Source organism: Nicotiana tomentosiformis, chromosome 11 (genome assembly GCF_000390325.3).
Source record: "Nicotiana tomentosiformis chromosome 11, ASM39032v3, whole genome shotgun sequence".
Classification (NCBI taxonomy): domain Eukaryota; kingdom Viridiplantae; phylum Streptophyta; class Magnoliopsida; order Solanales; family Solanaceae; genus Nicotiana; species Nicotiana tomentosiformis.
The window spans coordinates 100,883,129-100,946,256 of record NC_090822.1 but is presented as its reverse complement, the minus strand read 5'-3'; the positions used below and the strand labels follow the sequence as shown (position 1 = coordinate 100,946,256).

General features: G+C 38.3%; 3 protein-coding genes and 1 long non-coding RNA gene across 5 annotated transcripts; 2 read left to right on the top strand and 2 right to left on the bottom strand.

The window, feature by feature from the left end:
- Window positions 1-3,066: 3,066 nt before the first annotated feature.
- On the bottom strand, window positions 3,067-3,695 carry LOC138901924 (uncharacterized). The gene is made up of 2 exons (XM_070189725.1): window positions 3,634-3,695; window positions 3,067-3,562 (listed from the first exon to the last, which is right to left on the bottom strand). Exons 1-2 carry the CDS (start codon window positions 3,693-3,695, stop codon window positions 3,067-3,069), a joined length of 558 nt encoding a protein of 185 aa, XP_070045826.1.
- Window positions 3,696-6,415: 2,720 nt separating this feature from the next.
- Window positions 6,416-18,986, top strand: LOC104102603 (putative methyltransferase At1g22800, mitochondrial). Of its 2 annotated transcripts, XM_009610359.3 has the most exons (12): window positions 6,416-6,583; window positions 6,735-6,942; window positions 7,099-7,179; window positions 8,374-8,452; window positions 11,515-11,656; window positions 11,761-11,830; window positions 11,965-12,029; window positions 12,115-12,193; window positions 13,125-13,212; window positions 14,561-14,625; window positions 14,738-14,827; window positions 18,535-18,986. In XM_009610359.3, the coding sequence occupies exons 2-12, from the start codon at window positions 6,826-6,828 to the stop codon at window positions 18,652-18,654; spliced, it is 996 nt and encodes a 331-aa protein (XP_009608654.1). In that variant the 5' UTR covers window positions 6,416-6,583; window positions 6,735-6,825; the 3' UTR covers window positions 18,655-18,986. The 2 variants fall into 2 exon arrangements, with proteins under 2 accessions (XP_009608654.1, XP_070044025.1); XM_070187924.1 differs by lacking the exon at window positions 6,416-6,583 and having other exon boundaries at window positions 6,696-6,942.
- Window positions 18,987-20,492: 1,506 nt separating this feature from the next.
- Window positions 20,493-32,483, bottom strand: LOC104102602 (protein TPLATE). Its single transcript, XM_009610358.4, has 7 exons — window positions 31,048-32,483; window positions 29,587-30,183; window positions 27,587-27,948; window positions 26,812-27,115; window positions 25,458-25,580; window positions 21,432-21,878; window positions 20,493-21,218 (listed from the first exon to the last, which is right to left on the bottom strand). Exons 1-7 carry the CDS (start codon window positions 32,173-32,175, stop codon window positions 20,697-20,699), a joined length of 3,483 nt encoding a protein of 1,160 aa, XP_009608653.1. The 5' UTR covers window positions 32,176-32,483; the 3' UTR covers window positions 20,493-20,696.
- A 27,001-nt stretch (window positions 32,484-59,484) lies between these two features.
- LOC108942978 (uncharacterized) lies at window positions 59,485-60,107 on the top strand. The gene is made up of 2 exons (XR_001966875.3): window positions 59,485-59,806; window positions 59,847-60,107. It is a non-coding gene; the product is annotated as an uncharacterized lncRNA (long non-coding RNA).
- Window positions 60,108-63,128: the final 3,021 nt, after the last annotated feature.

The following is a 63,128-nucleotide window of genomic DNA, read 5'->3' as shown; positions in this document are numbered from 1 at the left end:
AATTAAGACAACCATCCCAATGGCCATCGTGACCACCACACATATTACAAATATTCCACTCAAAGGATTGAAATTGTGCGCAGAACTCGCTTCCGGGAACATTCTGACAATTTTTCCACCAGTGAAGTCCTCCATAATATGGACTAGGACCATCAAAATAAAAATAACCATCATTCGAATAATTTTTATTCCAAGATTCCATGTTAAAATATAAAAAAATACTAACTAAACTAAAACAAAAAAACTTGAATAGATAAAAAAAATATCTAATCTAGAAAAAAAACTAATTTCAAGTCCCCGGAAACGACGCCAAAAATGTGTTGCGGCCAAACGCACGCACAAGTATATGCGGTTGTCAAGTAATAAAGTGATAAGATAGAGTGTCGAACCCACGAGGATTTATTATCAACTATTAACTAGATTAGACTGTCCTAATTATCAAGACAAGGATTAAACTCAAAAGTAGTGATGCTAAAATAATTAAACTAAAAAGAAAATAAATAATGAACTCTGAACAAAGGAAGAACAGATTTTTATATTATCAATGTAATGAAAACAATATAGGGTTATGGGCTATCTAGCATTTCTATTGTATTCTTCAATTGAATTGACTAATTGATTCATCTAGTTCATTATTTGACAAGGTTAATATTGCTCATAAGAATCTGTCGAGTTCTTACTCGCCTATTCAAGCTAACCTAACGCCTATATGTCTATGGAATTAGAACTAACGAGAACTCATTTATAATTCTTGTACATCAACCAAGCAAGGCAATTAGGTATATGTCTATTTTAACTGCAAATTCGTTCCCTGATGCCCAGGTTCAAGAACTTGTTTTACTCAATCCTATGTGCAATCTAGAATTCCCACTTTTGAGTTCAATTCTAGATTCGTAGATAGTATTCAATTGGTGATCAAGCAATTAAATAATTAAGCGTAAGATTGAGTAAATAAACCAATATGGTAAATCAAGAAAGCAAAATCAATATCTGAATAACAATAGTCATGAAGAACCACAACCCTAGAACGTGAAGTTTAGCTCCACATAGAAATGGTAGCCAAACAACAAATCATACAAAGAAACATAAAAATTACTAAGTTTGGCGAAAAAAAGATGGAATTTGATGAATTTCGCCCTGCACGACGGCTCTGTGCTTGTGCTTTTCTCTAAAAAACGCTCCCCCTTCCCTCCCCTCCCCCCCTCCCTCCAAAAAAAAATAGGTTTAGGACCCCTTTTATACGAGTTGGGATATATATGGCCGAAATAACCAAGTTTCGGGCAAAATAGGACAAGTCCTCGTCACGCAGGGTCCAGGCCAGCGCTGGCGCACAAACCAAAAACGTTTTGCCTTCAATTTGCTCTAAGCGCGATAGAGCATGCGTCACTGTCCAAAATGCACAAACTCCAATTTGATGTCTATTCCTTCCAAGTGCTCCTTCACGTGTTGCTTTCCAATGTCTCCATGCTAATTATTTTTCTTTCTTTCTAATTGAATGACTCTCCACGTGATGCCTCCCTCTTCTTCCTCTTTTAGCATGTTTTTTTCCAATTCAATCCATATTTGTCCTAATTCAACAATTATTAAATAATTAGTATAACCTCCATAATTTAGTAATATTTGACATAATTTATATAAAATATAACCCAAAATCAATAAAAAATACAAATCAAGTAATATTCAAAAACACATAAATACGTCCAACATTAGTAGGTCATACATCGCACCCCGAGAGAGTGCAACCTTACCCGCATCCTTGTATATATTAGTGGAGAACGCAGAGATTATGATGTACAAATCTTTGTTTTCAACTAATTTTGTAGCTACTGGTGAGCTCGAAGATAGTTCAATTGTGTTACACAAAGTATAGGTGCATCCAAATTCTATAACAATGCAAGTCACTCAATAAGTTGGATGTTCATATTCTTTCACATGGTATCAACAGGGGCGGATCTACGTGGATGGGTGTGGGGTACGTGAACCCATGCACTCCTTCCTAGACTGTGTAGCACACTAGTATTTTTCTAGTAAACTACTTATATTTGCATGTGGGAACTCATGCTGAAGATAGCATTTGGTGTAGTGGTCGCTTTTTGCACCTTTAACCCCGTCAGAGTTCGAATCCCCTAGCCATTGCCCCTTAATTTCAAATCCTTTTACTATTTAGTTTGAATCTTTCATTTCTGTTTCTTTTTTCTTTCATTTCCTTTCATTCTTCTCTTTTTTGGTCACTCTTTGACCTATCTTTTAATCAACAATAATAATAATAATAACAACCCAGTAAAATCTCACAAGTAGGGTCTGGGGAGGGTAGTGTGTACGCAGACCTTACCCCTACCCCCAAGAGAGTAGAGAGGATATTTCAGGTAGACCCTCGACTTAAGAAGACAAAAAGAGAGACAATATATCAGTACTATCAACAGAAAATAATAGAAATAATGACAGCAACATAAGAATCAGAGAATAGATGAAAAATAATAATAATAACCAGTAAATAAGGCCCGACTCGATGAAAAAGGGGAGAATAGTGTGGACACTACATTAACCACTAGCAGTCGAAGACAAAACCCTATCAGACTAGCCTTACACATATACAAAGTAGGAAAATGCTCAACTACCTCCTAACCTACAACCCTAATGCTCGACCTCCACACTTTCCTATCAAGGGCTATGTCCTCGGAAATCGGAAGCCATGCCATATCCTATTTGATCACCTCTTCGCAATACTTTTTAGGTCGCCCCCTACCTCTTCTCGTAGTCGCCAAAATCAATCGCTCACACCTCCTTACCAGGACATCTGGTCTTCTCCTCTATACGTGCCCGAACCATCTGAGCCTCGCTTCCTACATCATGTCGTCCTTAGGAGCCATACCCACCTTCTCTTGAATATCTTCATTCCTAATCTTATCCATCCTAGTGTGCCCGCACATCCACCTCAACATCCTCGTTTCTGCTATTTTCATCTTCTGGATAATCTTAACTGGCCAATACTTAGCCCCATACAACATGGTCGGTCTAACCACCACTTTCTAAAACTTACTTTTGAGTAACGGAGGCACTTTCTTGTCACACAGAACTCCAGATACTAATCTCTATTTCATCCACTCCACCCCTATATGGTGTGATATCCTCGTCGATCTCCCCATCCCCCTGGATAACCGACCCAAGGTACTTGAAACTGCCTCTCTTGGGGATGACCTGTGATTCAAGCCTCACTTTCGTGCCCGCTTCCCTCGGTTCGGCGCCGAACTTGCACTCCAGGTATTCCGTCTTAGTCCTGCTTAACTTGAAATACTCAGACTCAAGGGCTTGTCTCCAAACCTCCAACCTCTCGTTAACGTCGTCTCGCATCTCATCAATCAGAACTAGGTCATCAGTGAATAACATACACCATGGCACCTTCCCTTGAATGTGGCGTGTCAGTGCTTCCATCACCAAGGCAAATAAGAACGGGTTGAGCGCATATCCTTGGTGTAACCCCATAACAACCGAAAAATGCTCTGAGTCGCCTTCCACTGTCCTAACTTGAGTCTTAGCTCCATCATACATGTCCTTAATTACCCTAATACAGACAACCGACACACATTTAGCTCCATGCATCTCCAAAGAACCTCTCTAGAAATCTTGTCATACGCTTTCTCCAGATCAATAAACACCATGTGCAAATCCTTCTTCCTATCCCTGTACTGCTCCATCTACCTCTTAATAAGGTGGATATATTTTGTAGTCAAACGACACGGCATGAACCCGAAACAGTTATCGGATATAGACACTGTCCTCCTCACCCTCAATTCTACCACCATCTCCCAGTCTTTCATGGTATGACTTAGTAACTTGATACCCCTATAGTTGTTATAACTCTGGATATCAGATTTGTTCTTGTATAACGGTATGACCGTGCTCCATCTCCACTCATCCGATATCCTCTTCGTCCTGAAAATAACATTAAACAGTACAGTCTGCCACTCCAAGCTTGTTCTAACCACACACCTCCAAAATTCTATTGGAATTTCGTCTAGCCCGGTTGCTCTACCCCTACTCATCTTACGCAAAGCCCCCATGACTTCCTCAACCTTAATGCACTTATAATACCTAAAGTTTCGGTGACTCTCGGAATGTCCCACTTCACCTAGGACAATGTCATGATCCCCCTCTTCATCCAGAAATCTATGAAAGTAAGTTTGTCATATCCGCTTAATCTGATCATCTCCCATCAATACTCTACCGTCCTCGTCTTTGATATACCTCACCTGGTCCATATCCCGATCCTTCCTCTATCTTTTAATCAAATTCTTGTTTTTCTGTTCTTTTTTTCTTGGATTTTCTTTCTTTCTTCTTCTTTTGTGTTTTATTCAATTTCTTTTTTTGTTCAATCTTTGAGTTTCAAAAACTCTAAAAAATGAAATTCTAAATTAGCTTGAATCTAATTTCAAGTTCCCTCTTTCTTCATTTACTATTCTCTTCTTGAATAGTTGTTTAGTTTTATTATATAGAGCTAAGTATTTGTGATTTTATATAATAATGCTATGATTGATAATTATCCAAGGTAGGAAAACTATTCATGGATATTTGTAAATGAAATGATACATTTTTTTTGTAATAATAACATTGACCGTAGTTTATTTGCCAAGCTGTTATATATCATGACAATTTTAGAGAATCAAATCGAACGATAGTAGTACGCCCATCTTCCTGAAATCCTGGATACGCCTATGAGTATCGATCAATTCCAATTTTTGGTAAGTCAATTCTCACATTAGTAGGTCTTCATTAAAATGAGTGTAAACCTCAGAATTGGATTACATTTGTGGGAGAAGATTGAGGTTATATAAAGTCCCATATTCTCTATACATGGGTCATTCAACATATTCAAATTTTGTGTTCATCACCAATGTTAATTTATTTGTTGGAAGAAAGATGTTTCTTGTAAGTTGTACATTAATTGTACGAACTTGAATAAATAGACTGTCAAAGATAAGTTTCTCGATCTAGTTATTGAAGATTTATTAATTAGATAAAATTGGAGGAGCAATGATCTTTGCTAAGAGTTGATCTAAGGTATGTCTATCATTTTATCAAGATGGCTGATGAGGATGCTAATAAAACTGCTTTAAAAAATTAGCTAACATCTCCTTTGCATCCAAAGCTTGATGAGTTTACTATTTAAAAATTGCTTAAGGTAATCTAAGTAAAAAAACAATCAAATGTAGAATTCTTCCTAATCTTTTTTCGACAGTAACTTTTAAAAGATAATGAACCTGTATACTTGTATTGAGCAAAATCTTGATTAAGATTATCCGCATTAAGGGCATAAAATTGTTTACTGATTCACTTAAAAAAATCAGCAACATAAGCATCATCCTGAACAATTACTTGGTTATAACCTTCACCAACATAATAAATAAAAGGGAAAATTTCATAGATATTTTCCTTAAGGATCGTTTGGTACGAGGGACAAGGAATAATTAATCATGAGACTAAATTTAAGAAGAGTTTATCCCATATTTGGTTGGGAAAAAATTACGGTATAATTAATCCCGAGATTAATTATCCCGGGATTGTAGTATTTTTTTATCCTCATGGAAAGGTGAAATAACTAATCTCGGGATAATTAATCCCGGAATAATTAATCCCGGAATAAAATCTTTCCAACCAAAGGACCCCTTAGGCTTTATATTTGTTGGAGGTATATCGCTGTTAAAGACAAGTTCTCAGCCTATACCAACAGAAGAAGCAAGATTCGAGCTGTCAAAATCAAAAGAAGGCAATAACACCAAAAAAGCCCAGAAAAGCTAAAGAACGGCTGAACCTTAGATTTTATAGGCATCGTAGAATAGAATCTCGAGAAAGAGATTATGTCATTTAATTTACAAATTGATGTTAGAAAGTGAAAGAATTTAGCGTTGGAATAATTGAGATGCGTTTTGGATTCTAATTTTAGTTTATGATTTTCTTGCAATAAATGCTTATATATCATATTTGATCAAGCTTCTAAAATCAACTTATTTATGCGAGACAGATTGTGTTTGACTAATTAATTTAAAATCAGCTTATTTATGCTAGACAGATTGTGTTTGACTAATTAATTTGAAAAACATTTTTCAATGGTAACTAATATTTTTGGCCAAGCTCTTAAATAATACTTTTAAGTGTATTTTTTCAAGCTACTTTTTTTAATTCTAAAAAATTATTTTTTATTTCTACAAGTATTTTATTCCATCCGACTAATACCTTAACTTAAAAATAAAATAAAAAAACACTTTTGGCACAACAAAAACCGAAAAAGTCTTAAAGATAATCAAATGTAGAGTTCTTACTTCCTTCTAATCTCTTTTTTACGTCGAAATTTAAAAGATACTGGACCTCTACCAAACACAAATTAAGTTAAGTTACTACTACAAATTAATGCCGTGTTACTTTGTTGAGCAAAATCTTCATTAAGATCATCCGCATTAATGGCCGGCCCTACCTCTTTCACTTGAAAGAGCCGCCGTCGATTACCGGCGTCGACGCCTTGATAAGGTTATATTTACCGAGCTTCCACCGATCACCGGAACTGCTCGCCGGCAACAAGGGTTTGGAGGTAGGGACAATTTGGGTATTTATGGGCATGATTTGTGTGAGAAGAAGAAGAAGAAGAAGAAGAAGAAGAAGCAGCAGCAACGCTGGTTTTGCGTGAAATTTCCTGTCAGGCCAAAGTTTAAAAATATACTGACTATGTTTTAACTTAACAGGTATAAAAGGTGCAAAGTACACTCGAGAAGAGACTGGAGTGTCGGTTAGCCCATAAATAACCCGACTTTCTGTTGCTAAACCTAATCCACAATGAGAAGAAGCATAGCTCTTTGTCGGAGAGGCCTAAGATCCTACTGTACTGACGCCGGAGATGGCTTTCAGAGCTCCAAACTCAAAATATTTGATCGTCATCTTAAGCGCGTGCAAGTAAAAGTTTCTTCTATCTCACAACTCCATTTACCTCGATTTCAACCATAAACATACAAATTTATTTGTGTAAAAAAATAATTTCTTTTTACAAATTTTCAGTTTCACTTTTCCGTTTATACTATGCATTTTTAATTTGATTTTCATGGTTGGCAGCGTGATAGAGCGGCATGGTTGATGAAGCCCAAGGATTCTCTTGTTGATACTGTGGCTGAAAATCTACTGGATCGACTAGAGGTATTTAGTTTGAACTTTTTTTTTTCCTTAATACTTTTTTTTTTCCGTGCAACTATGTTTAACTTTTTGGTGAAATATTTCGTTTATGAGTGTATTTATGTCTCAATCATACTGCAAAATGTTAATATTTGCATTTTCCGTCCTGATTCGTTTCTACTTTGGATATAATTACTCCTTCCATCTGTTGAAAGGTGGACACTGACAAGAAAATAGACAGAGACAACAATTAGGGAAGCCAAAGTAATCGCGTACCAAAAGAGAGATGAGTGGGAGGACGTTATGAGTGTATATTAAGATCTAAAATATATGGGTGACTTCCGTCGTGCCGTTCTCTAGATAAAGATTAGATGAGCCTATAATGTTATGGTTGAGCCATTATGCTCAGAATGATGCCTGATTACTTTTCTTTAAATCGGTGAATGATGCCTAATTACTTAAGTAAATTTCAACATCCTATGCTCTAATGTACGTCATCTCACTATAAGATATGTAGTTATTGTTGAAGAAACAACTTCAATCAGTTTTTGGTTTGAGAAGATGAAGAGGTAGGAGAACTAGGCTTGGGCTAGTTGGCTTGCACGTCCTCTAGGATCCTGGATAAGTAAAAGGTGCTCCGGGTGTCATTTGATTCATGGACTAATTATTTGTAGATTATAACGCATGGATTATTATACTGATAATAATATAGGGATTTATGTTGTGACTGAATAACAATGTAGGAATTGTTATAAGCGTATAACAATACATCAAATTGTTCTTCAGTGATACTTACTTTAAGTTTTTTTTTCTCTTTAGATACTCTTATCGGCGTATTGCCAATACATGTACTACTATTCCACATTCTATTTCATAAAATATACCGTAATACATAGATTCTCGCACAAGCTATGCCAGTATTAGTAATGCAGAGTTCAATGCCAAAAGTCAAAAGCTGCATTAGTGGTGTTATGCTGAAAACCAAATGTTGTATTAGTTTTGCAGAGATTTCATTAGTATGTGTAGTTAAATATTGCAAACCAAATGTTGTACACGAAATTTATTCTAGGATTTTTTTGTGACCCCTAATAGTGGGTTTGTTCCCACAGAAAAGAAACAAAAATTATGCGAGTTTCTTGTTGATATACATTAATCGCTTCCCTAAAAGCATTAATTGTGCTTCAATAGTGTAGCTTTACATCTTTTTGTGTTTTTTAGGATTGTAAGAGAACTTTTCCAACGGCATTGTGTATGGGGGGTTCGATGGAAGCTATCAGACGGTTATTGCGCGGACGTGGTGAGAAAAAAGTTTCTTGAGGCACATGTTTTAACTATTGTTTCTTAATATTACTTAGTTTTGACTTCTCAGTTCAAAATTTTCATATTCAACATATTTTATGAAAAAATTAAGCTTTCATTTTGATAGCAAATTGTCTAGGAAATTGACGCAATTTTAATTAGTTAGTGTAGGAGTAGTTAAACGTGTCTTATGTGATGCAACAACAACAATAAACCCAGTAGAGTCCCATAAGTATGGTATGGGGAAGGTAGTGTGTTCGCAGGCCTTACCCCAACGTGGGAAGGTAGAGAAGTCGTTTCCGACATGTCTTACGTGATGGAAGTTATGAAAATTATACTAGCTTGAAGAAGTTACTTCTTTGGATCTTTAGCTTCTCCTGGATGTTGTGTACTTGATTTTATAGGGTTGCACTATTTAATAAATTATTTTTCTTTAAGAAGAATGAAAGTGAAGCATAATTAGATGGAAAAGTGGTGCCCGAATTTAAATGATTCAGCTATCTAGGCTCAATTTAGTAGAGCATGATAGATAAAGATGTAATAAAGAGCATGAAAATAGGATGGCTGAAAGGGAGGAGTACTATGGATTGCTATACGATAGGAAGATACCTGACACAGTGAAACATTCACGGAACTTTTACTGAATGGTGGCGAGACCTTTAATGCGATATGAGAGCTAGAGGCCTAACATATCCATAATATAGGTGTTGCAGAAGTGTGTATGCTAAAATGGATGTGCAATCATACAATATTGGACAAGATGAAAATGTACACATCCAAGAGAGGATGCAAGTACTATACACGAAATGAAGGAAGATCGACTAAGATGGTTTAAACCATGATCTTCATAGATATCCACAACCATTTCATGGATGCAACACTATGATGATTGAAGGTGCTCGGGGTAAACATAAAACCACTTGGAGGTAGTTGTTTCAAAAGAAGTACAATTTCTTGGTACCGGTGCGAACTTAGCTAAGTACAAAATACCAGGAAACGAAGAATCCATATAGGTGATACTAACTAGTGTGGATTAAGGTTTAGCCATTATGTGTTGCTAATATCAGGATCATAACAACAACAACAACATACCCAGTATTATCCCACACCGTGGGGGTCTGGGGAAGTTAGTGACTTAGTGTGTACGCAGACCTTACCCCTACCTTGTGAGGATAGAGAGGTTGTTTCCAGTAGACCCTCGGCTCAGGAAAGCATAAGCACCACATTAATGAAAATATAGACAAGAAGGGATAGTACCAAAAAGTCATATAAAAGTTGAATAAAAACAACAAGACACTAAGGTGATCAACAATGAAAGAAAACAACGGTTAGGCATAAAAACCTACTACCAACAGAAAGCGAGACTGCGTGCCAATACTACTGTTATGAACACTCTAGACTACCTACTCTACTACCCTATTCCCCGACCTCCATACCTTACTATCAAGGATCATGTCCTTGGTCAGCTGAAGTTGTGTCATGTCTTGCCTAATGACCTCTTCCCACCACTTCTTTGACCTACCTCTACCTCTCCGTAGGCCCTCCAATGTCAACCTCTCACACCTCCTCACCGGGGGGTCTGTGCTCCTCCTCACATGACCAAACCACCTGAGCTGCGTTTCCCGCATCTTGTCCTCAATAGGGGCCACACACACCTTGTCACGAATAACCTCATTTCTGTTCCTATCTAACCTGGTGTGCCCGCACATCCATCTCAACATCCTCATCTCTGCTACCTTCATCTTTTGGACATGAACGATCTTGACTGGCCAACACTCGGTCCCATACAACATCGTTAGTTTGACCACTACTCTGTAGAACTTACCCTTAAGTTTCGGTGGTACCTTCTTGTCACACAAAACACCTGAAGCGACTCTCCATTTCATCTATCCCGCCCCAATACGATGTGTGACATCTTCATCAATCTCCCCATCCCCCGAATAATAGACCCAAGGTACTTAAAACTCCTTCTCTTAGGGATGACCTGCGAGTCCAGCCTCACCTCCCCTTCTCCTCCTTGAGTCTCGCCATTGAACTTACACTCCAAGTATTCTGTCTCGGTCCTGCTCAACTTGAAACCTTTAGATTCCAGGGTCTGCCTCCATACTTCTAATTGCGCGTTCATACCGTCTCGCGTCTCGTCAATCAATACAATATCATAGGATTAGTGTCTTTCAAAATTCTTTTCGATATGGTTAGAGACTAGTATGAAAATTTATGAATAAGTTTGATATTTAAAGAACCTCTAGTTTTAGATAACTTCCAATTTGCCCGAGAAAACATATTATTTATAAGCAAGAAACGATTTGGGCCCGAACGGAGTAAAATATTTACAAAGGATTAATATAGCCATCTCTAATTTTGTTTGGGATTGAGTTATAGTTGATTCATTGATGTTGATCTCAAGAGGGAAAAGACCAAGCAAAGGAGACTTCTGCTTCGTGGAAAAGTTACTTAAGAAAAGTTATGTTGCTTTGTTTAATGTTTTATATGTTGAGTATAGGTTTAGCGTTGGGGGACTTCAAAAGTTTCTTGGAAAAATGATTAATAGAGGTCTCTCACAAAAAGTACTGGAGTCGTACTCCACCTAGGCAATTGGGAGAGTATAAACGTGCTTATGAACCAAAATAAACCTGCTGAGGATGATGATGATTTCTAGAAAACGTTCTAGGGCGCTATGGCCCCAAAAAAAGATGACTTTTCTTTTGCTTTGGTCTGCATCCGGACTCACTTAGCCTTGTAACCTTTTTGGGCGTCCTCTATTTTCTTTTTAATTTTATACAAAATTATCTTGCATTTTTCAAAAATGAAAAATAACATTACTACATAAGATGTCTCCATTGGACAAGAAGGATCTCATTAATCTATCACTAATTTTCCATCACTTCAGAGTAATAATTTTTAGATGAAATTATCCCTTCAACCAAAGATGATGCTTAAACCAACCTTGGCTCATCCTGGATTGAGTAATAATTTGACCTTCACGAACCACTTGATGAACATGCTTATATTGTTCCATGAAGCTAGAGCATGATTATGGGCATAACTCTTGCTTTTCAGGTGGCATTGAGAAACTACTAATGATGGATGCATCATGTGATATGGTAAAATTGTGTAAAGATGCTGAGCAGCAAATTCCTAATGATAACATTGAAACATCATACATTATTGGCGATGAAGAATATTTGCCTGTGAAAGAAAAGTACGTATAACTATCTTATGCTTTCCTTAATGAATGATGGGAATAAATTACTGGTGGACTAAGGAATAACATCCTTTTTTGATACTTTTGTTTCACATGGGAAGTTCTGTTGATCTGGTCATTAGCTGCTTGGGACTCCATTGGACAAATGATCTTCCTGGAGCAATGATACAGGTGCTTGCTGTGTTTGGTTGGATGCAGCCAGATTACATGCCCTTCTATTTCTTACTCATTTTCCATTATTTTATTCTTGAACTCAAAATGACAATATCTCCAAAAGACACTTACTATAACTGTACTTCTACCAGTGCAGATTGGCTTTAAAGTCAGATGGCTTATTTTTGGCAGCTATTCTTGGCGGAGAAACATTGAAGTATTTCACTTCCATTTTATTAAGTGCATGCAGTCTCTATGTCTGTAGTTGTTTTTAATGTTTGTCATTATTGCTATTATCTTAGGGAGCTGCGAATCGCTTGCACTGTTGCACAAATGGAACGCGAAGGGGGCATCAGTCCACGACTATCACCCTTGGCTCAAGTATGTTATAAAAGTTTGGCTATAGGACACTGATTTTGTTAATTGTTTCATAGGTGCTTGGATTTCTGGATCTTGTCAAAACTAGAAACAATCTCGAGATTCCTAAAGTAATGCATGTTTAACAATCTTTTATTATTTATAAGATCTTACAGTAGACACTTCTAGAAATTTCAGTTTGGAACGGTGACCAATTTCGGCCACTGTATCATGGATTATTTTTCAGAAAGAGATAGGTCTTATTGCTTAAGGACGTATTACATGAGCTGAATTTGTAATATTTAGTGTAAAATTGACTCTGCTCATACTTTTTTTGTTTCATGTCAGCGGGTCAACCAAATTTCTTTTTTGTTAAGTTTCTTTTTTAGTTCAATTGATAAATGTTTCCGTATAATAAAATTGTTTCTCTTTGAGATACACAATGCTATTGTATTCCGTTCAAGGTAGGTGGAGTGGTTTCAGTTTTAACTTTACTTCTATTTGAGGGAAGGGAGTAGGGGAATATATGGAATGAGGAAGCATTTGTTCAATGTCAAATGTGGATTTCAGTCTGGACCATCCTGTAAAACTATTGTTCAACTACAGTACGTTAAAGGCTCATGGTCTGCAGTAGGGTTATCTGCCTCTCTGGCAGCAACACATCATTTCTTGTTATTTACCTCATGCTCCTCTTCATCCCTGGGAATGGGGAAACTTTAGTTATATGTTGTAATCACAATGAACGCTGGAAATAGGACTAAGAATCTGTATTATTTTTGTAAAGAATTGCCATCTGGGTAGGTGAAGAGTCAGATATCACTTCATTGTTGGTAATTTAAGCTATAAATAGATATTGTATTATTGCTCGTTAGATGAAGAAAAGGTTTGTGGGAGGAGCAACTTATCGGAAAGTAAAAGTTTCATGTGAATGAGCATATATAATCTTGTGCTGCAGGTGCGGGATGCCGGCAATCTCTTGACTAGAGCAGGCTTTACTCTTCCAGGGGTTGATGTTGATGAGTATACAGTTCGATATAGCAGTGGTAAGAGTTATACTTGATGCTTTGGTTTCCGACCTCGTATTCAAGTAGACTGCCTGGCATCAGCCTCTTGTACATGCATGAATCCATATCTGAATATGTATTAAGTTTACAACAGCACTGCTTGTTATGCTCCCTTGCTCTCCACTTCTGCTTGTACAATTTTCTAGCTTTCTGTAAAGTTTTTCATATCATCTATATGGACATATTTTCTTCTGAGTGCTGGACTTTTTCTTTTTGCGTCGAGCAAAGGTTGATTTCATTCATTCGACGTTTAGATGATGCAGAAAGATTACAAAAGAAGTCAGTTCCTGTACAATGTCAATGACTCCCGACAAAAAATTAAGGAGCATATTTCTTTTTTAGAATTCAAAAAAAAATTAAGGAGCTTACAAATCCAAAATAAGAATCGGTGCTATTTACAGTAAAAAGTTTACTCCAAGCAAAAAAGATTCATCAAAACTCTAGCCTTTAGAACAGGAGTTGGAGTTGAAATTCCATCAAAATCTGATTTCTTTCTTTCTAAATGCACCATATGATCACTGCAGGAATTATCTTCCACAATTTGACGATGGATTTTCCAACTCTCCAATTTCCCCAGGCTACCAAGTCTTCTTTCAGACTATATGGCATCACCCATTCTACTTGCAAAAGACAAACAAACATATTCCATACATCTTGTGTAATTTTACACCGCAAAAATGAATGGCTTGTGTTTTCCACCTCTTCTAGGCATAGATCGCATTTACTGCGTACAGCATACCCTTTTCTACTAAGGTTATCTTGAGTTAAGTATGTTCCCCTAATGGCAAGCCAATTTTAACAGGCCACTTTTGGGGTATCTAAGTCTTTCAGATCAACTTTCAGGGCCAATGATCAAGTATGCAATTGTTTCTGGTGGGCAATCCATGGCATTCTTTGACAGTAAACTATCACCTCTTCTTTTGTCCTCCAATCAGCTCATCTTTTCCTTGCAATTGAGTTTGGAACCTCTGTATTTTACTAGAAAATCCAACAGTTTATCCTGTTCTCAGTCTCGGCAATGTCTTCTAAACAAAATGTTCCATGAATCTCTCTCTCATTTTATGTTATTATTCTCATTTATATCTGACTACTTTATTTTCCACAAGAAAATTCTTAAAAGTACTTTTCAATTTAAATTTAAGATTACTTATTTTGAAAATGTGCAGCTAATATAAACATAATTCTGAGTGCCATGTTCGTTTTGTGGTCATCATTAGAAATTCCACGTATTTGTTATTCAAAATAGCTATTAACATTGCTGTATTTTGGATGTGTATTTTGGGTAGTATGAATTTCTACGCTTATTTTCTCTTTGCTTGTATGGCAGCTCTGGAGTTGATAGAACATCTCCGTGCTATGGGTGAAACTAATGCTCTACTGCAAAGGAGCAAGGTAATTCTGCTGAAATTTCTTTTACCCTTTTAACTTGATGAAGAATCCAAATTACTTAATTAATTGTCTTATTGGATTCAGCATTCTAACATCCATTTTCTCCATGGATTAGGTATTGAAAAAGGATACTGCCCTGGCCACAGCAGCTATTTATGAGTCAATGTTTGCAGCCGAAGATGGCACAATTCCAGCAACCTTTCAGGTGATTTAAGAGGAATTGATGCTGAAAGTTTTTATTTAAAGCCAATAATTGCCATGCATGAACCCAAGGGTGTGGCCTAGTGGTAGTGGTCAATGAAGTGGGTTGAGAACCATGAGGTCTTAGGTTCAAATAGCGGAGGCAAAAATTCTAGGTGATTTTTCTCCTCTGATCAAGCCTTGGTGGACAGAGTTAACCCGTACCTATGCTGGTGGGAGGTAACAGGTACCCGTGGAGTAGTAGTGGTGCCAGCAAGCTGGCCGGACACCACAGTTATCAAAATAAATTGCTACGCACTGGTCCATGGCCACAAATTGAATTAACTTAAACTAAGGTTGAAAACAAGGCTATTTCATGTGTACCACTGACTGCATATCCATCTCACCATTCTTGCACTTTCAAGAAAACCTTCAGCCCTTAGCCACATATATTCAAATTTAATTATGTGCTACTTGGCTCCCGATCCCCGCACTCCAGTATCAAAGGTTTGTGGTCTGAAAATGCTTTGGTCAAAACTTTCTGCTTGATGTTTCTGAAGATTTCATCCCATTCTATTGACATGAGAAATCTGTCAGTTCTTGATGCTTGGGAATTATTATCATCTCTGGGCCATGTGTAAAATCCACCATGTAAAGGAGGATCCACAATAGTGATCTCCTGTATAAATTCTATAAATCTTTGTATTGCTCTTGTTCTTCTGCATCCTTTCCTTTCTTCCTCTTGTTTGGTTGTACTAAAATCACCCGCCAAAACCCATGGTACATCCCATAGGCCTCCTATTGCTACCAGTTCCAATCATAATCTTCTCCGTCACTGTCATTATGTGGCCCATACGGCTCCGAGAAGCCCCATTTAAACTCTTCATTACACTCTCGAATAAGCATGATAGTGTGAGGCTGCCCTCTTGAATTTCCACGCATGATATTGCCTTTCATCCCATAAAATAATGATACCCCCTTTACTACCTGATGGTTTTATTCCCTCCAATCTGCCCATGTACAGCTCCAGATCTGCTTAATTAGTTGTTCCACCTTTGTTTCCTGTATGCACAGCACCCCTGCTTTCCATTTATGAAGTTGATCAGTAGTCTCCATTTATCTTTATTATTTAATCTCCGCACGTTCCATGAAATAATTTTAATCTTCATTTCTTCTTCCTACCCCTGCTTCCTCAGAATTTTCCCCATAGTTAGTCTTGAATCCCAGCTTTTTAACCTCGTTCTTCCCCTTTCTACGATCTTTATTCAGTGTTCTTATGCCAATCTGCTGTTGTCTCAAAACTTGCCTCCAGCTTCATGAATAGTCAAACATTTCATTCTCAAACCTTTCAAAACGAACTCTGAGCTGTTTGTTAGCTATCAAGATGTTTCTCCTCATCCACCTGTAAGCCTCGTTGACCAGAGTATCCATTACTGGTAGAATCAGAATCGTCCCATTGCAGTAGGAGGGTTTCATTCGGCATGAAGGAGGACCTTTATCCATCTGAAAAAAATAGACTACTTTATTGACAAATGGTGGCCTGACATGTCATCTTTTCTGACTTTCCCGTTGTGCACGTCCTCTGAAGCTTCTTCCCCCTCAGAATTCTTCCATCATATTTCCAGTCGCTGGTTTTCTGCACCTTCATGTGAGCCTTGGAAATTCTAATACCATCATTCGCGACCACCATTGGAGTTCAGTTTTCCTCCTTTCCAGAACCACTCCGTATTTGATTCGCTCTGCTTCGACCCTCGGTGGGAACTCAAAGAGAAGATACCGATTCTCCATCTCCATAACTTTGATCCCTGACGGTACTTTCCATACTCTGGAACCACTTCTGAATGAGTGTCATTTTGGGGGCTGTAAAAGAATCATTAGAATGACCTACAAAGCATCTCGCCGGAAATCTATGTAGCTCACTCCATTTCAGTTTCATGGACTACAATACTGTATAGGTCTAGGTGTGCCTCCTCCACCCCCATGGCCAACTCTTGATAGCAACATCTTTTGCATATGATTTTTGATGCCTTGCAATCTTTTGTTTCTCCCCTTTGCTGTACCTTTTTCTAAAAACATTACACTCTTATCTGCGTACTCCGATCACCCTGCATCTGTATCAATCTCCGGTATGACTATTGCTTATTCGCTCTTACCCAACCATTATTTGATTTTGACGAACCTCCCAAATACGCAGAAGTTCTGAAAACCTCTATGTATAGCTGGACCTTGCGCCCCCATTTTCAACACACCTTACCTTTTCCATTAGATGCCTGTTTTAACAGTTCACATATCTATATCAGGTTGTCTTCATCTACTTCGATTCTGCTGGAAAGGTTTTTTCTTATCTCTACTATCATGTACTAGTTCTTGCATTGGTCGCTGATTTCAAAAACTTTGAAGGTTTTTCTCCAGCTAGAGAGATCATTCGTCGTTCTTGCATTTTTCTCTAATTTCTCTTTGTTATGCACCCTAGGTTTAGCCGTGGTTGTGCATCCAAAGCTAAGTTGCTCGGACTTGGGTGCGGGCATCCGATACGGGCACAGATCCGAGTGTCGAATTCGGCAAAATCTAAATTTTAAGATTCGGGGGTGCGGATCCAGGTATGGATACGGGTGCGGGGATTCGGCTAAAAAAATTCAAAATTATAAAAAATAGTTATAAAGAGAAAAAGAAAGTCATTCAAGGCTTTCCACCAACTCTCCATCTATATCGCTGCTACTGCCTACCAGAAGTCCGAACTCAGAACACGATCCCTTGACTTCTTGGTTTTTCTGAAACACAAAGCATCAAATATAAAACAAAAGTACTACAATATTGAAGGTATGCTATTTCTCATGTCTTAAATCTATTTTATTTTTAATTTTGAGAAATCAAAATCTCAATTTCCCCCCAAATTTGTCGATGGACTCAGGTCAAAGTATCCGAAGTTAGTTGACCGAATCCAGGACGTATCCCGCTCCCGTCCCGTGTCGAGACGGGTGCGGCACCAAAAACGAAGAGTCAGCGCAACTTAGTTCCAAAGTACTTCAATGTTTGATAGTAGTAGTACTTGCAAATTTTAGAGGTGATTTATTCTTCTGTCAACTTATTCAGATTACAAGTTTTATCTTATGCTACTAACTCTTCCTATCCCCTTCCAAATACCTACCTTTGTGATAGGTTTTCTAGCTGCTATATATTCATCTCTCCCTCTGTGCTATCATGCATTCTCAAGAGTAATCTGATTGCTTAGCTCCTCATATGTGGGAGTAGTTACAGTTCAAAGATATCTCATGCTTCAATCAAGCTTTTGTGTAATATCTGTTAGATGATCACATGCGCAAGGAGGGGTTACCACTGTTCTTCTAGAACTCAATGCTGGAAATAGTTTGCAAGTTTTAAAAGAATGTCATTTCATATTGGATAACAATCCCTTGATACCATAGCATCTCAAGTAGAAGCAAGTGTAATTCAATACAAAATGATCTTGAAGATGTTTATTGTTTTTGAAGTTGAACGGGACTATATCTAGTTCAACTGGCGTAACACAACTGAGCTCCTTAGTGAGTAGGACCGAGACCTAAAAACAAGTGAACTGGTTTTTACTAAATTGTTAGTGGCAACAATGTGATCTACTGGTCTTGGTTAACCACATCTTTTTAAATTTGCTTCAGCAAGATATTTCTCTTTTGCTGGAGTATATTGTACTTTATTCAAGTGTGAACTGTGTTCGTACCCTCATTGTGTTTTCAGATAATATACATGACTGGATGGAGGGAACACCATTCTCAACAGAAAGCAAAGAAGAGGGGGTCAGCCACAGTGTCATTCCAGGATCTCCAAAAGCAATTTGGCAGTGGTGGTGGCTGCTGACTTCTCTCGACATTCTTTGGCGATGCATTTCTTACCTGTTATCTGATGCTTTCCAGCAGCTAGAAGATGAGGGGATGGAGACACTCATAATTTAGACATTCTCTTTCAAAACCTAAAAGTTTTATATGCAGCTTTCTTTACTCATGCAGCAGAATCCTGTAAAATAATATAGGTAATAATAATGAACTTTTAGTTGAACCATCGAGTACTTCAACTTTCTTGTCATTGCAAAAAACACTGATGTATGTCTGTACCGAGAAACGCTGTTGTTCAATAACCATTACACAAGGATGTTTTTATACTAGTGGAACCAATGTGGTGTCTTAGTCCAATCCCCTTGTCATCTCACTCCCATTTCTATTCCCTGTGATAACAAAGGATCGAGTCTTTTTTTAACAAACCAAAACATAAACATATAGCGTTGGACAAGTTGTTGGAGTCTCATCTCCCTTTTATATGCGCCTCCATCACTTCAACGGGTACTTGTCGAAAAATTATATTACTACTACGTATGTGTCAAATATTACTCCTGATTTATATTGATTCTTTTTCACTTTATGTGGCAACATTTCTTCTTTAGTTTATTCCAAAAAGAATGAAAAGTAAATAACTTAACTTTAAATCTTCGATTTTATTCTTAATGGGATGATTTATAGTCAGAGGTGTATCTAGTATAGAATCTATGAGTTCAATTGAACTCATTGCCTTCGCTCATGTCCTGTATTTTTACCTAAAAAATTATTAAATATGTACGAATAATAAATTTTGAATCCATTAAATTAGATGAGATGTGGTAAAAATGTGAATTTGAACCTGTAAAATTTAAATCCTGAATCCGCCTCTGTTTATAGCCATAAAAACATTATTGACTTGTTTTAGCCACAGATTCTTGATTTCGGCACTAGTCTTCATGTAGCCACTTCCTAGCCCTCATTATTTGGACAAGGGCTTCTTCTGGCGGTTCTTTGTGCGGGAAGCAGGCTGGACCCTATGGGCAGGCATCTCCCCCAGGACCCAAGACCGCAACGCAAGCACCATTGTTCGGCACTAATCGAGAAGTAAAAGATTCGTTAGTCCAGACTAAAAATACGTGCATAAATAGTGGTTTAATGCAAAGGCAGCAACAGGAGTTCGGCACGGAATTGTTTGAGGTGAAAGTCTCACGTACGGTTCTCCAAAAAGGAAGTGGTTACTAGCAAGCACCGCGGATCAACTCGGCTTTGGGGCCACCCGTGACTCTATCATTATTATAGGGGTAACGGGTTCGAGACAAATAAGGATCAAGACAGCATATGAGTTATTCCTTTATAGTTTACTTGGATCGATTTTTATGCTATTAGCTTCTTCTTCAAACATGAACAATCGATTTATAAATCCTATTAATCACTGAATTTAGTGAACCCAGTTTTTGAGGAAGGTTGACCGGCTTAATTTTTGACCCATCTTTTCTTTTAATTTTCACTAATATTGATTTCGTGCATGCATTCGATGTCCTAAACTTTATTGCATTACCAGGTATTTAAGTAGTGGTCTAACATTCTTATTTCTTGCATATATGCAGAAGATCAACAAACAAATGGCTTAAGGATATTTCATTCTCCATTTTCTCAGAAGCTTCCGAGTTCCAAACCATTCGTCTCCTCTATCAGTTTGCATGGGCATGGCAATTTATATCCTTGGATCGATCTATTGAGAATCGTCATCTAACCATATGTTTGTCAACTATTAGCACCAGTGGAAGCAGACAACAGTTTATTCTTTTTTCAGACACAAATTGATAGTTATTAAGTTTCCAAAAGTAAAAAAGGATGGTAATAGAATGTACACGACAGAGAAGAGAAAGTAAAAAGGTACAAGATGGTATAAGGCGTCAGGCCTTCTTAATTTACAGCCTCAGAGTGCTTCAAAAAGATACAGAAAAATTACAAAACTGGGACAAAAGAAACAAATTAGAATTACAGAAAACAAACTTAGAACTCATCTCAACCAACTACCTAAATCAAATTATCAAAACAAAAAAATGGCAAAGAACGTATGCAAAATCAATTTACTTTGGCATCCCTATCTTTACAGAGCATATGCCATTCCTGAATTACAGCTGCTTGAAGCGCCCGATGCTCAACCTCTTCTGCCGTCAACTTAAATAAAGTAGTTGGCCCCTTAGTTTTACCATCTTCAACGTTAATCATGTCTTCTTTCTTTTGGTTCTCATCATCCTCGTCTTCCTCCTCTTCTTCATCATCCGATTTTGGAGACTTCGGGCGAGGTCTTGCCGCCTTTAGTAACGCTATCCGTTCCATTGAAATCTTTAGCTTTTCAGCAGCAGCCACCTTTACTTCATCTTCAGGCATGTACTCAACACCACCATCAGTTAGGTCATCCAACCAACCCTGAAAATCTGAAGCAATCTCCTTGGTAATGGATTCATCTGATGCTCGGATCACAAATTTGCACATCATTGTGGTCGTCTCATCGCCAAGATCCACATTTCTGCTCACTTCGCTTGCACCAAAAACCATCATGCCCAAAAACCCTCCATACCAGGTTTTAGCAGCAAAACAGAGCTGCTCAATACCAAGCGGGAAATGAGATAAAGAGAAAATAGGATTCATTGAATTTGAACATAAATCCAAGCAGAAAGGAAAGGTCAATCTTCATACGTAAAATGCCCAATTAGAAGTGCCTGAAAAACTTAAAAGTGGCTTCTAAATCCAACATAGTAAAATATTTCCAAAGAAAATCAAAAAACAAGAACCCTTTAAAACAAAGTTACTAACCTCAAATCCAGCAACTGTCCGGATGATGTGTGAGCAAACTCGGTGGAAAGGTTTGGAAGACAGAGATTTCAGGCCACTCAGAAATGGAGACTCCCCATATTGCTGAGCAGCAGTAGCCATGAAACCGCTTCCTTCATATGTATATGTACCAGTACACTCAACTATAGCAGGCAAACTAGGCCACAGACGAAAATATTCAACTGGTGAAATTTTATGTGGCAAAAGAAGCTCGGTCAGAGGAATTTTGTATGGCTGACATCTCAAAATGACGGGTTCCCCTAATTCAGGTCTCAGGCTTTTCTTTTGTCTCATAACTTGTGGATCCTCTTCAGAGTCTTCATAATCGGCAGGACCAGAACCATAAAAGGGGTAGTAAAGTACTTGAACCCAAAGGTCACAACGCTCAAAATGGGAAACGCCCACAGTTACACTGCTCAGCACTGGTTCCTGGATTCATGCAAGTCCAGTCAATTTATGAAACAGAAACTATCAACGTATAGAGTACCACCAATGAGCATTAGGGTCCAACAGTCAATTTACAAGGATAATGAAAAATGTGACGAAAAGGTTAATCAATATCGAGCAACGTTTTCAAGCCAAATGAAATTAGCATAAAAGGTTTCAGGTTAATCAGAAAACCCCTTTCCCTACCCCCCCTTCTTTTATCCAGTCGAAGATAGGGAACAGCCTTAAAAAAAGACGATGTTTGGTCTGAAACCCTGGAACAACCAATCACAAGTGTCTACCACATTTTCCATATGGGAAATAAAATTGAAATACATGAAACAATTAAATGAATATCTATCCATCAATATGTCTTTTTCTTCTCAAATGTCAAGCTAAAGCAAAGATGTGTAACCACACTAAATACGCAAGGCGCAATCTTAGGCCTCTAATTGTATTTAGATAGCATCTGAAAATAAGAGTTACATTTTTCTATTTTGGAAAGTGGCGAACATGGTAATTCAAGAAATGAGATTAGAAAACTCAGAAAAACAACAAAGAGATTCACAAACCTTGACTAATATCTCAGTGTGTCAATTTAATCAATGAAGAACTGTCACTATACCATGCTCATTTGTAGCAACCTAAAATAAAACTGTTAAATAGACATAATTTTTTTCCAACAGTTCAATACACTTGGTACTAGAGCATGTAGATCTCTTGGGTTGTCCAAAAAAATTTAGGAGACGAGATCAGTCCACATTGTGATGAGGCATGGTGAAAATATAATTAAGTAAATAACATTGCCACCCCCTAACCGTTTAAATTGCGAAATGATATGGTACACACAATACAATATAGTAGCTGAGTAGTTAGATTCCCTAGATTCATGTCCCAGCACCACTGAGAGATCTAATATTTCCATGTGGTTAGCCCAAGAAAAAAGAATCAAGCCAACAAGAAAGGGTTTGTTGCAATCTAAAACAAGTAAATGGAGCTATCTCCCTCCAATAATTTAAACTTTTAGATAAGACAGCATGACTCAAGTGAATGACATATACTCACTCTGATATCTTCTAAAAAATTTAACTATCAGAGATAGAAATTAGATAAATATTTATTTTAAGCATAAAAAGCACCCCCTAATGTGCAGGCCTGATTCTTGACAAAGCATGTAAAAACATTTTATTGGTTAGTATAAATAAGACACAACTACAGGACTTCTCTCTGTTTCTTATCACATTATACCAACTCATCTAAAAACTTAAACGATTAGAAAAAAAAATTAGTTGTCTTTTAAAACCATTGTTGCATAGAGTAGTTATCCTACTAAATCATTTGATTCATGATCTAATTTAGGCACTTAATGTTGCCAAAGTAGCACTCTGAGAAAATTAACAGCAGAAGGACTAAGGCTCCAATCAAGTCATCAAGCGTTACGAATTAGAATGAAATTTTGAGTTCCCCTGGTGCACCATAACTAACTTTTAATATCGGTCAGTCCCAGCACATTGTATCTGTTTCAAATACAAGGCCCAAGAGTTTTTTCAGTCAGTTACTCAAGATCCAAGAGTTCAAGAACTGTTAATCATTATTAGTGCTGATCCTTTTGCTTTCAATTTTTGTCAAGAATTCCAATGGTATGATACTCAACCTCTATTCAGTACTTCCTTTAGTTTTCCTCTAAGAAACTAAGAGCCTAACATGAACACTCCTACCTCCTGCGTTCCACCTGCACTGTAGTAACCTTACTCAGGGAATTCCAAGAGTGTCCTAGATTTTTCTTCTTGTCATCCTTCTACGCATTATTATTCAGGTCACTGTCACTACACTACAATGCAGCACTGTCTTCACTCCTTCCTCTGGCATTCCACCTGCACCTTAGCAACCTTACTTGGGGAAATTCCAATAGTGTATCCTAGATTATCTTCTTGTCATCCTTCTAGGCTTCTACATATTACTATTTAGGTCATTGTCACTAAACTGCAATGCAACACTGTCTTCACTTCTTTACTTTCTTGGTGAAGAGAGTGTGTGTGTGTGTGTGTGTGTGTGTGTGTGTGTGTGTGTGTGTGTGTGTATATATACATATACTAAGAATCAAGATGTTGAATAACCTAAACAAAACATAAGGAGCTAACAAAATCCACAAACCGATTTATGTCACTTACAGTATTAAGAAAAATTAGACCAGCAAAATAAGTTCACAAGATATCTTGCGCCTAGGGAAGGCATGGGAGTTGAGACCCCCTCAAAACCTCAGACTACTTTGTCTCCATAACATCCAAAATATGCAACCTAGGGATACTTTGCCGTAACTCCTAGATAGTTTCTCCATCCTCCAATGATCCCAACTGATATAAGCTTCCTTTATGGTGCACGGCAAAAAGATTCTAGTACATGTTTTTTTTTTATGAAGTATTCTAGTACATGTTCCAACTATCCCTTGCAACAAGCAGGAAGAGGTGGTGGGCATCTTCCCTATCTGCATTCAGCATTACAAAGATAGCATATATGCAGGAAAACAAAGAGCTTTCTCTTAAATTTAACTCAAGTGAGGCAAGCCTTATGCAACATTACCCAACTAAGGCACGTGTAATTTCTGTTGAGTCTTTGGTTCTCAAGATTAACTTCCAGATATTGGATCTAAGCGGACATGTTAGCATGCCGTACTGTGGAAATGCCTTTGCTATCTATGCCTCATATCAATCTGTCCTCTTCCAGCATGTCCGCAATCACCTGGTCCAACTTTCTCATTACAGCCAAGAGACTTTCTAGCTTCTAGTCTGGGCAGTTTCTCCTGAAGACAATGTTCCAGCTTCTACATGTGCAATAGTAGCTTTAGGTAAGAGAAAAACAGGAATAAGACTGGAAACACCACTTTCAGTATATTGTGTCCAATCCAGTAAGTCATGCCAGAACCTTATCTTCTCTCCATTACCCACTTCAAAGCAGGTATTATTTTTGAAGTCTCCAATAGCTTCGTGTATGTGCTTCCAGGGTCCCAAACCATACGGGAAGGACACCGCGCTAGTGCATCACTGATTTTGCCTCCATGTTTAGCATTTAACACCTTCCTCCAGTAGGTGTCAACGTTGCTGATGTATTACCATGCCACATCATCAAAAGGCTTTTATTATGCAGTTGCAGTCTTTTAGTTACCACTTCTTCACTATGTCTTTTTCTTTGTTTTCAACAAGTTAATATACGGGTAAGTAATTTTCACCAGTTGACACAGTAATAATGTAAATCATTCAATAGTATTTTGTAGTCATGGTATCTTGAGGTTGAAGCAGTTTTCGATAAAAATGATGTTAATACCTCTAAAATATCAATTAGCTGCTACTGCTACTAATGTCGGCTCAAGGAACAACCATACCTATTTGATGGGGTAAGCACTTGACAGTAACCATAGTCATGACACAGAAGCCAGAAGAGAAGATGCATCTAGAAGGGGGACAGAAATAATAACATGTTCAATGAGCAAAGTAGTTTTGCCTTTTATCGGCAGGAGAAACGCACCCATGAGGGAGGAAACTGAACTTGATAAATAAGCATGACGGTCTCAGGACAAGGTCTAACCTGTGAATTAAGATTACGCAGCTGGCGTACTGCTTGAGGAGATCCATCCATGAAATATAATCCACCAGAAAGTCCAACTCGTAAATCCACCCTATTAAGTTCTATCTCAGTCAAATTTAGAACCTGCAAAAATTATGAATGTCAGCAGATGCTGCCTCTTAGTTTTCCGAGAATTACGAATAAATAGTGATTCACCTGAGCAATAGTTCCACTCAGAAAATGCAACCCATATTTCATCAAAATACATTATTAACGCATAACTAACAGGTCGGCTCATGGCCCATTATGATACACTATGCTCTCATTATTTAATCTCCTTTAACAATTTTGTATTTAACCAAATTTTACAACCTGATAGATCCAAAACTAATTTTATGCTAAAAGCTGAAGAAATGTAACTTTAACACCATGCTTTGGCAACACATAGAAATCCGGTATTTCTGCATGTGGGCTTATGTACATAAGAGTTTTCGTTCGCATGAACACATTAAACACCATTTGCAGAACTTTTAAATAGAGAAAAGTTGAAAAGTTTTTAGATGTCCTGAAAAGTTTCTACGTGTTTCAGAAATGGTACCAGTAACAAGATTAAAAATAACGGAATATGCTAGTTTTTCATACATTGTGTGCCATAAGACTCAAAAAATTTTGCAGAACACTAAACAAGTTGTTTAGAAAAAATCTCGCAACCGGTTTTCCGTCCAAACACATGCTTGCACTCTTTAGAAAAGAAAATCGAGAGTATTTTAATAGGATTGCTGCCACTCCTAAAAATTAATACCAGACCACTATGATTACACAAGCAAAAGAGGATTCAGTGAAGACATATTCTCATTGGTACTGTTGCAGCCAATTTTGTATAAAAAAACATTAAGCTAGTTAAGGAAGTGGACCTTTGGCCTAACTCAATCCCAAAAACTAGTTCAAGTGGTGAGAATTATTCAAAACCGCATGAGGAGATTACAGCCCTACATTTGACTGGTGTGCGATTTTAACATCTCCTGCACAACCAGGGCTCGAGATATAGAGCACAGAATAACATAACATGAGTCGCCCGACAATGAATAGCAGAATAACACGGTGGATTCGACTCTGATACCACGTTAAGAAAATGGATTTTGGGCTTAACTCATAACAAAAGCTAGCTCAAACAGTATGAATTGTCCAAAACCATATGAAAAAGATAATAGCCCATACACTTAACCAATGTGTGATTTTAGACAACAAAGCTATAATAAGATATGTTGATGACGTGCCTTAACGGCCAGAGATTTTTTCTTCATGATTACAAAGATGCAGAGCATCAAAGAAACAAAGATCAACTATAACAATAAAGAGAAGTAGAGATCTTGACCTTTAAGTGCAGAGTAATCCTTCCATCACTTGGATCAGTTAAATGATATGCTTCAACATAGCAAGGATCACTGCTGCCAGTCAAAGCATATGCACTTGGAGGAACCTTGAGTAAAGTTGAGTCGACTCGTTTAGCCAGCAATAGGGCTAGCTCACTAGGATCAGGCCTCCAAAGCTCTAAAATAGCCTTGTGAACCAATCCTTCCAGCTTTCGGTCCTGAGCAGCAGCTGCTTCATAAAACTGAACAGTTAACTTGTGATGGCTAAATGGATAATCTCCTCTTGCTTCACCAACAGCAGCCCACCTTGGAGAAGAGAAAAGAAAACAGACATATCATCCAACAATGTTTCACAGGTTTGCTAATAAAGTTAAACTTTTCAGATAAATTATATCCTACAAGGCTACAACCAACTAAAACCCCTCATTTGCTTACACAGATCAAGCTAATTTAAACACAAAACCTTCCCCCTGGAGGAGCAGAGAGGATACCATCTGCGGAAGTTAATAAAATAAACTACAATAATCCTTTCAGGTTAACTCTCACATTATATCACCAAAACGGATGAGCGATTCTGAACAGCAATCTAGAGACCAAATGGCTTTGGAGGAGTTTGAGTTTCAATGAAGAGCAAATCTAGAGACCAAATGGCTTTGGAGGAGTTTGAGTTTCAATGAAGAGTTCTCCGTTCATCTCAGGCATTTTACAGGGTAATCAGTTCTGGGCATCATGTGAGCTACATTACCATTTAAGAGGAAAGAATGACGTTCTACTCACTTGCTTTCCGAATGGTTGGAGACATATTTGATCCGCTGCAGTATTAACCGACACTGATGTTTGTTCACTGAATCAGCTAATGCATTGCTCCTAAATTCTTCAAGTTCTTTTATTAGCAATTGCCCTGCCCGGGCATTACGTGATCCCAACCTCTGAGCACACAGAAGAACTGCTTGAACATCCTGAAGGCGATTTGTGGTGCTGGCAGATGAATCTATGTTGAAGAGAACTTTGTGTATATTTGATATAATTATATTCAGGGGATCTTCTGGATCATCAGCCAAAAGTGGATCCAAACCTTCAAGATCAATATGCTCTGAGATAGCCCATATAAGCCGAGTACATACTCTAGGTGTGTTCACCTGCAAGATGTAAGTTTCAGACAAATTAAGAAACAGTATGTTACCTGGTTAGCAAAGTACAAAGTACAAAAGATTTTAGCAGAGTCAAATCCTCAAAACGGTCATTCAAGTTGCAGAAATCACTCGCTAAAGTAACTTTTGAATTTTTTTGGACATCAAAGTCATCAAACTTTGCCCATATCTCCAACAAAATAAAACAAGCTGAAAAGTCTAATTCTCTCACTGAAAGTTTACGGTTGACTTTCCATTTTTTAACATAAGACCCATTAAACATATGCACTGAAAGTTGGTTATGTGGAGCACATCTTTAGATACAATATTTGTGTCTTCTTTTGCTAAAACTGGTGTTGGTATATATTTTATATCAACTTTTACGGTCTGCTAGTGTTGTCTAATAAGCAATGTTTTAGCAGTTACTGGAATGGAATGTCAATACTTTTTGCTATTTATGCTCGTCTTGTTTACGTTGAAGTTGCAATATATTCTGCAACTTTATTATTTTAGCAGTTATCTCTGAAACTACTCTTCATATATAGCTTGTCTTGGCCCTCAATATATAGTGCGTGTCGCTGAATTTGGAGGGTGTTTACTAGCAAGCTTAATTTGCTTCTTTGTTTAAAAGCCAATGTAACAATAAAATTTTATTGTATTTTAGATGTGCATAATAATTATGCACTTCAGATGATTGTCTCTTTTTTACTATACCTCTTTCTTATTTCCAGTCAAAGAGAATCTCTTAAATAAAAAATCTTCTTAATTGCACGCTTGTATAGTAAGTCCCTTAATACATGTACCTCATTTGTTTTATGAAAGACCCATTTGAAATGGGTAAAATGGGTCTTATAATTTAGAATGGGGTTAATGGGTCTCATGTTAAAAAATGGGAAGCACTGTAAACTTCCGGTGAGAGAATTAAACTTTCCGGCTTATTTTATTTTGTTGGAGATATGGGCAAAGTTTGATGACTTTGTTCTCCAAAAAAATTCAAAAGTAATTTAGTAAGTTATTCCTATAACTTGGATGACCATTTGGGGAATTGACTTGATTGGAACATGACAAAAGGTGAGCCTGCTGCAGAAAAAACATAAAATGAATAAATAAATAAATAAATAAACATAAAAGCAGAAGAAAAGCATCAATAATAACTTCAGGTTATATAGGTTTACTTCTCTTTCCTTCAGTTCAGTTTTATCTAGGAGGAAGGGGGATACAGTCGGAAAAGGTATAGAGTTTCTTTAATTGATGACACGCTGATGAACCGACTCCAATGCAGCTCAATTTCATCATAGCACAGGTTTTTTTATAAAAAATAAAATAAATTATCAATTGAAAAAGCTAAGAAAAATATTGAGCTACAATTATCCAAAACTATCCAATATCAGAGATGAAAATTTCGCGTGTAATTTTAGAAAGACTAACACCTAAGGTAGGATCAACAAGACAAGAACATATGTAAAGACTTGCTCAGTATGTGTGAACACAACATAATCCTTAGGCAACTTGAGTAACTTCGGCTATGTTGGGAAAATAATACAAGGCAATTAATGTTACAACATACAATTTTGTGGCATAGAACAAGCGCAAATGATAAAATGCATCTTACACATGGCATTAAGTAACTATTAAAGCTCTACCAACCTCGCGTAGATCTCTGACAAGCTCTCTTTGCAAATTCTGCAACCTCGTTTCATTCAGAATCTGGTCCTGAGAAGCCCCGTCTTTGACTCTTTTCACACCCCCTCTTGTATCATAAATGTGACAAAGCCTGACAAGCAACTTCAGATAGCAATCAATAGCATATGTTCGACCTTCGCAATCCCATTTGACACATGGTCTACAAACTTCCACCACTTCCAAAGCCGGTTCTGTCCAATTTAACGCACCATAACCAGTTCCATAGGCTAACGCTCCAATAACTCTGCTTTCCATACCTGAATTCTTTTGTTCAGGAAGTGGTAATGATAACTGAAAGCAGCTCTCAACCAGCATTGCAACTAGTTCTTCTCTAAACAAGCTTTTACTAGTTACACTATGGAGGTCCTCTTTTATTCTTGCATTCTCAAAAAGTGAAGCAATATCAGTTCCTGGAACAGGTTTTTGCCCCCTTCTAACACTCTCTTTTGCAAAAAGATCAACACACAGAGCAGTTCGACAGATGCATGCTAAAGCATGCATGCGATCTGACTCTGCTCTCAGGTTTCTCACCATAAGAAGCAACTTTTTAAATAAAGAAACCTGCAGAAAGTAAATTAATTAATAGGTGTTCTCTAGACAATGACTGAATGAAGAATTGACAAGGCCATCATGAAAATTGGAAGTATATCACTTCTCCTTCATAGTCGAATCAGTATAATTCTCAACCAAATGCACGATTGTATCACTAAAAGATCCAACTCTGATACACCAAGATCATAGAGGTGAAGGAAGATGGAAATTGAACAATATTTCTACAAACATGTCGAACCGGCTAGAAGTCCAAGGGTGAAACATGTTTCTCTTTTTTCTTTTGAAATCAAATTAACAAGCAAAAAAAAAAAAGCCAACAATGATCTCTAAAGCATGTGCACTGAATTCAGAAAAGACACAAGAATGAAGGTAGATTGTACTAACCTAAGGACAAATGAAAAAAGAAAGAAGCAAAGCAAACGAAGAGATTTCTACCCACAGGATTGAAATGAAACCATTTGCAAGTAGTCAACTCATATTGATATATAGAATTCTCGAGAAGGAAACTTCAAATGAAGAGCATAATCTATTTGCACAGTAATATACACATGCTAGATTGCTAAACAACTCGCAGCAAACATTAGCATAATGCAGAACTGAGGCATGGAGAAGTGATTATAGTAGCTTGCATCAGGAAACCCAGTTATCCCTTTCAACGGTTAATGTTATACTTATTTATTTGGATAAATAATTAATGTAATACTTGAATGTGACACAATTTCAGTAACAGCAACCGAACAGTGAAATGATGTGCTCAGAATCTACTATCAGTTTCAGAGATTATCATCATACAGGGTCAGTAGTTAATAAGCCAAATCAACAATTCCTATTTGTCTTCAAAAGAGGAAAAAAGAAGGCAACAGATACACCAACCTGCATGCTGAGATCAAGAAGATGCAAATTGGTGACAACAGCTCTTACAATACTCTCCCTTGCAGAAGAAAACTCTTGCCTATCCCAAAGAGTGAGAATAGCAATGATGGAAGTGGATGCCCACTCGGGTTTCCCTCCAGGAACATCAGCCAAGTATAACATGTTAATTCCCACCTCAAATATCAAGGATGGATCCAAAGACGACGCCAAAAAAGGTGCCAAATGTGAAACAACATCAGATACACCCACAAACCTTTCCGCACTCACAGTCTCTAACGAACTAGCATTCCCACTCTTGGAAGACCTCGATAGCTTCTTGATCACCTCTATCGAACCCGAAGCTACCGCCTTCACAGCATACACAAGCGGACAAACCGTAGCTCGAAAGTTCTCTATTGGGAGAACCAACGACCGCGCCATTAACGCATTCCTCCTCCTCCAAACAAATTCAACCATAGAAGAAACCCAATTAGACCTAATAGCAACAGAGTTTTCACTATCCACAAGCTTATCACCAGCCAAACGACTCATCCTTTTCGACTCAAACTCCTGAAACAATCTCCCTACAGACTCAAACGCTACTTTTGAAACAGCATCAGATTTATCAAGCATGTTCTGCCCTATCCTAATCCACCAATTAGAAACCCTATCCAACAAATTCATATTATTCTCACACAATGTAACCAGATCATCACGTGCAAGGATACAACCAAGTGTTTCAGTAATAGCAAAACGGAGATTATCACTCGTAGAATCAAAACAGCTAGAGATCTGCTTATTACAGTCAGAAATAAGCTTACCGAGACGGTAAGAAGGAATAGCAGCAAGTATAGACACAGCAGCAGCAGTAACGTCGGGATCGGGGAAGTCGAGATCGTTGCGAATTCCGGTACAGACTATTTCCCAAAGGTCAGCGGTGAGACGAGTGGAGCGAATTAGGTCAAATGCGAGTTTTTTCGAAATGGCGGAAGCTGGTGATGCGACGATCTCTTCGACGGCGGATTTGGCAAGAACGGAGATGTCTCTGCCGGCGGCGGATTGTTGGAGAGCTTGGAGAAGTGCTCCTGATTGACGGAGCGCGTCATTTGAACGGAGATCGGCTTGGATCTGAGCGAATAGTATGTCCATTTGAAGCAGTTGTTAATTTTAATGATAGAAGGGAGCGAAGAGTAGATTTTTGTATGTTTGCTCTGAAGCAGTAGGTTGCTTCGGAGCTCAAATGGAGGAAGGCCACTCACGTCTGAGTTGCCATGGGTTAGTTTCTGTGTTTTGTAAATGATTCGAATATTCAGCTTTCTCGCCTTTTCTGTCTGTTGATCACGGAGGGAGGATTACCGGCGGGCGGGGGACCGTTTTAACGGGGCGTTCATTTAAGGACTATTTCGCTAAATTGATTTTGACCATCATGTTTTGCTAGTTGCTACACACAGTTTAACGGGCAAGTGTACATATTGCCGTTTTTAGGACCCTTATTTAAGTTATAGCCGAAATTTATTATTTTTTTTAAAAAAAAAAAAAAAGGTTTAAAATTTCAATATGTATATCTAAAGTTAAGCTTGGCAGTCCTAAACTTTCGTATAGACTACTTAATACATAATCCTTGAACTATAATCAAATCTCTATTACACATCGCAAAAATTCTTTTACACACCAAATATTTTATCGAATGTGTATAAATTATATTTTGTTCTTACATAATAATATTATGAATCTTCACGAATTGTGTTCGAAGATGGATTCTTTTGTTTGTTCATATAAGTTTACATGTTGATGCGAAGAAGAAAAGTATTAAAATTTTTGCCATGTTAAATTACTTCATGTCGGTGTATTCTGGATGAACTTTGTTGGAAAGGTCATGATTACTAACATTATTGCAAGTTGCAACAAGCCATTAAAAATGTGTGGAGGTCGGAGGAAAATATAGATATTATTTGATGTAAATAATGTGATTGTACACATATCTTTTATGTTGACTTTGTATACATTCCTGAAAATTTCAATATTGTAACTCATAAATTAGGGAAATAATTGTATTTTTAATAGGAGTATTTTGAGTAACCAAGTTGTCGTGTAATATGACGTGGTACACTCATTTTGAAGTTCTTTGTATTTTGCACCCCTATATTGTGCACACTTTTATAATTTACGCTTTATTCTATTCATGTTTTACAATATGCAGCCAAATCTCTTCACTTTCTTACTGAATAGCAAAAAGTTTGTTTTAAAAATTAATACATATTTTGGTTTCGGTTCCCGATATAGGTCCACTATAATATTTATAACTTGTCTGCTGAATTTGGTGAGAAACGGAGTTGATTTGACGTGATTCGGACGGCCGGTTGTAAAAATATAAGTTTTAAAGTTTTCTTGAAAATTTTCTTTGATTTGGTGTCCGATTCGTAGTTCTAGGTGTTAGTTTGGCGATTTGATCGGACGAGCAAGTTCGTATGATATTTTAGGACTTGGGTGCATGTTTGGTTTGAAGCCTCGAGGGCTCAGGTTGGTTTCGGGTGGCTAACGGATCATTTTTGGACTTGAGGAAACTGCAGAAACCTGCTTCTGGTTTCCTTCTTCGCGTTCGCGAGGGGAGTCTCACGTTCGCAAAGAGCAAATTGGGACTGACACATTTTGTGCTTCGCGTTCACGAAGGCTTGAGGTGCGAAGCTTCGCATTCGCGAAGGGAAAGGGGTTGGTCAGGAAAATTGTCTACCCGTTCGCGAAGGCCAAGCCAGGCAAGCTTCGCGTTCGTGAAGTAGCCCTCGCATTCGCGAAGATTAAAATTGGTCAGCAGAAACTTGTTCTTCGCGAACGCGAGGCACTAACCGCGTTCGCGAAGGGTAAAAGTTCTAGAAACATAACTTAAGTTCTAGAAAATGGGATTCGTCCCATTTTCAACCCTTTTTCATTTTTGAACTCGGGTAAGGTGATTTTCAAAGAAAATATTAGGGTAAGTGTTCGTTATCCTATATTGATTATATTTTATGATTCCATACTCATTTAAATCATGAATTCGTGAATTTATGGAAGAAAAATCAGATTTTATAAAATCTTCCAAAAATAAAAATTTAAGATTTGAAGGTCCATTTGACATCGGAATTGGATAATTTTTATATGGTTGGACTCGTCTCGGAATGAGTGTTCGGATTTCGTAAGTTTTTTCGAGATTTAATATGTGGGTCCCACTGTCGAATATTTAAATAAATTTCAGATTTTTATCCGAAAAAATAGTAAATTCATATGGAATTAATTCGTATGATTTGTATTGAGTATATTGAATTGTTTATGAATAGATTTGAAACTTTTGGAGATAAATTTAAAAGAAAAAGTTGTGGTCGATTAATTAATTGGAATTTACAAAGTGAGGTAAGTGTCGTGATTAACCTTGACTTGAGGGAATAGAACCCTTAAATTATTTGTTATGTGAAATACATGTAAACGACGTATAGGCGAGGTGACGAATGTCTATACATCGTCAAATTAATTATTTGCATAATTATTTGAAAATCATAAATTATTCTAAAATACTAATTAATTGTTATAATAATTGTTTCTCTCCTATTCTTTGTCAAATATTAATTCTTGAATTCCTGCAATAATTGTTACATGTTAATTGATTTATGTGTCTTAATTGTTATTTGACATTTAGCATATTAAATATTAAACTGCCTATTTTCTCCTTGATTTCCATAATAAATTGCTATTTATCATTGTTTGTTTCATAATTAAATCATAATTATTATATGCTTGTTGTCTTATAATTTCATATTAACTGTTGCATTTATTGGGGTAATTTCTTTTATAAGAATTGATTGAAATGAATATATTAGAGAAACGGGTTGCACGCCGCAACTGAATTGATTGAAATGAATATATTGGAGTAACGGGTTGCACGCCGCAACATAATTGATTGAAATGAATATATTGGAGGAACGGGATGCGCGCCGCAACAAAATTGATTGAAATGAATATATTGGAGGAACGGGTTACACGCCGCAACAAAATTGATTGAAATGAATATATTTTTGGAACGGATTGTACTCCGCAACATAATTGATTGAAATAAATATATTGGAGGAACGGGTTGCACGCCGCAACAGAATTGATTGAAATAAACATATTGGGGAATCGGATTGCACGCCGCAACAGACTTATTTAAAAGTATATATACTTGATTAAAATAAATATTGGAAGATTGAAAATGAATATATTGTGGGAGCGTTTTGCATGCTGCAACGGAAATTGGTTGAAATAATAATTGGTTATGACTGTTGAGTTGACTTCAAATATTATAAATGAGTTGCCTGATTTAATTCTATTATTTGTTGTTGTTATTAATATTGCGTACAAGTTAATGTAAGTGACCCGCCTTAGCCTCGTCACTACTTCATCGAGGTTAGGCTCAGCACTTACCAGTACATGGGGTCGGTTGTACTGATACTACACTCAGCACTTCTTGTACATATTTCGGAGTTGGTCCCAGCGGCGCACCATAGACTTGCTCGGATTTCAGCTACCAGAGGAGACTTGAGGTATAACTGCACGGCGTCCACAGTTCTAAAGTCCCCGTCTACTTTACTTTAGCTGTGTGTTTGTTTCCAGACAGCTTTATTTTATTCAAACCTTTATTTGTATTATTCTATAAGCTCGTGCACTTGTGTCACGACCCAATATTTTTCTCCATTTGGTATCGTGATGGCACCTAGTCTTAGGGACTAGGTAAGCCTAACATTATTTGAAACAACATTATTTAATTAACATCTAACAAAATAAATAGAAATCTCTTACAATTCCCAAAACCGGTAGTACAAGTCATAAGCTCTACAAAGTGTTTGCTAGAAAACTTCTAAATACAACTGTCCAGAAATAAGAATAAACAGTGCAAAATAAAAACTTGAAGGTGACTCCGAAACCTGCGAACGCAGCAGCAGGTTTACCTTGAGTCTCCGCAGTGACAGTCCACACAGCTAGCTAACGAACAAATACTTGGGTCTGCACAAAAAATAAATTGTGCAGAAGAGTAGCATGAGCACACCACATCGGTGCCCAGTAAGTATCAAGACTAACCTCGGTGAAGTAGTGACGAGGACTAGTCAAGACACCCACTGATCTAATAAACTGAACAAGAATAAGTATAGGGATGACAGAACATGATATCTATCTAAGGACCCCGCGATATGGCTAACGACATAGCAACTGCCATAAGGAAGGGAAAACATCAAGTAACAGCGGAACATCAGAATAAGACACAGAAGAATGAACGAAAACACAACCCAATCCAAAAATCACAATACAGTAAAGGCAAGTAGTAACTCAGCAGTTGCAATAGTTTTCACATCAGGTCTCATCCAACAACCCCAATAAATTAGTCAAATCCTTCAAGTGTAAACTTCCACCCGTAAGTTTTTAAATTGAGGTCTTTAGAATATAATTCTTTCCAATAAGAAATTATTTTTAAAATATACTTCCTTCAAATAAATATCTTTCAACATAGTTCTTTCAAGATAAAATCTTTCAAATATAAACTTTTCAAATAATTAGCCTTCAAACATAGTTCTTTCAAGATAAATACTTTTCAAGTATAACCCTTTCAAATAAATATCTTCAAATATATTTCCTTCAAGATAAATACTTTTCAAATATAAACTTTTCAAGTAATATCCTTCGAGTATAAGTCACCCTGTGACACCTAAGCATGGAAGATTAGCAGCTCCGAACACAGATATAACCACAGGGGAAATCTAACGGGATACCATCCTGTAGTCCCAAATTAATTATACAGTACGGGGGGATCTCCCGGAATACGTCCGTAGTCCCAATTTAAATATGCAGTGATGGGGGATCTCCCGGAATACGTCCGTAGTCCCAAAATAAATATGCAGTGCTGGGGATCTCCCGGAATACGTTTGTAGTCCAAATTTAAATATGCAGCGCAAATAACAGAGATAACAACTATAACACGACAGAAACCTCGTACATCACCACCACGAGTACAAAAGCAACAATGATAGAAATGCAAAGTACGGAGAGCAAATAAACTCAAGAATTTAAATCACAAGAACGGTAGAACTCATTCACAAGGAATAACTACAGTAAAGAATGCTAGGCACAAGGAGAACAACTTAACAAGGGAAAATAAAACAAAAATATAGCAACGGTTCCACAATATTCAAGTCAACAATAAGAAGCCAACACGAGTCAAATAGTTCTAAATAATGGCAAGTCAACTAAGATATAGGTTATCTAAACTCCTTTTGAGGTTGAGCAATTATGAGGAATATTCAAAAATTCAAGTAAGGATAAGCAGCGAAAGATAATCATAACTCCAATTAAGACTAACAATTATAGGATGAGAAAATAATGATTTCAATTAAATATAAGCAGTTATGAAAAATATAGCACGACGATAGAAGAGGTAAAATCTTTGGTTAAGTCGAATAAGGGTCAAATAGACAGTAAGAGTGAATCCTAAAGCAATTATCTCTAATCAAAGCATGTAGAGGTGAAACTAGCAAATAGGAATTCAAACGTATCAAAAACAATATCATACACGGTGAATATAAGGACATAAGAACCCTAAAAGGCCAGCTTTTCACAAATAAGTCCGAGCACGCACTCGTCACCTCGCGTACACAGACTATAATCAACATAGATGACTCAAATCCTAAGGGGTAGTTCTCCCACACCCCCCCACAAGGTTAGGCAAGATACTTACCTCGAGTCAAGCTCAATCAATCCGTAAAAATTCCCTTTCCACGAGAATATCCGGCTCTGAATGGACCAAATCTAGCCAAAATTAATTACATATCATAATTACAATCATAATAGACTCATCTAATTAATTAAATTAATATTTTAACAAAAATTCTGAAATTCGCCCTAAAAGGTCGACACGGGACCACATCTCGGAATCGGGTAAAAGTCACAAAATCCGAAAGCCTATTCACTCACGAGTCTAACCATATCAAATTTACTAAAATCCGACATCAAATGGTCCTCCAAATCCACAATCCAACTCCCTAAATCCCTAGCCTCCAACTTCCAATTTTCACCTTAAATACACACTAACTAGGTGGAAAATACATGGGGAAGCATGATTATTGATCAAAAATAAGCACAAGGGACTTACCTTAAGAAATATCTCGAAAATGCTCTCAAAATCCGCCCTAAACCGAGTTGCAAAGTCCAAAAAATGACAAAAATCGCAAAGCCCTTCGGTTTTAACCACTGTCCGGGTATTTCCGCACCTGCGGAGCCTGGGCTCGCACCTGCGGGTGTGCTTGTGCGGCCAAAAAGTGCGCATATGCGCAAATCACTTACCCCTTATGCCTTCGCACCTGCGATGAAAGGGCCGCACCTGCACGTGCACGCCTGCGGAAATCCCTTCCGCTTCTGCGGACCTTGCGCACCTACGATGACCCTAACACATATGCGGGCATCACAGATGCGGAATTCACCTCGCACCTGCGACCCCTGGCACTCCTCCATTTTTCGCTTCTGCGCTTGCCTCCCTGCATGTGCGATCATGCACCTGCGGTCTTTCCACCATATGTGCGAAAATGATAGATGCCTGAAGACTTCAGCAGCAACTCAAATCCAACCTTTGATTTGTTAAGCACTCAAAACTAACCCGAGGCCCCCAGGACCTCAACCAAACATACCAACCAATCCTAAAATACCATACGAACTTAGTAGAACCCTCAAATCACATCAACTAACGCGAAAAATCATGAATCACCCTCCAATTCAAACTTAAAGAACTTGAAACTTCAAATTCCTACAACTGATGTCGAAACCTATCAAACCACGTCCGAATGATCTCAAATTTTTCACACAAGTCATATTCAACATTTTGGACCTACTCTAACTTCCGGAATCGTGTTCCGACCCCGATATCAAAAAGTTCACTACCGGTCAAAATCTCCAAATATTCGACTTCCACCATTTCAAGCCTAAATGAGCTACAGACCTCCAAAACACAATCCGGACATGCCCCTAAGTCCAAAATCACCCAACGGAGCTAATAGAACCGATAAAATTCCATTTCGGAGTCGTCTTCGCACAGTTCCGACTACAGTCAAAATCCTAAGACTTAAGCTTCGATTTTAGGGATTAAGTGTCCCAAATCACTTCGAATCACCCGATAATTGAATTCAACCATGCACGCAAGTCAAGGCACATAATACGAAGCTGCTTATGGCCTTATGCCGCCGGATGAGATTTAAATTCTCAAAATAACCGGCTGGGTCGTTACAACTTGTGACACCAGTTTTGGAATGGTATTTAGACACCGCTATTATTATGGAGTTTTCACTATATTTCAGACTTTGCTTCCGCATTTGTTTCTTTGATATTAATAAATTTAAAAATTGTTTTAAAATGGATAATATTATTCTAACATTGGCTTGCCTATCAAGTGAAATGTTAGGCGCCATCACGGTCTGAAAGTGGGAATTTCGGGTCGTGACAGTTGGTATCATAGCACTAGGTTACATAGGTCTCACGAGTCACGAGCAAGATTAGTAGAGTCTGAAGTATCGGTACAGAGATGTCTGTACTTATCTCTCAGAAGCTATGAAGTTTAGGAATAATATCACTTCTTTCTTATTCCGTCGTGTGAATTTATTCTATCATCGATGATTGAATCATTCTACTCTTATTCTCTCGCAAATGGTGAGAACACGTAATACATCTACCGATGGATTGGGACCAGAGCCCCTGGTGGCAACTATGGCCAGGGGTAGAGGTCGAGGCCGAGGTCGTGCTAGAGGCCGAGTTAGAGCTCAGTCCAGAACTCGAGCAGCTGCACGTGTTGTAGAACCTCATGTAGACCTTTAGGAGGAGGTTCCGGTTCAAAATGTACCAGTTGGACTAGTTCAGGTCCCGAAAGGATTCATAGCCACTCCAATACTTCAGGATGCTCCAGCCTATTTGGTAAGTCTTACAGAGGGCATAACCCAGAATGATACATTTTCGGTGGCATCAGCCGTCTCACATGCTGGGGGAGGAGCACAAACTCCCATTACTCCCGCTCCGGAGTAGATGGCTCCCCAAAATCAGGCTCTAGCAGCCCCTCCAGTTGGGGTAGTTCAGCCAGTTGTTGCTGCACAGACCGATGATAGGCCCGCCATGTCTTTTGAGGCCTTATTGAGACTGGATAAGTTTACTAAGCTTTCTCCAGTTCACTTCAGTGGTACACCTCCTGAGGACCCACAAGATTATATTGACCGCTACCATGAGGTGCTGCGGAACATGGGTATAGTTGAGACTAATGGGGTTGATTTTGCTGTATTTCAGATGACGGGTTCCGCCAAGGGGTGGTGGAGAGATTATATATTAGCCAGACCAGTTAGATCGCCTGCACTTACCTGGGAGCAGTTAAAGTTCCTTCCTATCACACTGAGAGAGGATTACCACAAGCAATTTGAGCATCTACAGCAGGGCAGTATGACTGTTACTCAGTATGAGTCCCGTTTTATGGATTTGGCCCGTCAAGCTCTCCTTTTACTACCTACTAAGGGAGAGAATGTGAGGAGGTTTATTGAGGGACTCACTCACCCTATCAGGCTTCAGATGGCCAAGGAGACCGGAAGCAAGATTTCTTTTCAGGCAGCTGCTAATGTCGCGAGGAGGATCTAGATGGTTCTTACACAGGAGAGAGGGTAGAGGTCTGATAAGAGGCCTCGTCAGTTCGGTGGTTTTAGTGGTGCCTATCTGGGGGCAGGGGTAGTTTTGGTAGGGGTCATCCTCGCAGACCGTTTCATTCAGAACTTCATACATCTCACGGTGCTTCAGGGAGTCACGGTCCTATTATGCCTTATTATGGGCAGCCAACATTCAGTGCACATTCAGCTCCTATCAGTGCACCACCACTCTAGAGTCCAGAGTTACTACAGCAGTTATCCTGCCTATTTGGGTCAGCTTCAGCTTCAGCAGCCACAACATCAGGATGGGTGTTATGAGTGTGGGAACATTGGTCACATCAGGAGGTATTGCCCTAGGTTGGCGAGTAACAGATCTCGACAGGATTCTCGTGCCATCATCTCAGCACTGGTTGCTTCACCGCCTGCTAAGCCAGCTATAGGTAGGGGTCATACAGCTAGAGGTGGAGGTCAGGCCATTAGAGGTGGAGGTTAAACCGTTAGAGGTGGAGGCCAGCCAGTTAGAGGCCGTCCTAGAGACGCTGTTCAGAGTGGTGGGGCTCAGCCCCGATTTTATGCTTTTCCAGCTAGGCCTGAGGCTGAGTCATCTGATGTTGTGATCACATGTATTATTCCAGTTTACCATAGAGATGCTTCAGTTCTATTTGATCCAAGATCTACTTATTCCTATGTGTCCTCCTATTTTGCTTCATATTTGGTTGTGCCTTGTGATTCTCCAAGTGTTTTTATGTGTGTATCTACACCGGTGGGAGACTCTGTCATAGTAGATCATGTCTATCGTTCGTGTGTGGTTACTATTGGTAGTCTTGAGACTAGCGTGGATCTTCTACTTCTTGATATGGTAGATTTTGATGTCATCTTGGGTATGGATTGGATGTCACCTTGTCATGCTATATTGGATTGTCATGTCAAGACAGTGACCCTAGCCATGCCAGGGTTACCTCGGTTAGAGTGGAAAGGAACTCCTGGTCATTCTGACAGCAGGGTTATTTCTTATATAAAAGCCCGGGAGTATGGTAGAGAAAGGGTGTCTAGCCTATTTGGCTTATATTCGCGATCACAGTGCGGATGTTCCTTCTATGGACTCAGTACCAGTTGTTCGTGAATTTCCAGAAGTATTTTCCTGTAGATTTGCCGGGGATGCCACCCGACAGAGATATTGACTTCTGTATTGATTTGGCTCCGGGCACTCAGCCCATCTCTTTTCCACCATACCGTATGGCCTCACCGAAGTTGAAGGAATTGAAGGAGCAGTTACAAGACTTGTTTGATCAGGGATTCATTAGACCCAGAGTCTCACCCTGGGGTGCAGCAGTATTATTTGTAAAGAAGAAAGATGGCTTTATGCGGATGTGTATAGATTATCGGCAGTTGAACAAGGCCACAATCAAAAACAAATATCAGTTGCCAAGAATTGATGACTTATTTGATCAGCTTCATGGTGCCAGGATATTTTCGAAGATTGATTTGAGGTCTAGTGTCACGACCCAAAATCCAACTAGTCGTGATGGCACCTAACCCAATCCGCTAGGTAAGACAACTTTCAACTATCCAATTCCAATAACAATTATTAAAGAAATTTAAGTAAATAATTATCTTAACCTTATACATTCCCCAAGAACTGGTAGTACAAATCATGAGCTTCTAAGAATAGAGTATACAAAGCGGAAATAAAATAATACATAGTCTGTTTGAATAATACATAAACAGAGCTTTTATAAATCTAAGGCTACCCTGAGCAAAAGGCAGCTACAACAGGAACGCATGTACATCTTCAAGTCCCGCAACCATCGAGCACAGCAACAATAACAGCCAACATCTGCACGCAATATGCAGAAGTGAAGTATCAGTACAACCGATCCCATGTACTAAGTAAGTAACAAACCTAGCCGTATGTAGAAAGTAGTGACGAGCTTCCACCAAGTCGGGTCCAAAACCAATAGTCCACAACAATCCATAACAACATAAAGCAAATAATACCAGAAGTAACTCAGGGATAAAATACTCAGCCAAATAATGATTTCAAAAAAAAAATTATAGTTCTTCCTTTCAAATACCTCAGTGAAAACCCAAATCATTTGCCGAAGTTTCCAATAATATAAATAGTTTGAAAACAATAAATTTCTCCAAAAATATTCTCAATAATAAATAATATATTTTATTTTCCTTCCGGATAACCCGTGTAAAACAAATGTTTCACTATGCCCATCTGTCAAAAAAATGTGTGAGAAATCATGAATGATGTGATGCAGTACAACACGAGGAAATACATCTCTATGCATGTATGTCATGTGTGCATGCCAATGCAATGCAACTCATTGATAAAATCATAAACAGCCCCTCGGGCAGAACATCACTCATATACAGTCTCGGGTAAAACCTCACAGTCACTCGTGCCACTCGAGCATACCTCACAATCACTCTTGCCACTCGGGCATACCTCACAATCACTCTTGCCACTCGGGCATACCTCACAATCATTCATGCCTCCCAATCACTCAGCACTCGGCACTCGCACTCAGTAGGTACATGCGCTCACTGGGAGTGTGCACAGACTCCGGAGGGGCTCCTTCAGCCCAAGCGCTATAATCTGCACAGACAACTCACGTGCTGCACAAATAACTCACGTGCTATAATAATAAAGTATGTTGCAGGTGGGAAGCCCCGATCCACACTCATCCTCACAAATCAGGCCCTCGGCCTCACTCAGTCATAAATATGCTGCAGGCGGGCAACCACGATCCACACTCATCCTCACAAATCAGGCCCTCAGTCGATATCAAACATACTGCGGCGTGCAGCCCGATCCCAAAAATATGCAACATACTGCGGCGTGCAGCCCGATCCCATAAATATGCAACATAAATCAGGCCCTCGGCCTCACTCAGTCATAAACCTCTCAAACCACTCGGGCATCTCAGTAAAACATGGCATTCGGTCCAAAACATTTATATGCATCAAAATAGAGTCATAAAACTGAGTTATAATATGCAATGAAATGAATATGACTGAGTATGAATTTTCAATTTAACACAATAATTCACAGCAATATGACCTCTGAGGGTCCCAATAATACTGGCACATGGCCTCAACATGATTTTTAATATGCTTTTCAGCTCAATTTCTTTAACACATAAAACCGCATGAAAAATGCCAAGATTATTTAACTATAAAATTCCACAGAAACAATTATGTCACAATTTCTATAGTGCACGCCCACACGCCCGTCACCTAGCATGTGCGTCACCTCCCAACAATTCACAAAATACATATATTCAGGGTTCATACCCTCAACTCCAAGATTAGAAGAGTTACTTACCTCGAACAAGCTGAATTCAATGTCGAGCAAGCTAAACAATGCTCCAGAAATCCTATTATGCGTGTATCAACTCCCGAACGGCTCGAATCTACCACAATTAATTTGATTCAACCCACAAAATTTATAGGAATTAATTCCATATCAAAATACTAATATTTTCACAAAATCTGAAATTACGCTCCAAAAATCATCTGTGGGGCCCACATCTCGGAATCTGATAAAACTCACAAAATCCGAACCCCTATTCAACCACGAGTCCAACCATACCAAAATTACTTAATCCGACCACAACTCGGCCTTCAAATCCTCAATTTAAACTAAGAGAGTTTTTAATTTTTTCCAACTTAATTCACCAATTAAATGATAAAAACAAGCATGGATTTGGGTAATTTAACCAATATTGAGTTAAGAACACTTACCCCGTTGTTTCAAAAATTGTCTCAACCCGAGCTCCAAATCGTTAAAAATGGATTTTTGAACTTAAACTTTCTGTCCAGACCTCTCTTCTTCGCGAACGCGACAAGTCCCTCGCGTTCGCGAAGCACAAAATATGCTTCCCAATATTTGCTCTTCGCGAACGTGAGACACTGCTCGCGAACGCGATGCTTAACGGAGCCCTTCTTCGCGAGCGCGAGCTCCCCTCCGCGAATGCGAAGGCAAAAACCCAAGCCCACTATGTTTCCCTTCGCGAACGCGATACCCCATACGCGAACGCGATGCACAACCCAACTTCTCTTCGCGAACGCGAGACCTCCTAGCGAACGCGAAGAGTAAATCCTGCCTGCCACAAATTCCTCTTCGCGAATGAGAGGGGCCACTCGCGAACGCGAAAGAGAAAATCCGAAAAATGCAGCAACAGATATCAGCAATCTCAGCAAGGCCAAAAATGATCCGTTAACCATCCAAAACGCACCTGAGCCCCTCGGGACCTTAACCAAATATACCAATAAGTCCTAAAACATCATACGGACTTAGTCGAACCCTCGAATCACCTCAAACAACGCTAAAACCATGAATTACACCCAAATTCAAGCCTAATGAACTTTAAAATTTTTAGTTTCTACAACTTACGCCGAAACACATCAAATCATGTCTGATTGACCTCATATTTTGTACATAAGTCATAAACGACATAACAGAGCTATTCCAATTTCCAGAATCGAATTCCGACCTCGATATCAAAAAGTCAACTCCCCTATCAAACTTTTCAAAAATTCAACTTTCGACATTTCAAGCCTAATTCCACTACGGACCTCCAAAAAAATTTTCGGACACGCTTTTAAGTCCAAAATAATCATACAGAGCTATTGGAATCATCAGAATTAAATTTCGAGGTTGTTTACACATAAGTCGATATCCGGTCACTATGTTAACTTAAGCTTTAAACCTTGGAACTAAGTGTTCCAATTCATTCCAAAACCTCACCGGACCCGAACCAATTACCCCGGCAATTCAAACAACAACTGTAAAGTGCAATTTGAGCAGTAAAGGGGGAAGCGGGGTTGTAATACTCAAAACGACCAGCCGGGTCGTTACATTCTCCCCCATTTAAATATACGTTCGTCCTCGAACGTGCCAAGAGTTGTTTCCAAGCCATCAAATCACTGTTCCATCTTACCACACACGTACTCGGGGGTGAACCCACGTCACCCTATCCCACATAAGCTTGACTACACAATGCAACTGAAAATCATTAATTTAACCTTAGCCCATAAACCTTGTAGTTTAATTTCCAACCTTTAAAATTTCTTTCAAGACACGAATTTTATATTTACACACTGTATAAGTCCGAATAAGCTGCATCGAGCTATAACTATAACCACAGATATAATCACCCAGCATATTACACAACTCGCATGCTCGTAGCACCATTCCTGATCGCAGTGACTACTCCAAAACCAACCGCATACTGGTATTAAACCCATATCAAACCAAACCTCATCCTAAAACCTTCGTACACTGTTGATAATAAAAGAAACACGCATAATCTCGTAACCCTTTATCAGACCAACAAGTCATGGAGGTCTCTTGCCCCAACCGGAACCATAGTCACTTTGTGAGCCGACTTTCAATATTATACTCCTGAGTATACCGAAATTAAACCTGATAGTACCCATTCTAGGTCCAATGACCTTATATTACTAAACATAACTGCTCCACAGACATACCGCACCAATATAACTCAGAGCCACAACTCGTGCCATCCGTGCACTAATACGCAACAATTCAAATGTACCCAGTCATGGAAAATGACTCAAATGAGAGAACTGCCCTGCCAGATTAGCAAGTACTTCCACAAGAAACGCTGAAAATTCATCATACACCATAGAATCATCACCTGATTCTAACACGAGGTTCATATTATATACTCCGAGCCACCCTGCTCCAATTTAATAACGACGGAGAGGCAAATGACAAAAATACCACACAAAACCTTAAAGGACATAACCATTATGCTATCGATCATGCAATACCTAATTACTCATCACACTCAAATTCCGCTATAAAGCTCAAATAGAACCGCACCATCTGTGCACATAACCAATGAATCACAACTCCTCGTAGCATAAAGGAATAACTCACAGATCATTTGAGAACACGAATAAGTTCGACATCAACCAAATGACACATCTCTCAATAATAGCAGTATGGAGCCAACCATTCCGGCTCGGTGTAGAATACACATCTTAATTGGGCCTACCTATGGACCCCCAAATCAACTCGGGTTACCCACAAATAGATAAAAATTCTTCGAAAAATCCATAATGACTGAATCATAACACATTCTATCATATGGATAGCTCCGGCCACAACTTTACAGTCCACAACCATGAAACAATCCTCTCCTGAGAACTCCCAATCTCCAAATCCATAGAACACGCGAATCACCATATTTGATTTCATCTCCACCGCCCAAATGCCTAATAACTCTCTCATACACGATCATCCCACGAGAAATACTTTAAAAGTTCTTCTGTGCCAATTGATAAAATTTGAATATCAACAGTCTATCAACCATGTGAGTACCGCAATACTAATTTATACCTCCGTAAGTAAAAATACAATGCGCCTTCTAAAGTCCGCCCCTTTCTCATACAACACCAAGTAGTAATAGTATTTATCTAGTTATTTGAAACCGCCCATGTTGTCCAACATTCGTTACCTTTTTTTCAAGACTATACTGCCACCCATTTTAGTTAGAAGCCTTTCTCTTGATTCTTTCCAGGACGAAATCACAATACACAATATGTTCTCCACACCGGTAGAAACCATCATGGATACTTTGAAATCCATTTGCACATAATCAAGCCCTTAAAACTAAATTCCTCTAACTCGACCAAGCCATACAAGTCGCCAAGTCCAGGTGTATTGCCACAAAGCACCTGTAGAAATACCCCACATCATAAACACTCAAAGAACCGATCATATCCATTACCATACTGATCTAACCTACTACCAAGCTGTCTTATTTCTCCAAGTCCCTTCCGAATTTGTCTTCAGATTGATATTTCTTCTTGCTAAAATACCATGATCTTTAACCACAACTTACCCCACAAACATTAGCATAGAACCACAACGCCCTACGGCCCATAATCAACTGTATTCTTCTTAAGCACCTTCAAAAATACTACAACTATAACACTCACTCTAAGAATACCTTATGTGAATTTGAAATTGTTCTTCTTACCTTCCTTACACAAAAATGTAGAATCCATACACAAGTCCGGAAACATTCTTACTTGCTATATATAATTCTCAAACCCACTGGAATCTTCTCGGGAGTCATCCACTTTGCTCAAATCTAATTGCACCGCCCAAATGGGCCAAAAGACATGTGCCCCATTAGCACCACAGCACTCAAAGAAGTATTTCTACTTTAACACCACATATCAAATTCATACTCCGTGCGCACTACATCATTCACCAATAATAACTCACTCATCCCGCGAATTTCATTTACTCATACGTGAAATATAATCCTTAACCAGAAATTTCCTTAATCAAGTCATCCTCGATCTCAATTTCTGCAAGTCATAGCTAACCCACAAGTATGCCTCAGACCAAAATTAAAATTTAACACCTAACCATGAAATCAAATTGTCAATAGCAGACTCCCCACACTTGGCTCAAAGCCATAAATTTAAACACTAGATAACTCGCAATATCCATACTCTATTACTGTCATAATACCGCAGTCGGTTCAATGAAAAATCATTCTCAAGCTTATATAACGCCAACCATAAAATACCTCAATCATCCACTAAGCTCGCATTTATTCTCTTGACACTCGAGTCAACTTTATCAGCCAGATTTAAATTCAAATCTCCACCCATACACCCCGTTGACAGAAAAGAAACTCTCCACTCACATCATAAGAAATACTCCTACATAGATTACTCCGCAAGGGATAATCCACCTGCTTAGCCTCAATCTGCTGTCTTGTTATATCTTTTCGCAGTCATAATTACTATGCAATTACTTAGTCAATCTGCGTCCAAACTCATTACCCAGACATGAGAATTTAATTTACCCCAAAATTTAACAATATAAAAGATCCTTCAAAACATTCATACTCGAGATTGTGCGTCACATTAAAACGAAAATCAAGCACCCCATGGCCATTTCTTTACATTTCAAGGAAACACTTCTTGTCATATTCAAATCGTCTTAACACATCCCGCGGTCACATCATACCCATCATACCGCCATTCCACCGCTCATCGAGCCACAAATTCCACTGTAGGGTCATTACCGGACATATGAATCCAAATGTATAGGTTACAACTGAAACTACCGAGCCTAAGCTGCGGTCTAAACCTGGCCTCAAGTCCTCCAGACTGGCCTATCACCAAAACATAAAATACTCACCTCAAACCTCGTTCATAGAATTACAATCCGGCGATGCACAGCTGATATTGAGCGCTCATGTGCGCATACAAATACGTGGAAGGAATTCAAAGAGTTTATATCTCAAGCTGAATCAATCTCGCACGATAAGGAAAGAAAAATGGGAAGTATATATCCTAAATGCCCTGTAGCCTCTCAAAGATAAGTATGGACGTCATCATACCGATCCGCAAGACTCTACTAGACACTTGCTCATGATTTGTAAAACCTATAAACCTAGAACTCTGATATCACCTTGTCACGACCTAAAATCCAACTAGTCGTGATGGCACCTAACTCAACCCGCTAGGTAAGCTAACTTTCAACTATCCAATTCCAATAATAATTATTAAAGAAATTTAAGTAAATAATTATCTTAACCTTATACATTCCCCAAGAACTGGTAGTACAAATCATAAACTTCTAAGAATAGAGTATACAAAGTGGAAATGAAATAATACATAGTCTGTTTGAATAATACATAAACGGAGCTTTTATAAATCTAAGGCTACCCTGAACAAAAGGCAGCTACAACAGGAATGCAGGTACATCTTCAAGTCCCGCAACCATCAAGCACAGCAACAACAACAACCAACATCTGCACGCAATGTGCAGAAGTGAAGTATCAGTACAACCGACCCCATGTACTAAGTAAGTAACAAACCTAGCCGTAGGTTGAAAGTAGTGACGAGCTTTCACCAAGTCGGGTCAAAAACCAATAGTCCACAACAATCCATAACAACATAAAGCAAATAATACCAGAAGTAACTCAGGGATAAAATACTCAGCCAAATAATAATTTCAAAAAAAAAATTATAGTTCTTCCTTTCAAATACCTGAGTGAAAACCCAAATCGTTTGCCGAAGTTTCCAATAATATAAATAGTTTGAAAACAATAAATTTCTCCAAAAATATTCTCAACAATAAATAATATATTTTATTTTCCTTTCGGATAACCCGTGTGAAACAAATGCATCACTATGCCCATCTGTCAAAACAATATGTGAGAAATCATGAATGATGTGATGCAGTACAGCACGAGGAAATACATCTCTATGCATGTATGTCATGTGTGCATGCCAATGCAATGCAACTCATTGATAAAATCATAAACAGCCCCTCGGGCAGAACATCACTCATATACAGCCTCGGGTAAAATCTCACACTCACTCGTGCCACTCGGGCATACCTCACAATTACTCTTGCCACTCGGGCATACCTCACAATCACTCTTGCCACTCGGGCATACCTCACAATCATTAAGGCCTCCCAATCACTCAGCACTCGGCACTCGCACTCAGTAGGTACCTGCGCTCACTGGGGGTGTGCACAGACTCCGGAGGGGCTCCTTCAGCCCAAGCGCTATAATCTGCACAGATAACTCATGTGCTGCACGAACAACTCACGTGCTATAATAATAAAGTATGTTGCAGGCGGGCAGCCCCGATCCACACTCATCCTCATAAATCAGGCCCTCGGCTTCACTCAGTCATAAATATGCTGCAGGCGGGCAGCCACGATCCACACTCATCCTCACAAATCAGGCCCTCAATCGATATCAAACATGCTGCAGCGTGCAGCCCGATCCCATAAATATGCAACATAAATCAGGGCCTCGGCCTTACTCAGTCATAAACCTCTCAAGCCACTCGGGCATCTCAGTAAAACACGGCATTCGGTCCAAAACATTTATATGAATTAAAATAGAGTCATAAAACTGAGTTATGATATGCAATGAAATGAATATGACTGAGTATGAATTTTCAATTTAACACAATAATTCACAGCAATATGACCTCTGAGGGTCCCAATAATACTGGCACATGGCCTCAACATGATTTTTAATATGCTTTTCAGCTCAATTTCTTTAACACATAAAACCGCATGAAAAATGCCAAGATTATTTAACTATAAAATTTCATAGAAACAATTATGTCACAATTTCTATAGTGCACGCCCACACGCCTGTCACCTAGCATGTGCGTCACCTCCCAACAATTCACAAAATACATATATTCAGGGTTCATACCCTCAACTCCAAGATTAGAAGAGTTACTTACCTTGAACAAGCTGGATTCAATGTCGAGTAAGCTAAACAATCCTCCAGAAATCCCATTATGCGTGTATCAACTCCCGAACGGCTCGAATCTACCACAATTAATTTGATTCAACCCACAAAATTTATAGGAATTAATTCCATATCAAAATACTAATATTTTCACAAAATCTGAAATTACGCTCCAAAAATCACCTGTGGGGCCCACATCTCGGAATCTGATAAAACTTACAAAATCCGAACCCACATTCAACCACGAGTCCAACCATACCAAAATTACTCAATCCGACCACAACTCGGCCTTCAAATCCTCAATTTAAACTAAGAGAGTTTTCAAATTTTTCCAACTTAATTCTCCAATAAAATGATAAAAACAAGCATGGATTCGGGTAATTTAACCAATATTGAGTTAAGAACACTTATCCCGTTGTTTCCTCTGAAAATCTCTCAAAAATCGCCTCAACCCGAGCTCCAAATCGTTAAAAATGGAAAATGGGACCAGACATCTTTTCTTCGCGAACGCGACAGGTCCCTCGCGTTCGCGAAGCACAAAATGTGCTTCCCAACATTTGCTCTTCGCGAACGTGAGACACTGCTCGCGAACGCGATGCTTAACGGAGCCCTTCTTCGCGAGCGCGAGCTCCCCTCCGCGAATGCGAAGGCAAAAACCCAAGCCCACTATGTTTCCCTTCGCGAACGCGATACCCCATACGCGAACGCGATGCACAACCCAACTTCTCTTCGCGAACGCGAGACCTCCTAGCGAACGCGAAGAGTAAATCCTGCCTGCCACAAATTCCTCTTCGCGAATGAGAGGGGCCACTCGCGAACGCGAAAGAGAAAATTCGAAAAATGCAGCAACAGATATCAGCAATTTCAGCAAGGCCAAAAATGATCCGTTAACCATCCAAAACTCATCTTAGCCCCTCGGGACCTCAAACAAATATACCAACAAGTCCTAAAACATTATACGGACTTAGTCGAACCCTCAAATCACCTCAAACAACGCTAAAACCATGAATTATACCAAATTCAAGCCTAATGAACTTTGAAACTTCTAGTTTCTACAACTTGCGCCGAAACACATCAAATCACGTCTGATTGACCTCAAATTTTGCACACAAGTCATAAACAACATAACAGAGCTATTCCAATTTCTAGAATCGGATTTTGACCTCGATATCAAAAAGTCAACTCCTCAGTCAAACTTCCCAAAAATTCAACTTTTGGCATTTCAAGCCTAATTCCACTACAGACCTCCAAAAAATTTTTCGGACACGCTCCTAAGTCCAAAATCACCATACAGAGCTATTGGAATCATCAGAATTAAATTCTGAGGTCGTTTACACATAAGTCCATATACGGTTACTATTTTAACTTAAGCTTTAAACATTGGAACTAAGTGTTCCAATTCATTCCAAAATCTCACCGGACCTGAACCAATTACCCCGGCAATTCACACAACAACTGTAAAGTACAATTTGAGTAGTAAAGGGGGAAGCGGGGTTGTAATACTCAAAATGACCGGCCGGGTCGTTACATCTAGTTACCATCAGTTGAAGATTAGGGCATCTGATATCCCTAAGACAGCTTTTCGACTCGGTATGGGTATTACGAATTCCTAGTGATGTCATTTGGGTTGACAAATGCCCCAGCAACATTTATGGATTCGATGAATCGGGTATTCAAGCCCTATTTAGATTCTTTTGTGATTGTATTCATTGATGATATCTTGATTTACTCCAGCAATCGAGAGAAGCATGAGCAGCATCTTCGGAGTGTGCTTCAGACTTTGAAGAATAATCAGTTATATGCCAAATTTTCAAAATGTGAGTTTTGGTTAGACTTAGTTGCTTTTTTGGGGCATGTTGTATCCGTAGAAGGTATAAAGGTGGATCTTAAGAAGATTGAGGCTGTTCAAAATTGGTCTAGACCTACTTCAATTACAGAGATCCGGAGTTTCCTGGGTTTGGCAGGTTATTATCGTCGGTTTGTGAAAGGGTTTTCATCTATAGCAAGCACATTGACTAGACTAACTTAGAAGGGTGTCCCATTCAGATGGTCAGACGAGTATGAGTTGAGCTTTCAGAAGCTCAAGACTGCTTTGACTACGGCGCCAGTGTTGGTATTACCCACAGGTTCAGGATCGTATATGGTATATTGTGACGCATCTCACATTGGGCTTGGTGCGGTATTAATACAACATGGCAAGGTGATTGAATATGTGTCGCGGTAGTTGAAAGTTCAAGAGAAGAATTATCATGTTCATGACTTATAACTGGTAGCCATCGTTCATGCGCTGAAGATTTGGAGGCATTACCTCTACTGTGTTTCGTGTGAGGTATTTACTGATCATCGTAGCCTTCAATATCTGTTCAAACAAAAAGATCTTAATTTGAGATAGAGAAGATGGTTGGAGTTGTTGAAAGACTATGATATCACCATTTTCTATCACCCCGGAAAGGCCAATGTGGTGGCTGCTGCTTTCAGTAGAAAGGCTGTAAGTATGGGCAGTCTTGTGTATATTCCGGTTGGTGAGAGACCATTAGCTGCAGATGTTCTGACTTTGGCTAATCAATTCGTGAGGTTAGATATTTCAAAACCCAGTCGGGTTCTAGCTTGCACAATCGCTCGATCTTCTTTATATGAGTGTATCAGAGAGCGGCAATATGATGATCCTCATTTACTTGTCCTTAAGGACACGGTGCGGCACGGTGATGCTAAACAGGTTATCGTAGGGGGAGATGGAGTTCTACGAATGTAGGGTCATATTTGTGTGCCTAATGTTGACAGGCTTCATGAATTAATTCTTGAATAGGTACACAATTCCATGTATTATATTCATCCAAGTACCGCCAAAATGTATCAAGATTTGCGGCAACTTTATTGGTGGAGGAGAATGAAAAAGGATATAGTTGCATACGTAGCTTGGTGTCTGAATTGTCAGCAAGTTATGTACGGGCATTAGTGACCCGGTGGTTTGCTTCAGAAGTTAGAAATTTCTGAGTGGAAGTGGGAGCGTATCACTATGGATTTTGTTGTTGGACTCCCACGGACTCAGAGAAAATTTGTCGCAGTTTGGATCATTGTGGACAGGTTGACCAAGTCAACACATTTTATTCCAGTTGCATTTACCTATTCTTCAGAGAGATTGTCCGCCTACACGGTGTGCCCGTGTCTATTATTTCATATCGAGGTACACAATTTACCTCACACTTCTGGAGGGATGTACAATGTGAGTTAGGCACGCGGGTTAAGTTGAGTACATCATTTCATCCACAGATAGACGAACAGTCAGAGCGCACTATTCAGATATTGGAAGATATGTTTCGTGCTTGTGTTATAGACTTTGGAGGTTCTTGGGATCAGTTCTTGCCACTTGCGGAGTTTGCTTACAATAATAACTACCAGTCGAGCATTTAGATGGCTCCATATGAGGCATTATACAGAAAGCGATGTCGTTCGCCAGTTGGATGGTTTGAACCGGGAGAGGCTCAGTTGTTGGGTACCGATTTGGTACAGGAAGCCTTGGATAAGGTCAAGATTATTCAGGATCGACTTCGCACAGCTCAGTCTAGGCAAAAGAGTTATGCCGACTGTAAAGTTCGTGATATTACATTCATGGTTGGAGAAAGAATATTGCTCTGGGTTTCACCTATGAAAGGTGTAATGAGGTCCGGAAAGAAGGGCAAGTTGAGCCCTAGGTATATCGGACCCTTTGAAATTTTTGAAAGAGTGGGTGAACTAGCCTACATATTTGCATTACCACCTAGTATATCAATGGTTCATCCGGTGTTCCATGTGTCTATGCTCCGGAAATATCATGGTGATCCATCCCATGTGTTAGATTTCAGCTCAGTCCAATTGGACAAAGATTTGACTTACGAGGAGGAGCCGATGGCTATTTTGGCCCGGCAGGTCCGACAGTTGAGGTCTAAGAGTTATCCTTCAGTTCGGGTGTAATTGAGAGGTCAGCCGGTAGATGCATCTACCTGGGAGTCCGAGTCAGACATGCGGAGTAAATATCCATACCTTTTCTCCAGTTTAGGTACTTTTTCTAACTTCGTACGAGGACGAACGGTTGTTTTAGAGGTGGAGAATGTGATGACCCAAAATGTCACCTTTAAATTTAATAACTAATTCTGTGTTTTAAAACCTCAAAAAGTATTATTTATCATTCCTCGACTTGCGTTCACAGTCCTTATAATTTTCGAAAAAGTTTTTGTGTGAAAAATGGATTAAAATGTGAAATAGAGCTTTAAAACTCAACTGAGTTGACTTTGGTCAAAATTTTGAACAAACGGACTCGGATCAATGTTTTGATAGTTCCGATAGGTCCGTATCGTGATTTGGGACTTGGGCGTATGCCCGGAATCGAATTCCGAGGTCCCTAGACCGAGATATGGAGTTTTGATAAAAAATTAAAAGCTTGAAAGTTTAATGATTTTTAAGATATTACTAATGTTGGACTTATTGACACGGGGTCCGTATTTTGGTTTCGGAGCCCGGTATAGGTCCACTATAATATTTATGACTTGTCCGCTGAATTTGGTGAGAAACGGAATTGAATTGACGTGATTCGGACGTCCGGTTGTAAAAATATAAGTTTTGAAGTTTTCTTGAAAATTTCCTTTGATTTGGTATCCGATTCGTAGTTTTAGGTATTAGTTTGGCGATTTGATAGCATGAGCAAGTTCATATGATGTTTTAGGACTTGTGTGCATATTTGGTTTGGAGCCCCGAGGGTTCGGGTTGGTTTCGGGTGGTTAACGGATCATTTTTGGACTTGAGGAAACTGTAGAAACCTGCTTTTGGTTTCCTTTTCGCATTCACGAGGGGAGTCTCGCGTTCACGAAGAGCAAATTAGGACTGGCACATTTTGTGCTTCGCGTTCGCGAAGGCTTGAGGTGCGAAGCTTCGCGCTCGCGAAGGGAAAGGGGCTGGTCAGGAAAACTGTGTACGCGTTCGCGAAGGCCAAGCCAGGCAATCTTCGCGTTCGCGAAGTAGCCCTCGCATTCGCGAAGAGTAAAATTGGTCAGCAGAAAATTGTGCCTCGCGAACGCGAGGCACTGACCGCGTTCGCGAAGGGTAAAAGTTCCAAAAATAGAACTTAAGTTCTGAAAAATGGGATTCCTCCCATTTTCAATCCTTTTCCATTTTTGAGCTCGGGTAAGGCGATATTTGGGCGATTTTCACGGAAAAATATTGGGATAATTCCTTATTCTATATTGATTATATTTCATGATTCCATACTCATTTACATCATGAATCCGTGAATTTATGGAAGAAAATTATATTTTTATAAAATCTTTCAAAAACGAAAATTTAAGATTTGAAGATCCATTTGACATCGGAATTGGATAATTTTTATATGGTTGGACTCGTCTCGGAATGGGTATTCGGATTTCATAAGTTTTTTCGAGATTTGAGACGTGCGTCCCACTGTCGAATATTTAAATAAATTTTGGATTTTTATCCGAAAAATTAGTAAATTCATATGGAATTAATTCCTATGATTCGTATTGAGTATATTGAATTATTTATGAATAGATTTGAAGCTTTTGAAGATAAATTTAAAAGGAAAAGATGTGGTCGAGTAATTGATTGGAATTTGCAAAGCGAGGTAAGTGTTGTGGTTAACCTTGACTTGAGGGAATAGAACCCTTAAATTATTTGTTATGTGAAATGCATGTGACCGACGTATAGGCGAGGTGGCGAGTGTCTATACATCATCAAATTAATTGTTTGCATAATTATTTGAAAATCATAAATTATTCTAAAATACTAATTAATTGTTATAATAATTATTTCTCTCATATTCTTTATCAAATATTAATTCTTGAATTCCTGCAATAATTGTTACATGCTATTTGATCTATGTGTATTAATTGTTATTTGACATTTAGCATATGAAATATTAAACTGCCTATTTTCTCCTTGATTTCCATAATAAATTGTTATTTATCATTGTTTGTTTTATAATTAAATTATAATTATTGTATGCTTATTGTCTTATAATTTCATATTAACTGTTGCATTTATTGGGGCAATTTCTTTTATAAGAATTCATTGAAATGAATATATTGGAGGAACGGGTTGCACGCCGCAACAGAATTGATTGAAATGAATATATTGGAGGAACGGGTTGCACGCCGCAACAGAATTGATCGAAATGAATATATTGGAGGAACGGGTTGCACGCCCCAACAGAATTGATTGAAATGAATATATTGGAGGAACTAGTTGCACTCCGCAACATAATTGATTGAAATGAACATATTGGGGAATCGAATTGCACGCCGCAACAGACTTATTAAAAAGTCTATATATATACTTGATTAAAATAAATATTGGAGGATTGAAAATGAATATATTGTGGGAGCGTTTTGCACGCTACAACGAAAATTGGTTGAAATAATAATTGGTTATGACTGGTGAGTTGGCTTCAACTATTATAAATGAGTTACCTGATTTAATTCTATTATTTGTTGTTATTACTAATATTGCGTACATGTTAATGTAAGTGACCCGCCTTAGCCTCGTCACTACTTTGTCGAGGTTAGGCTCAACACTTACCAGTACATGGGGTTGGTTGTACTGATACTATACTCTGAACTTCTTGTATATATTTTGGAGTTGGTCCCAGCGGCGCACCATAGACTTGCTCGAATTTCAGCTACCGGAGGAGACTTGAGGTATAACTGCACGGTGTCCGCAGTTCTGAAGTCTCTATCTACTTTACTTTAGCTGTGTGTTTGTTTCCAGACAACTTTATTTTATTCAGACCTTTATTTGTATTATTCCAGAAGCTCGTGCACTTGTGACACCACTTCTGGGATGGTATTTAGACACCACTATTATTATGATTTTTTCACTACATTTCAGACTTTACTTTCGCATTTGTTTCTTTGATATTAGTAAATTTAAAAATTATTTTAAAATGGATAATATTATTCTAACGTTGGCTTACCTAGAAAGTAAAATGTTAGGCGCCATCACGGTCCGAAAGTGAGAATTTCGGGTCGTGACATTACTGTAGCTCAATGGAGGTAACTTATTGGCAACTGCAGCATCATCTGCTACCGCCTAAATAGCCAAGTCGTGCAACCTCCCTTAAATTTGTCACTGTATAGTTAGTCATACTTCTTATCTACAAAAACTATTCAAAACTGATAACTCTTTCCGAAAAACCCATTAGAAAGTAATTTAATGGTAACTAATCTGAATTTAGACTACAAAAAAGTTTTATTTCATGACCTTAAGAAATTGCATTATAGATTTACTTGGTTCATACTACTCTGTGGTATACATTGGTAGAATATTTGATATAGATTTCGGACCTCAAGGCGCAAGTACATTTACATTATATAGATAATGGAGTCATTTATTCTCTAATTGCTTCCCAGTTCTTTATGTGCTTCTCTTCTCGATGAAGTTCATTTGCTTGTTGATGTTGATGTGATTATAAAACTTGGTACTTGCTGAAAATTCTCTTTGTCAAGTCGATTCTTGCTTAACCTCATATCTCCAAAATTTTCTATGTAAAATACAATTCATGGCACGACGAAAATCTAAGTATTTCTGCTGATAAAATATAGGTATGACGTATTCTTGTTATTTATCAAGACCTTCACTTTTGTTCTACTTTTTGACATGTACTTTTTTAAAATTTACTAGAGTTTCTTTGCAGTGCTAAGGATAGTAAACAACCTCCTCATTATAAAAATCTTCTCAAATAAGTTCAACTTGCTATAGTGCTATCTAGAATTTTGTTAGAAAATTAAGAGGTATGAATGTCAAAAGAATGTTGATTTTTCCTTTTGCATATGATGTTAGAGACAGAAAAATAGTAAAGTTCACCAAATTGTTTCATAGTTATGTTATCTTTGACAGGTAAAATGGGATGAGTACTTTGTGCAGCTTTTTACTTCCTTTTTTATGCATGTTGGAGCTTCTTCAAAGGCTTTTGATTATGATTTGGTTATTATTCAAGATGGTGTAATTCCAATTAACTTTCACTTTTTCTTTCTATTTTATTTATTTATCCATCTATCTATCTTTTATTTATTTTTCGGAAGAATTTATCACGCACGTTTATCCAAGATAAAAGCACAGTTTTGTTTATGCATATGTAACATAGTTTAAGTTGAAAGCAAAAGATTCAGTTGAACTCATAACTTTTTTGACTTGTATAATTTGAACTGTGTTGGTATAAGAACAAGAAGAAGTTACCATTTGCCATTGGAGAGACAGAGAAAGGGTGTGATGTGTTCAGTGGGAGATGGGTTTGGGACGAGATTCGACCTTTGTATGATGAATCAGAACATCCGTACGTAATGCCATAGTTGACTTGCCAAGAACATGGCAGGCCAGATAAAGACTATCAGCATTGGAGATGGAAACCTCATAGTTGCTATGTCCCAAGGTAAAATTCTTATATATATATATATATATATATATATATATATATATATATATATATATATATAGAACATTTATGTATGACGGATTATTTGCAAATTCATCTTTGCTGCAATTGACGCAAAACCTCCGAGTGAATCTACAATTTCTCAAAAGACTTCCAAAAAAGAGTCTGCTTAGGTACCTGCAAATTCAAATAAGAGGAAGAAAAAAGATACATCATCTGACTCTGAAGATGAAGAGGTAAATAGTGATGAGGAGAGTGACAACTATGAAGAACAATCTAGCGAGCGAGCTAGGTCTTCCGGCAGAGGTCAAGGAAAGGATGTTGGCAAAGCTACAACAAGTAAAAAGGGCAGTGGCCATGGAAGAAGTCGACCTCCATCGGCAAATAAAAGCTCTCAGCCTGAAGGAAAAGTAACGACAGGTAAAAGAGGAAGTCCCGGGAAATCATAAGAGTACAACTTTTTTGGTTATGTTAAAAGCTTTCAATATCATCAAATGTATCTTACTCTCCATTTCCTCCTTAATTACACTGCAAAAAGTGAATCATTTTCATCATTATTTCCATTATACATTCTGAAATTTAGCAAGTGTAAAACATTTGTGCTTTAAATTTGTAATCTGTATTGACACAGAGCATTAACCAGCAAGATGGAAGTGTTTGTCCGAGTTTGTATCTGCTCAACTCTATATCTATGATTGACAGATATTAACAGATTACAAGGATGATTCCTTGGACAACAAAGTTGATGTTCCTGTTAGGCACAAAGTTGATTGTGTAACTATAATGTTTAACTATCGCAATTCACGTGAGGTTTAATATATCAACTGTCAGAACTGTTATGTAGCGTTGGAAATTGATAATATATTAACAAACCTTCATGGAATGAACAAAGTATCACAAAAACTGAGATCTCATAAATACCAAACCAGGTAAATGAACATGGCGTTTTCCTTGGACAATTTAGAGTACTATTGGAAACAATTGCAAAAAGAATTTACGCTAAAAAACTATTGGGCCGTGCTTAGCACAGGCAATACCCCACTAGTAATAAGAGAAGCTAGGAAAAAATACATATCCTACTAGTTGTGTCTTCAATCAAATGTTACAGCATATTTGCATCTCATCAAAGATCGGAGTTATGCTAATAGCAAAATTGAAAATATTAGTTGTTGTGTCTTTTTAGCTTGTGCTCCATTACAGCATAGTGCCATCTCTCTTTTTTTTTGGTCAAAATAAAAAAAAAATTCAACCAAGTATAGAAATATACACAGCTAACTCTTTTGGACTCAAGAGTTAGTTCTCAAAAAGAATTACAGAACTCAACTAAAGCTCTACTCAAAACATGTGGCTATGCCATGTTATCAGTGTTTTAGCTTATCACCTTCTATGAAGGGTACAAGCTAAAGACCTCTTCATATAGTTGCATTACAAGCCAATCTATGTATGGGTAGTAATTCAAACTATCTAGTATACTCTTCCATTTATAATTTCTCTGCCCTATAACATGTAACTGTATAACAATGTCCTTCACCCTCTACCTATGCTCTTACTTCTTTTGTTGAAATCTTCTTGCGTTTTTCTCTGCCCAAATATGATAGACAATAGCTGCAAGAGAAAGCCTAGAATATTAGCTCTTGGCCTGTTATTAATACCCAAGACACTTCCTCCTGCCAAGTGCCAATATTCTTTCTTGCTCCCAACCAGCCTAGGATAGAACTTCGCACCTGCTATGAATAGGGGTATGCAAATAGGATATGTGACAAGGTTTCCTCCATGTCAGATTCACACAGCACACACCATTTATCAACTTGTATTCCCCGTCTCCCCAACTTGTCAACAGTGGATAATATGTGCTGGATTGCTAGCCAGAGAATGAATTAATGCCCGAGAAAAATACTTTGAACCAAAAATGCTTTCTTCCAATCTACTTTTTGAAACTGGGGGTGAAGAATTGATATGATTTCTTAATACTGAACTTTCATTGCACTACAAAACTATTTAACAATATTGTCACTATGACTCACTAGCCAACTCTTTGCTTCTAATATCTTCATAACTAGCCAGCAAGTGTGGTTAGGAATGGGAATTTATAGTAAATCTCTCTGTGTTATATAGAAGCAGTGTATCTATTTTACCCATAGACTGTTTTTTTTCTAAGTAACAGCCTAGAGTAACTTGCAAATAGCTGATTTGTTCCACTTATAGAATTCTAGAATATTTAGTCCTCTAGTAGACCTAGGCATGCACAGTTTTTTCCAAGCTACTAGAGCCTTTCTGGAAACCTCGTTAGTTCTTATCCATAGGAAAGTTGTGCGAACATTGGTTATCATACTGATGATCTTTTTTGGCAGTAGAAAGATTTGAGCCCAGTAAGTCTGCATCTCAAATAGTACACTTTTGATCAGTTGCAGTATCCCACTGTAAGACAAGAATTTGGTAGACTAACATCTGATCTTTACAATCATCTTTTACACTAGAGGCAAGCATTGGTGTAATGTGAGTTTCCTAGAAGATAAAGGTACTCCCAGGTATCTAAATGACATTTTCCCATCAGAAAAGCTCATTTCCTGAATGATCTGGTATTTTAATTCACTAGACACTCCTGCTACATAAAGTGAACTTTCATCCATATTGGCTTTAAGCCCAGACACTTCAGAGAAGTAATTAAATGCATGTAACATTAACTGGATGGGGATCCTATCTGCTCCGCAACATATTCACAAGTCATCCGCAAAACAAATGTGTACTAAATCCAAATCTGTGATATAATTTTGGAAATCAATTATTTCAACAGGATGGACTGGTACCCCATTGACTCTATCATCACAATGTAGGAGTGCATTGAAGTCTTCTAATATGATCCAAGGGTCGTTTATAGTTCCATTTAGGCTCCTTAACTACTCTCATAATAATTTCCTTTAAGTGTTAGAATTTTACCCATATACATAGGTTATTTCACAATTAAATTGAGACATTTTATCCTCAATGTGGCAGTGTATCAGCTGGGCAAAGCTAAAGAGGATAGTCACTGCAACTGATGCTTTTTTCCATCCCATCCAAATCCTTCCATTAGGTGTATGAGAGTAATCAGTGTAGAAGTCTCATTCCACTCCAAATCTCATAGTAATGTTTGCAACTTTATATTGTTTAACTCTTGTCTCAAGGCATCCTATTAAGTCAATCTTATTTTAAAGCAAAAAGGCCTTGAGTTCCTTTTGCTTATGGGCTTATTCATAACTTTAATGTTCCAAAAGCAGAAAAATCATGGGGGATGTCTTTTAGAAATTCTATGACTTACTCTCCTTTCAGCTGCATCCTCATATATTCTCAGAGATGAGTATTGGTTTGGTCCCAACGATACATCTGAATCACTTTCCAAGTTTGACTCATGGTGATCCAAGTCTGATTCATGTCGATTCCTCTGATCATTCCCTTAAAACACTACTGCATGTTTACCACAACGATGCACCTGCACATGAGTGGGAGCATTATGCTTTTCCTCATCTTTTGATGGTTCATTGTATTTGTCATTGGGTACCACAATATCTTGCTTAACCTTCCACTCATTCTTCTCCTGAGGTTGCTTTGTCTGCACCTTTTTTTGAGCTTTTGGTGGTCGTACGTACTCATGTTGATTTTCTTTTCCACAATCTTCAATATAGTTACCAAACTGGACACAATTCTGACAGAATGTAGGCCTCCACTTGTATTTTATGTCTTGATTCTAAAAGC

What these genes read in the sequence shown, in the direction of transcription:
- LOC138901924 (XM_070189725.1), bottom strand. Translation starts at nt 3,695, where the DNA reads ATGGAGCAGTACAGGGATAGGAAGAAGGATTTGCACATGGTGTTTATT. An exon ending in TTTATTGATCTGGAGAAAGC is followed by an intron (nt 3,563 to 3,633) that starts GTATGACAAGAT and finishes TGTCTGTATTAG; the next exon opens with GGTAATTAAGGACATGTATG.
- LOC104102603 (XM_009610359.3), top strand. Translation starts at nt 6,826, where the DNA reads ATGAGAAGAAGCATAGCTCTTTGTCGGAGAGGCCTAAGATCCTACTGT. An exon ending in ATCTACTGGATCGACTAGAG is followed by an intron (nt 7,180 to 8,373) that starts GTATTTAGTTTG and finishes TGTGTTTTTTAG; the next exon opens with GATTGTAAGAGAACTTTTCC. An exon ending in CTCTACTGCAAAGGAGCAAG is followed by an intron (nt 14,626 to 14,737) that starts GTAATTCTGCTG and finishes TCCATGGATTAG; the next exon opens with GTATTGAAAAAGGATACTGC.
- LOC104102602 (XM_009610358.4), bottom strand. Translation starts at nt 32,175, where the DNA reads ATGGACATACTATTCGCTCAGATCCAAGCCGATCTCCGTTCAAATGAC. An exon ending in TGCGTAATCTTAATTCACAG is followed by an intron (nt 21,879 to 25,457) that starts GTTAGACCTTGT and finishes GCATGAATCCAG; the next exon opens with GAACCAGTGCTGAGCAGTGT. An exon ending in GGACAGTTGCTGGATTTGAG is followed by an intron (nt 21,219 to 21,431) that starts GTTAGTAACTTT and finishes GGTATTGAGCAG; the next exon opens with CTCTGTTTTGCTGCTAAAAC.